Source organism: Amblyraja radiata, chromosome 36, assembly GCF_010909765.2.
Source record: "Amblyraja radiata isolate CabotCenter1 chromosome 36, sAmbRad1.1.pri, whole genome shotgun sequence".
Classification (NCBI taxonomy): Eukaryota; Metazoa; Chordata; class Chondrichthyes; order Rajiformes; family Rajidae; genus Amblyraja; species Amblyraja radiata.
Window position 1 is genome coordinate 15591162 of NC_045991.1, and position 72089 is coordinate 15663250.

Consider the following 72089-nt stretch of genomic DNA (forward strand, 5'->3'; position numbering starts at 1 on the left):
CTGCACCCCCCTGGTGATGGGAACCCCCTATTTCCCTGCCTCCCCCCCTGGTGATGGGAACCCCCTCTTTCCCTGCAGCCCCCCTGGGGATGGGAACCCCCTCTTTCCCTGCATCCCCCCCTGGTGATGGGAACCCCCTCTTTCCCTGCACCCCCTGGTGATGGGAACCCCCTATTTCACTGCATCCCCCTGGTGATGGGAACCCCCTATTTACCTGCATCCCCCCCTGGTGATGGGAACCCCCTCTTTCCCGGCATCCCCCCCCTGGTGATGGGAACCCCTCTTTCCCTGCACACCCCCACCCTGGTGATGGGAACCCCCTCTTTCCCTGCATCCCCCCTGGTGATGGGAACCCCCTCTTTCCCTGCATCCCCCCCACCCTGGTGATGGGAACCCTCTCTTTCCCTGCACACCCCCACCACCCTGGTGATGGGAACCCCCTCTTTCCCTGCATCCCCCCTGGTGATGGGAACCCCCTCTTTTCCTGCACACCCCGCACCCTGGTGATGGGAACCCCCTCTTTCCCTGCATCCCCCTGGTGATGGGAACCCCCTCTTTCCCTGCACATCCCCCTCCCACCCTGGTGATGGGAACCCCCTCTTTCCCTGCATCCCCCCCCTGGTGATGGGAACCCCCTCTTTCCCCTCCCTAGTGGCGGCGCGGCTCTGGCTGCAGCGGCTCTCCGGCAGTCCTGTTTGTTTTGTGTTTTTTGGGTTGTTTATTTTCGTTTTGGTTAGTCTAGTTTTGGTTTTTAGTTTGTGTTTTGGGGGGGGGGGGGTTGAAACGGGGCTTGCTGTCTCTCCCTGCGGGGGAATGCGACTTTTTTTGTCGTATTCCCCTTCTCTGCCTCCGTCTGCGCTGAGGCCTAATGGCGGAGCTGGCGACCTCGAGGCTCAGGAGGCAGAGCCCGCCAGGACTCACACTGAGCTCGCTCCCGTGAGGACGGCCCGGCTCGGGGCTGGAACAGGGCTTTCGTGAGGGGCTGTGATTGCCGGCCCGAGGAAGGAACGGTGCTCCCGTCGGAGTAGCCGAGCTCGGGGAGGTACGGCGTTCCCAGCCTGAGGGAGGAGCGGTGCCCGGTCGGGGCGGCCCAGCCTGAGGGAGGAGCGGAGCCCAGTCGGGGCGGCCCAGCCTGAGGGAGGAGCGCTGCCCGGTCGGGGCGGCCCAGCCTGAGGGAGGAGCGGTGCCCGGTCGGGGCGGCCCAGCCTGAGGGAGGAGCGGCGCCCAGTCGGGGCGGCCCAGCCTGAGGGAGGAGCGGTGCCCGGTCGGGGCGGCCCAGCCTGAGGGAGGAGCGGTGCCCGGTCGGGGCGGCCTGGCGCGAGGGAGGAGCGGTGCCCGGTCGGGGCGGCCTGGCGCGAGGGAGGAGCGGCGGCCTGGCGCGAGGCTGAGACGGTGGCAGTACTCACGTGAGGGCGATCCGGCTCGGGGCTGGAACGATGCTCCGGGGGCTGGGACGGCAGTTCTGGTGGCGGTGGCCTGAGACCGGGGGTTCGGCCGCGGGCCAGCGGCTGCGTCAGCAGGTCTGGTGAGCGGCAGCTTCGACTACCCCGGGCCGCGGTGTTTGAGCCGCGAGGACAGGTTTTAACATCGCACGGGGGGTATCGCCTCAGCGCAGAAGGAGAAGAGGAGGGAAGAGACTGCAGCCCTAAGACTTTTGCCTCCATCACAGTGAGGAGATGTTGGGTGGACTCACTGTGGTGGATGTTAATATGTGTTTATTGTTGTTTTTTATTGTATTGTATTATATGTATGACTGCTTAAATTTCGTTCAGACTTCGGTCTGGATGACAATAAAAGGCTATTCTATTCTATTCTATTCTATTAGGCGCTGGATTTTTTCACGCCTCCCCAAAATTACATCTGCTCGAAGTGCCTACCATTGTTGGTGGTACATTGAGCAGGGCTTTTAAACCCAAAATTTTAATTTGCAATATTGATACCCCTGACGTCGGCTATCATTTGCATGCTTATTCCAGGGGGGCAGGGCAATATGGCAAAACACCCGACCCTACTGTTCGACACAGTATGCGATCCGCAACCTCTCGAAGGAAGTCATAGAACCTGCCCTCAACCTAAACATTTCACAGGACTGTGAGAACGCCGACCTCACAACCACAAATCCTGCTATCTGGCCAAGTTACCAAATCAAGCCTAAAAACTGGACGAAGTGTCCAAGATATTTGGCATCATGAAGGCTGGACCTGGAATGAGCAAACCACACAAAACCAGACAGCAGTACCTCCACGCATCCACCAGTAGGCGTCTACTTTATGGTACTGGTGAAAGCTCGGGGCCCGCATGCCAGTCCCCGCAAGCCTTTTCAGGCCAGGGCCCAGAGCGGGCCCCATGGAAAATGCGCCACCCCCCAACAACACCATCCCGACAGACAAGGAACAAGAAACCGAAGAATTGAGAACACTACTAAACAACAGTGGAGGTAGGTGAGTATGGTTCCTACCATCACATAAAAGGTGAAGGGTTTGTGCTAACAGTGGGGCGGGGGGGGGGGGGGGGGCGCACCTGGATTTGGAAGCATGAAGAACTATCACACTTGGTAGTATTCAAGGACAACAATTAACATAGAAACATAGAAACATAGAAAGTAGGTGCGAGAGTAGACCACCAGGTCCGTCGAGCCCGCACCGCCATTCGCTCATGGCTGAACACTAAACAGACACACTTACCCACAAACAGTAGACACAAGACACAGAACACAAGACACTACCCTCCCCTTTATACCGCTATCACCCCTCTCCACCCCAAGAACCTCGTGATCTCCTGGGGGAGGCAAAAAACCGGATAAAAACCCAGGTCCAATTCGGGAAAAAAAATCCGGGAAATTCCTCTCCGACCCCAATCCAGGCGATCGACACTTGTCCAGGAGATCACTCAGGTCTTACTATACTAACCATACCTAGGTCCATATCCCTGCCCTCTCCCCGTAGCCCCTTATCCCCTTGGCAGCTAAAAAAACATCTATTTTAGTCTTAAATATATTTAAAGTTTCTGCTTCCACTGCTCCCTGGGGCAGTGAATTCCATAAATTAACCACCCTCTGGGTGAAGAAGTTCTTCCTCATCTCAGTTTTAAAAGAGCCCCCCCTTATTCTGCAACTATGTCCCCTAGTTCTAGTTTCCCCGATCATTGGGAACATCCTCGGTGCATCCACCCGATCAAGGCCCCTCACGATCTTATATGTTTCAATGAGATCGCCTCTCATTCTTCTAAACTCCAAAGAGTAGAGTTCCAGCCTACTTAACCTTTCCTCATATGTCAATCCCCTCATTGCAGGAATTAATCTTGTAAACCTTCGCTGCACTGCCTCCAGGGCTAGTACATCCTTTCTTAAGTATGGACCCCAGAACTGTACACAGTATTCCAAATGTGGTCTCACTAATACTGTGTACAGCTGCAGCAAGACCTCCGTGTTTTTATACTCAATCCCCCTAGCAATAAAGGCCAAAACTCCATTGGCCTTCCTGATTGCTTGCTGCACCTGCATACTAACTTTTAGTGATTCATGTACTAATACCCCTAGATCCCTTTGCGTTGCATTACAACGCAGCTCCTCCTCATTTAGAAAATAACTTGCCCTATCATTTTTTTTCCCAAAGTGAATGACTTCACATTTATTAGTATTAAATTTCATCTGCCAAGTTGTTGCCCACTCACCTAGCTTATCTATATCCTTTTGCAGACTCTTCCTATCCTCCTCATCCCCTACTTTTCCTCCCATTTTTGTATCGTCCGCAAATTTTGATATATTACACTTGGTTCCCTCCTCCAAATCATTTATATAAATTGTGAACAACTGGGGTCCCAGCACCGACCCTTGCGGAACCCCGCTAGTTACCGGTTGCCATCCCGAGTATGAACCATTTATCCCCACTCTCTGCTTCCTATTTGTTAGCCAATCCTCTACCCATGCTAATATATTACCCCCAATCCCATAATTTTTTATTTTTAGCAATAGTCTCTTATGTGGCACCTTGTCAAAAGCCTTTTGGAAGTCCAAGTATACCACATCCACCGGTTCCCCTTTATCCACCCGGGTTGTTACTTCCTCAAAGAATTCGAGCAGATTCGTTAAACAGGACTTCCCCTTCACAAAACCATGCTGGTTCTGTCCGATGAAGTCATGTTTATCCAAGTGCCCCGTTAGTGTTTCTTTAATAATTGTCTCTAACATTTTACCCACCACCGATGTTAGACTAACCGGTCTATAGTTACCCGCCTTCTGTTTACTTCCTTTTTTAAATATAGGTGTTACATTGGCCATTTTCCAATCCACTGGGACCGTTCCTGCCTCCAGGGAGTTTTGGAAAATTATCACCAATGCATCCACAATCCCCACCGCTATCTCCCTCAAGACCCTTGGATGTAATCCATCAGGCCCAGGGGATTTATCCTCCTTCAGTCTCATTAATTTCCCTAATACCACCAAAATTGAATTAAGAAAACTTGCCACCAGTTCAGCATGCATCCCAAAGGGGTTTTTCCCTCCCACTAAAAAGGAAACATGAGGGACAAGCTGAACTGGAGAAGACGTACACAAGGGTCATAAAGAAGTCTAAATATGAACCTTTGGAACCGTATTAAATTTACCAAAAACCCAAAAGATGGTGAATGTCGCACCATCATTGACTTAACCACTTGAATATTTTCACCAGGTATACACACTTTAATGGAAAACTTTGTAATTCCAAACGTGGATTTCCTTAGGATACTTTATGGTAGGCATCAACTTAAAAGATGCATACTATTCAGTACCCAATTACAAAGATCTTCGGAGATACCTAAAATTTACCTGGATGGGGTAACTATGACAGTATACATTATTGACTAATGGGCTAAATATGAGCAAAAACTGTTTTCCAAGATATTCAAAGCAGCCCTGACACTATTAAGGAAACATATTGTCATTGCATATCGCGATGATATTTAACGACAGACAAAAACCATGGAAATAGCTAAATCAGCAGCATTAGCTACTATAAACGTATTTAGCCTGGGCTCTGTCATACCATATAACCATATAACCATTACAGCACGGACACAGGCCATCTCGGCCCTACAAGTCCGTGCCGAACAACTTTTTACCCTTAGTCCCACATGCCTGTACTCATACCATAACCCTCAATTCCCTTCTCATCCATATGCCTATCCAATTTATTTTTAAATGATACCAACGAACCTGCCTCCACCACTTCCACTGGAAGCTCATTCCACACCGCTACCACTCTCTGAGTAAAGAAGTTCCCCCTCATGTTACCCCTAAACTTTTGTCCCTTAATTATGAAGTCATGTCCTCTTGTTTGAATCTTCCCTATTCTCAAAGGGAAAAGCTGGTCCACATCAACTCTGTCTATCCCTCTCATCATTTTAAAGACCTCTATCAAGTCCCCCTTTACCTTTTGCGCTCCAGAGAATAAAGACCTAACTTATTCAACCTTTCTCTGTAACTTAGTTGTTGAAACCCAGGCAACATTCTAGTAAATCGCCTCTGTACTCTCTCTTTTTGTTGACATCCTTCCTATAATTGGGCGACCAAAATTGTACACCATACTCCAGATTTGGTCTCACCAATTCCTTGTACAATTTTAACATTACATCCCAGCTTCTTCAAGTTCAAGTTCAAGTGAGTTTATTGTCATGTGTCCCTGTATAGGACAATGAAATTCTTGCTTTGCTTAAGCACACAGAAAATAGTAGGCATTTACTACAAAACAGATAAATGTGTCCATATAACATGATATAAATATATACACACATGAATAAATAAACTGGTAGTGCAAATAACAGAAAGTGGTTGCTAATAATCAGAGTTTTGTCCGAGCCATGTTTAATAGCCTGATGGCTGAGGGGAAGCCGCTATTCCTGAACCTGGTTGTTGCAGTCTTCAGGCTCCTGTACCTTCTACCTGAAGGTAGCAGGGAGATGAGTGCGTGGCCAGGATGGTGTGGGTCTTTGATGATACTGCCAGCCTTTTTGAGGCAGCGACTGCGATAAATCCCCTCGATGGAAGGAAGGTCAGAGCCGATGATGGACTGGGCAGTGTTTACTACTTTTTGTTATCTTTTCCTCTCCAGGGCGCTCAAATTGCCGAACCAAGCCACCTTCTATACTCAATGCTCTGATTTATAAAGGCTAGCATACCAAAAGCTTCTTTCTTTACCACCCTATCTATATGAGATTCCACATTCAAGGAACTATGCACGGTTATTCCCAGATCCCTCTGTTCAACTGTATTCTTCAATTCCCTACCATTTACCATGTACGTCCTATTTTGATTTGTCCAGCCAAGGTGTAGCACCTCACATTTATCAGCATTAAACTCCATCTGCCATCTTTCAGCCCATTCTTCCCAATGGCCTAAATCACTCTGTAGACTTTGGAAATCCTCTTCATTATCCACAACACCCCCTATCTTGGTATCATCTGCATACTTACTAATCCAATTTACCACACCTTCTTCCAGATCATTGATGTACATGACAAACAACAAAGGATCCAACACCGATCCCTGAGGCACCCCACTAGTCACCTGCCTCCAACCCGACAAACAACCATCCGCCATTACCTTCTGGCTTCTCCCATTCAGACACTGTTGAATCCATGTTGCTACTCCTGCATTTATACCCAACAGTTGAACCTTCTTAACCAACCTCCCATGAGGAACCTTGTCAAAGGCCTTACTAAAGTCCATATAGACAACATCCACTGCTTTACCCTCGTCAATCACCCTAGTAACCTCTTCAAAAAATTCAAGATTAGTCAAACATGAACTTCCAGGCACAAATCCATGCTGACTGTTCCTAATCAGACCATGTTTATCCAGATGCTTATATATATTATCTCTAAGTATCTTTTCCATTAATTTGCCCACCACTGAAGTCAAACTAACAGGCCTATAATTGCTAGGTTTACTCTTAGAACCCTTTTTAAACAATGGAACAACATGCGCAGTACGCCAATCCTCGGGGACTATTCCCGTTTCTAATGACATTTGAAATATTTCTGTCATAGCCCCGGCTATTTCTACACTAACTTCCCTCAATGTCCTAGGGAATATCCTGTCAGGACCTGGAGACTTATCCACTTTTATATTTTTCAAAAGTGTCAGTACTTCTTTTACTTTGAAACTCATAGTATCCATAGCTACTCTACTAATTTCCCTTACCTCACATAATTCAATATCCTTCTCCTTGGTGAATATCGAAGAAAATAAATTGTTCAATATCTCCCCCATCTCTTTTGGCTCTGCAGATAGCTGACCACTCTGTCTCTCCAATGGACCAATTTTATCCCTCGTTATAATAATAATATAATAATAATATATATTTTATTGTCATTGCACGTCAGTACAACGACATTTAGTGTGCAGCTCCACTGATGTACAAGAAAGGTAAATAAATACAATACATAAATAAGCAAGCTGAATTGATTGACATGACCATCTGAGGGAGACTGTCAAAAGGGGGTTGGTGGGAGGGCACTCATTAGGGCCGGTTCAGAGCCGCTATAGCTCTTGGGATAAAACTGTTCCTGTCTGGAGGTTCGGGCGTAGAAGGCCTTGTAACGTCTGCCGGAGGGGAGTAGTTGAAACAGACCGTGGCAGGGGTGTGATGAGTCCTTATGGATGCTGAGGGCCTTCCTGAGGCACCGCGTGTGGTAGATGCCCTCCAAGGCTGGTAGCTCTGTCCCGATGATCCGCTGCGCTCTGTTGACGACGCGCTGAAGAGCTCTCCTCTCCGCATCCGTGCAGCTGAGATACCACACAGAGATGCCATACATTAGTATGCTCTCTGTGGTGCAGCGGTAGAAGGTTGTCAGCAGCTGTTGGGGCAGACCAGACTTTTTAATGTCCTCAGGAAGAACAGTCGTTGCTGTGCCTTCTTGACCAGCGCGGCGGTGTTTGTGGACCATGTGAGGTCCTCTGAAATGTGAGTGCCCAGAAACTTAAAGCTGGACACTCTCTCCACACTTTCCCCGTAAATGGAGTTTGGGGCGTATTCTCCAGAATGGGACCTCCTGAAGTCAATAATCAGCTCCTTGGTCTTGGAGGTGTTTAGTGCCAAGTTGTTATTGACGCACCAGTCCGCCAGGTTCTGCACCTCTGTAGTTTGTTTCATCACCGTTGGTGATCAGCCCAATCACTGTCTGCAAACTTCACGATGGTGTTGGTGTCGAATGCAGGGACACAGTCGTGAGTGAAGAGGGAGTAGAGCATGGGGCTTAGTGCACAACCCTTTGGTGTGCCGGTGCTCAGGGTGATGGTGGAGGACAGGTGCGGGCCCAGTCTCACTGCCTGCGGTCGCTCCGTGAGAAAGTTCAGGATCCAAGCGCATATCGGTGAGCTGAGGCCTAGCTGGTGGAGTTTGGTGGTGAGCTTGGTGGGGATAACCGTATTGAATGCAGAGCTATAGTCAATGAAGAGCATCCTCACATACGTGCCCTGTCTGTCCAGGTGAGTCAGGACAGTGTGAAGGGCCAGAGAGATGGCATCCTCTGTCGATCTATTTGCCCTGTATGCACATTGATGGGAGTCCATCCTTTTACTATTAATATAGCTGTAGAAACCCTTTGGATTTACTTTCACCTTACTTGCCAAAGCAATCTCATGTCTTCTTTAAGCTTTTCTAATTTCTTTCTTAAGATTCTTTTAACATTCCTTATACTCCTCAAGCACCTCATTTACTCCATGCTGCCTATAATCATTGTAGATCTCCCTCTTTTTGCGAACAAGATGTCCAATTTCCCTTGAAAACCAGGGCTCTTTCCAATTTTTACTGTTTCCTTTCAACCGAACAGGAACATAAAGATTCTGTACTCTTAAAATTTCCCCTTTAAATGTCCTCCATTTCTCTTCTACATCCTTCCCATAAAACAAAATGTCCCAGTTCACTCCTTTTAAATCATTTCGCATCTCATCAAAGTTAGCCTTTCTCCAATCAAAAATCTCAACCCTAGGTCCAGTTCTGACCCTCTCCATAATTATATTGAAACTAATGGTATTGTGATCACTGGACCCGAAGTGCTCCCCAACGCATACCTCTGCCACCTGTCCCGTCTCATTTCCTAACAGGAGGTCCAACACTGCCCCTCCTCTAGTAGGTACCTCTATGTATTGCTGCAAAAAATTATCCTGCACACATTTTACAAACTCCAAACCATCCAGCCCATTTACCGAATGTGTTTCCCAGTCTATGTGTGGAAAGTTGAAATCTCCCACAATCACTACTTTGTGCTTACTACTAATATCTGCTATCTCCTTACATATTTGCTCTTCCAATTCTCGATCCCCATTTGGCGGTCTATAATACACCCCTATAAGTGTTGCTACACCTTTCCCACTTCTCAGTTCCACCCAAATAGCCTCCTTAGACGAGCCCTCTAATCTATCCTGCCAAAGCACTGCTGTAATATCTTCCCTGACTAGCAAAGCAACACCTCCACCTCTTGCCCCTCCAATTCTATGACACCTTAAGCAACGAAATCCTGGAATATTTAGTTTCCAATCACAGCCCTCCTGCAACCATGTTTCACTGAATGCCACAACATCATACATCCAGTTGCCTATCCAGACTCTAAGCTCATCCACCTTTCTTACAGTGCTCCTAGCATTAAAATATGCACATTTAAGAAACCCCCCGCCTCTTATTCCCTGTTTATTTTCTTTTTTTTCTTTCTCCTCTTGTGTCCGAGTGCTTCCCTTTTCTGCTTCCTGCCTCCCATTCTGTCTACTAGCTTTCTCTATTTGAGTCCCTCGCCCCAACCATTCTAGTTTAATGTCTCCCCAGTAGCCTTTGCAAATTTCCCCGCCAGGATATTGGTCCCCCTCGGGTTCAAGTGCAACCCATCCTTTCTGTACAGGTCCCACCTTCCCCAAAAGAAGTCCCAATGATCCAGAAGTTCATGTTTTCCTGCCATTAGTGGTTTACCTGTTTGGTGTTTCACACACAGATTATGTCACAGTATAAAACCACAGAGCTTTGAAATCTTCACGTAGTCACTCACGAGACTTCGAAATAAAATAGAGAGATTAAATGAGAACTTACCAGTTTGAAGTTTGATCTTTATTTTATGAGAAGTTGCGATGAGGGATTATGTGCCCTCCACTCCCAACCCTATTCTCATAAAGATCATTCGGTAGTTCAAGCCTTCAATCTCTCTATAGTTAAGTCAGCAACCATCCTGTGGGTTCATACAGCTACTTTGAAGATTGACGTGCATGCGGTCTAGCGGGCTTCTTCACGTAATCCCTCATCGCAACTTCTCATAAAATAAAGATCAAACTTCAAACTGGTAAGTTCTTGTTTAATTTCTCTATTAAATCACTTCAAAGGTTTTGCAAGATTCCTTAAAAAAGGCCTTGCCCTTTGTCTGTGGTATTGATAGACCCACCAGGCTTACTGATTGTGATAGTCATTTGGCCATATAGCTCTAGCTTGCGTCTCCTCCCAGGATCCCAGTGACATTTTTGTTTCCAAGAATATCTGCACATGTTGCGCGTACAAACCAAAAGTTTGTGACCTCCCGTGTATCTCCAGCTCACCAACCCAGCCAGGTGGTGGAATAGCTGCCAACTACCAAGATAATGCAGTTGTCACTGTTCCAGCAATCCAGACCTCATCTCTGTTTAGAGTTTGAACATACTCTACACGACCATATGGATTTATTTCAAGTACTCTAAGACCACCTGTTTGAGTGTCATCTGCAAATGTACTAACCATGCCATCTCCCCTGCACATTTTACCCTTTAATTCCTGTTGACTATTCGGGTGTCAAAAGTACAACTCCCAGCAAGGTGATCATTCTCTTCTTATTTCTCATATCCACCCAGAAAGCCTCACGGTAATGTCGCTTTGGACAACTGCCTTGATGTTCTTCTCAATCAATAAAACAACTCCCCCTCTTCTTTTACTCCCACTTGTATCCTGCCTGCCAGGGATGCAGCTGCCACTTTGAGAACCACCCTGTTATATGTTCATTGGTTGGCATCGTGCCGTCCCGCTCCTTATGAGCTACAATCTAACTCTACATCTGAAATAAATGGGATGAAAGACTCATCAGGGTTACGTCTGGGTATGACTGGAGATTACACATTAATAGGTGATTTCAATGAGACGTGTGTAATTTTGAGGAAATACAGAAGAAATACTCAGAGGCCTGGAGAAACTCTTTATGGCACTGGGATAGAGTGCAGTCATTAAGCAGTACACCACAGTAGGAACAACATTCAACACTACCCAGTGACCAAGACCTTGACTGTTACTAAATGGCCATCATCCATGTTCCTTCACATACTGTACCATTACAGAATTGCAAAGTATGCCAACAGGTCAGGTGAGGATCATTATTGTCACATGTACCAAGGTACAGTGCAAAGCTTTATTTTGCATGCTGTCCAATTAAATCAGATAATATTACATATCAATACCATCAATCCAAACTCAAGTACAATAGGTAAAGTGAAGGGGAAAATCCAGAGTGTAGAATATAGTTTTCAGCATTGTAGTGCACCCGTTCCAGAGACAAGGTTCAATGTTTGCTATGAGGTAGAGGGGAATTAGACAGTTCCCCAGCCTATGGAAGGTTTTTCCTGATACCAAAGGAGAAGAAGCTGTTTCTGAGAATGGTGGTGAGCGCTTTCAACCTTCTGTGTCTTCTGTCCGAGTGAGGATAAGAATGAATGGCTTGGGTGGGAAAGGTCTTAGATCATCTTGACTTGGGTGGGAAAGGTCTTAGATCATCTTGACTTGGGTGGGAAAGGTCTTAGATCATCTTGACTTGGGTGGGAAAGGTCTTAGACCATCTTGACTGCTTCCCCCTCCTCCCCCAAACACCCCTTCCCCCACACACCCCCCATACCCCCCCACCCCCACCACCACCCTCTCCCACCACACACACCCCCTACCCCCACACCTCCCCTCCCCCACATCACCCCTCCCCCACATCACCCCCCCCCCACACGCACCTACCCCCAAGCCCCCACCCCCCCTCCCCCACCTACCCCAAACCCCCCTCCCCCATCTACCCCACACCCCCTCCCCCACACACACCCCTCCCCACAACCCCCTCCTCCCACACACCCCCCTCCCCCACCTACCCCACACCCCCCTCCCCCACCTACCCCACACCCCCCTCCCCCACCTACCCCACACCCCGCTCCCCCACACACACCCCTCCCCACAACCCCCTCCTCCCACACCACCCCCCTCCCCCATAGACCCCCCTAACAGCCCCCTCCCCACACCCAGCCTACCCCACAACCCGCCTCCCCCCACCCCCCTCTCTTGCACATGCTCCCCCACACGTCCCCCTCCCCCACAACCCCCCTCCCCCACAATCCCCCTCCCCTCCCCCATGCCTCCCTCTCCCCCAACATGCCCCCCTCACCCACAACCTGCCCTCCCCTCCCCCACAACCCCCCTCTCTCCCCCATACCCCCTCTCTCCCACACGCCCCTACACCCATCCCCTCCCCCACATCCCCGTCCCCTGCACTCCCCACATACCCCCGCCCCCCGTTGGGGAACGGTTTGCGTTGGGGGACCATGCCCCCGTGTGACTGGGACCCAACGGGTCCCACTTAGTCTGGTTTTCCTTTAATTTCCCCACAAATTAATTTATTCCACACAAACAAATATTTAATATCAAAGCTAACATTATTAATGTCAGGTAATAGTTAAGAATTATAACTAATTAAAATAATAGAATTAAATCAAAAGATAGTGACAAAGATTAATTCAAAACTTAGAAATCAAAACTTTCAAAATATTTTAAATGACATTCAGTTTTAGACAGGTAGATCTATGATTTGCAATGTAATTGTGGTGATGGATGGGAAGCAGATGTTGTTACTTCTTATTGGAAGGGCACACGTGTGAAAGAAACACATCTATTTCATTCTTTATTATGATTCGCAATGGGTGCATGTTATGGGGCAGGTAGTGGGCTATGGTCATTTCCCATGCATCCACAAATGCTACGTTGATGCCGGCAAACATCCTTCTCATCAGTAAATCAAGTTGAAAAGTGAACCAGTCACTGTAGTTAAGAATTACATCTTGTGTAAGGGCCCGTACATTCGCAGTCTTTATAACGACCATCGTATCTGGATTCCTGCTGAGCAGCTGTAGGATCGATCTTCGAATATGCTGCAGCCTTCTGATGTACCATTCTGCTGGGAAAGTGCTGAAATGGGCACATATAGCAACGCTAATAACTGTGTCTTTCCCTCCTTCAATTTCATTCAGTTTATTTGAAATGTAGTACAGATGCTGGCTTGAAATTGTGCCGAATTGCATTGGCGGGCCATGAGTAAAATATTCCAGCATTATGTTGTTTTGCATGTCAAAGGCACACAGAGGGCCAGTCAATATTGGAGTACCAAGGTCAAACCTTCTAATACCTAAACAGAAAAATACCTGAACACTTAAATTGGTAAGTCACAATAATGGCAATGTTAATATTGAAGAAACTGGGATAGGCACTTTAATCCAAACAACAATACCAAAGTCAATGTACCTGCCACCCAAGGTAAAGGTTGAACAAAGGGATAGAATTTTCACAGTGGGGATGGTGGGGAGGACAGTATCTGTAATGGGCTAAACAATGTCCACCACTTACTGCATCCTCCTTCGTTCTTGAGCGTTTGAAGTACCAAACTAAAAAGTGATGCAACCATCTTTATTCTCCCCATCTAACACTGCCATTGCACCAGAGGCATCTATATTCCACCTAGGCTCCATAGAGGATGTACTTGGTCAGGCTATTGGGAATTGTCCACCTTAAATGTTTTAAAACCCATCAATACCTTCTCTTTGATAAATCATACATGGTCCATGACATTAACATCTTTGTCCCAATTCCTTAGCTTCCACGACCTTTTCCTCAGTAAAAAAACTGATTAGACATTTTCATTTAATACCTACCTCAACTCTTGAGGCACTACACAAATATGGCTGTGCTAATACCTATTGTAATATTTTCTCTCTAGCCTCCCTTTTCCTCTTAATACACCTGTAGAATATCTTGGATTTGCCTTTATCTTGACTGCCAGATCATGTCCTCTTTATGCCTTTCTGATTGATTTCAGAAAACTCCTGCGCTTCTTATACTCACTGAGGGATTTGATTGATCCCGACTGCCTATAGCCGATATATATCTCCTCAAATGTCCATGCATCTCCAACCTTGGCTTTGTCCAGGGACCCCAACAGCCCTACCATCTGAGACAGAGGTTCACATGTATTTCTTCTAACCCCACCTATTACATCTGGCGTTCTCAATGTGGGTTCAAATGTACATCAGTGAAAGCAAATGTAGACTTGGCGACTTAACATACTTATTATACTTGACGAAACGTAGACTTATTTTGCTGAATACTTACACTCGGTCCACTGAGACGACAGGATATCCTGATTGCCAACCATTTCAACACCCATCCCATTCCCACACTGACCTTTCCGTCCTGGGCCTCCTCCATTGCCAGAGTGAGGCCACTCGCAAATTGGAGGAACAGCACCTCATATTTCCCTTGGATAGCTTACATCCCAGTGGTATGAATGATGATTCGTAATTTTAAGTAACTTATACTTATACTTCAATCCACTCCCCTCTCCCCTGCTTCCTCAACCTTGTCATTTAACCAGTGCCCCAGTCTCCACATTGCTTCCCTCTTGAGATCACATCTTCCCTAGCCAAAAATGGGCCTACCAGGGTACCGCCCTGTCTGAGGGTCATTTGTGGCCAGCCCTGATCGGTCCTGGTCTTTTCTTGGCTCCAGGTCTTCATAACACCTACCCCTACTCTCAGTCTGAAGAAGGGTCCCCACTCAGTATGTCACTCACTCTTTTCACCAGAGATGCTGCCTGGCCCACTGAGTTATGCCAGCACTTTGTGTCTATCTTCTTCTGCACTTCTACAAGCTTCCCCACTGTTGTCTTCAGTAAAGTCCTCTGCAGTAAGGTGTCTCCTGGCTACCATTTATCCCTGTCTGGCTACAAAATGCCTGTTGACTTGCTAGATGCGAATACCACATCTAACGCTCACATCTACGGTATTTAAACTGGTGACAGTGAATGAAAGTTCAAGTGGTGGTGTGAATCCATCTCAGCTGGTTAGCCTTGACTTCTTAGCTGTCCACGAAGAGAAAAAGGAGGTTTGTACTGGGAAACCATCTATACCATTGTAAATTAAAATACGTTATAGGTTGAGGATCAAGTGGGATGTGAAGTGAAGAATTAGGAATGACGTGATTAGAAATTAGATGAGGATACACTATCACAAGGTTAATATGGCTGGGCTGTTATATGCTGGGGGAATGAAGCGGCTGGGCGTGTATACTCTGGAATTTAGAAGGTTGAGAGGGTACCTTATTGAAACATGTAAGGTTATTAAGGGTTTGGACACGCAAGAGGCAGGAAACATGTTCCCGATGTTGGGGGAGTCCTGAACCAAGGGCCACAGTTTAAGAATAAGGGGTAAAGCATTTAGAACGGAGATGAGGAAATACATGTGACTGAGGAATTCTCTGCCTCAGAGGGCGGTGGAGGCCGGTTCTCTGGATACTTTCAAGAGAGAGCTTGATAGGGCTCTTAAAGATAGTGGAGTCAGGGGATGTGGGGAGAAGGCAGGAACGGGGTACTGATTGTGGATGATCAGCCATGATCACATTGAATGGCGGTACTGACTCGAAGGACCGAATGGCCTCCTCCTGCACCTATTGTCCATCTGACCTTGACTATGCTCCTGAGGTCATATAACTTTCTACACCATAGCATTAGGGTCCTTGGCATTGCACTTCTCTAAATCACTTCTACATCCATTTCCGCCCTGTTCCACACTATTTCAGTAAGATCATTGTCTACAATCACTTTGGTTCATTTAATTGATCCACTTGCACTCTTTTAGCACCACATTTAAGACTGGCTACTCAGACAATTGCTGACATTTCTAATTTCCTTTCTCATTTAACTCTTTTCCTTATTTCAGTTTTGTATTTGGATATAAAACAGATAGGCAAATAAGCCAGACAAATCTGTATAGAGTGATAAATCACACTAACCTGGAACAAATGCAGTCAAGTATTCAAACCACTGACGCATAGTGGAATCTCCAAACAGATGAACTTTTTTTCTTCGAAGGCACTCGGTAACTTTTGCAGGAGTGTTGAAGCGACGAATATTGCAGGTCAGTGGCATCCACTGGTCCTTATAATAAAAGCCAGATGGTGTAGACATTGGTTTTCCCCGGACGCATTCGTCAAGAACTGTGGCTGAATATAAGGGGAAACATAGAAACATGGAAACATAGAAAATAGGTGCAGGAAAAGGCCATTCGGCCCTTAGAGCCAGCATTCATTGTGATCATGGCTGATCGTCCCCTATCAATAACCCGTGCCTGCCTTCTCCCCATATCCCTTGACTCCACTAGCCCCTAGAGCTCTATCTAACTATCTCTTAAATCCATCCAGTGATTTGGCCTCCACTGCCCTCTGTGGCAGGGAATTCCATAAATTCACAACTCTCTGGGAGAAAAAGTTTTTTTCTCACCTCAGTCTTAAATGACCTCCCCTTTATTCTAAGACTGTGGCCTCTGGTTCTGGACTCGCCCAATATTGGGAACATCTTTCCTGCATCTAGCTTGTCCAGTCTTTTTATAATTGTACATGGTTCTATAAGATCCCCCTCATCCTTCTAAACTCCAGTGAATACAAGCCTAGTCTTTTCAATCTTTCCTCGTATGACAGTCCCGCCATCCCAGGGATCAATCTCGTGAACCTACGCTGCACTGCCTCAATCACAAGGATGTCCTTCCTCAAATTAGGCGACCAAAACTGTACACAATACTCCAGATGTGTTTTCACCAGAGCCCTATACAGCCGCAGAAGGACCTCTTTACTTCTATACTGAAATCCTCTTGTTATGAAGGTCACCATTCCATTCGCTTTCTTCACTGCCTGCTGTACCTGTAAGCCAACTTTCAGTGACCGGTGTATAAGGATGCCCAGGACTCGCTGTACCTCCCCCTTACCTAACCTAACCCCATTGAGATAATAATCTGCCCTCTTGTTTTTGCCGCCAAAGTGGATAACCTCACATTTATTTATATTATACTGCATCTGCCACGCATCTTCCCACTCACTCCACCTGTCCAGGTCACACTGCAACCTCCTAACATCCTCTTCACAGTTCACACTGCCACCCAGCTTTGTGTCATCCGCAAACTTGCTAGTGGTGCTCCTAATTCCCTCATCCAAATCATTAATATATATGGTAAACAGTTGCGGCCTCAACACCGAGCCTTGCAGCACGCCACTCGCCACTGCCTGCCATTCTGAAAAGGATCCGTTCACTCCTACTCTTTTCTTCCAGTCTACCAACCAATTTTCTATCCATGAAAACACCCTACCCCCAATACCATGTGCTCTAATTTTAGTCACCAGTCTCCCGTGCGGGACCTTATCAAAGGCTTTCTGAAAGTCTAGATACACTACATCCACTTGCACCCCTTCATCCATTTTACTTGTCACATCCTCAAAACATTCCAGAAGGTTAGTCAAGCATGATTTCCCTTTCATAAATCCATGTTGACTTCGACTCATTATTTTACTGCTATCCAAATGCCCCATTATTACCTCTTTAATAATTGACTCCACCACTGAAGTCAGGCTAACTCGTCTGTATTTCCCCGTTTTCTCTCTCGCTCCTTTCTTGAAAAGTGGGATAACATTAGCTATCCTCCAATCTCGATCCTGAATACATTGAACATTGGAAAATGATCACTAATGCATCCACTATTTCTAGAGCCACCTCCCTGAGGACCCTGGGATGCAGACCATCAGGCCCGGGGGATTTATCATCCTTCAGTCCCATTAGCCTACCCAATACTATTTCTCGCCGAATGAAAATTTATTTCAGTTCCTCTACCCCCTTAGATCCTCTCTCCTCCAGTACATGAGGGAGATTGTTTGTGTCTTCCTTAGTGAAGACAGCTCCAAAGTACCTATTCAACTATTTTGCCATTTCCTTGTTGCCCATAATAATTTCACCCGTGTCTGCCTTCAGGGGACCCATATTTGACTTTGCTACTCTTTTTCCCTTAACATATCTAAAGAGAAACATTTTCCCTTTGGCTATCAATACATTTTTGAGTGGTTAGGTATAATTTCCATGGACAGAATGTACAAAGTAAACGAATCTGAACAGTACGTGAACAATGTTGTGTTAATTAGGTTGGCAGAAGGCCAGCTGTGTGGATGGTTCCTTTATTAAGATCCATTAGCCAGAAATGAATTTCTGAAAGCTGGGAGGGTGGCTAATGTTGCACCATTATTTGGGAAAGGCTCCAGGACAAATCAGGGAACTACAGGTCAACGAGCCAGCTGCCAGTGGTGGGAGAGTTGTTGGAAGGGATTCTAGGGGACAGAATTGGTGAGAATAGTCAGTAAGGCTTTGGTTGTGGAAAATCGTGTCTCATGAATCTGTCATGTTTTTTTCGATGTCAACAAGCGACTGATGAGGTCAGGGCAGTGAATGTTCTCTTTATGGACTTTAGCAAAGCCTTTAACAAGATCACACATTGGTAAGCTTGTTTGCAAGATCAGATCATATGGATTCCAAGGTAGGCTAGACATTGGATTCAAAATTGGTTTGGAGGACAAAGGGTAGTTGTGGAGGTTATTTTTCTGATTGAAGGCCTGTGACCAGTTGTGTATGGCTGGGGTCAGTGTGGATCCACTGCTGTTTGTTAACATTGTTAGTAAATCTATACCTAAATTGCTGATATGGTGGACAGTGAGTAATACTTACACAACAGAGCTCATTTTCTCCATATTCTACTAAATCACAGACCTATAAAGCATAGAAACAGATTCTTCGGACTACTTTGTCCGTGTTGAGCATTCTAGGATTCTGAGCTGGTCCCATTTGCCCACATTTAGCCTATAACTGTCAAAACTGTTCCTATCAATTTCTATCTTATTAAGTAGCAATTGTATCTTCTTCTGTAGCCTTATCTGGCAGCTCATTCCAGAGTGAGAATGATGCCCGAGATCCTTCTTACCCCATGCTCTCTCAAACCTCACAGTAATCTTGAAGTACATAACAGAATAGATCAGTTGGGGAGGTGAGCTAAGGACGGGCCAATGGGATTTAACTGTGATATGTGTGATACATTGCATTATGGTATGTCAACCAGGGTTGGACTTGCACAGTAAATAGTAGAACCTTGTAAAATGGTGCAGATGGAGTTGCTTTAATAAAATATATCAAATTATGAGAGGCAGCAATAAAGTGAACACCCAGTAATTATCCCAATTTAGAGGATTCTAACGTTAGAGAGCATAGGGAAAGAAAGATCTCAGAGGCATATTTTTCACATCTGGAATGAACTGCCAGGAGGTCACAGAATTGCTACTTTAAAATTTCATATCACCAAAGTGATTAGTAGCAGGTTAACCAATAGTACTTCAAGCCCATACCTTTTCTGTTCAAAAAGTTAACACCTTCATTTATTGGTAGAGTTGCTGTTGAGATCTGGCTCAGTGAACTCAATGGAAGAGCTGCACTGACTAAATGTATGTTGGGTGATGATCTGCCTCCACTACTGATAGTCCACACCAGGAAAGAGGTTTCAGTCCCAGAAAAATCTTAGATTTTACTTCGGAGTCACGTGAGTGACTACGTGAAGAACCCGCTCAGTGCGCAGGCGCGGCATTACGCCAGCAGTGCAACAGCGGCAGCGGGAGCTAGGCACCCCCGCAACAGATGAAACGGACCGTCAGGTGAGTATCCTGAGGTCGGGTTTCTTTTACAGGGGAGCCCCTTTTTCTGCTTGTGTTTTACAGGCAGAGAAAAAGGCTCTGGAACAAAACTGTCCCCCGTTCGAGGAGGAACGTTTCCCGTCGGGGGGAAGGGGGGCAGCAACAGGCGGCAGGAGCGACCCGGTGTTCCTCTATTCCCCGACACCGTGCCGAGCCCAGCCCGATAGCGGGCTGGATGTATAGCCACCCGAAGAGGCATCCGGCAGGTGTTCCCGATTTGGGACGGGACGTCTCTCCACCCGCACGGGGGGAGAGAGAGCCGCCTGAGCCGCTGGAGCAACTCTCGGAGCAGGTGCCTGCGAGACGCGCTGCTTGAGGGGCGCTCTCGCTACTACAAGGCACAAATGCTCCAGAAGAAGGCGGTAGGAACATTTAACCGGGCGTTCCGCTATCCCCACACCGCGCCGAAGCCAGTTCCGCTAGTGCCTGAGCTGCGGGCTGGATGTCTAGCCATCCGAAGAGGCATCCGGCCGATGGCTTCCGACTTGTCGGAGGGGACGTCTCTCCACCCGCAGGGAGAGAGACAGCCGCCTGAGCCGCTGGAGCGGCTCCTGGAGCAGGAGCTCCTGCGAGACACGCTACGTGAGGGGCAGTCTCGCTGGAGGGTTCAGGCATACCCTCCACAGTGCCTAGGCACTGCCCATCGCTTCCTCCTTAGTGTGGTTAGCTTTGGGGTGACCAGTGGCTGGGCTGGTCATGAAGAGGGGTCACTGGCTGAACAATATCGGGAGTATGCTTGAGGTACAGGATCAGGAAGAGCTGCTGGGTGTGGCCGCTATGTGGCTCCACCACTAGCGAGATGGCTTTTCAGTCTCAACTGATGGCCAGCTTACTACCTGTCTTTTCCAAAAAACCTCTCCAAGACAGGTAGCGATGAGGCGTTGGTTTTATAACGCCTCCCCTAAATTGCATTTACTCAAAGTGCCCGCCATTATTGGGGGATACATTGAGCAGCGCGTTTAACCTAAATATTTTTAAAATGCATTTGGTACCCTGACGTCGGCTATCATGTCCACCTGCTCATTCCAGAAGGGCAGGGTAGTATGGCAAAACACCTGACCCTACTGTTCAACGGTATACCTCATAACTTCTGAAATGAACTCACAAACCTGCCCTCAATCTATGAAATTAACAGGACTATGAGAACGCCGACCTCATAAGCACAGATCCTGCTACCTGGCACTTACCAAACCAGTCCTAAAAAACTGGACGAAGTGTTCAAACTATTCGGCACAAGAGGGCAGAGTCTGGAATGAGCACCACACTAAACCAGACAGCAGTACCTCTACGTATCCACCAGGGGCGTCTAACTCATGGTACTGGTGAAAGCTCGGGGCCTGCATGCCAAACCTGTAGCATTTTAGGCCACGGCCCAGAGCAGGCCCCAGGGGAAAATGTGCCACCCCCCAACAAACATCGTCCCTACAAGAACAAGGAACCAGAAACCGAAGAAAACAACAATGAAGACAGATAAGTATGGTTCCTACCATCACATAAAGGTTAAAGGTTGTACTAACAAGGGGTGGATGAATCACGCCTGGTTAGGAAGCTATCACTCTTGGTAGTTATATACCAAAAAATAAATACAAGGGGAATAGAATTAATATCTTGCCACCAATTCAGCAAGCACCCCAAGTGGTCTACCCTCCCACGATGGTGAATGTCGCACCATCGTTGATAAACCACTTGAGTATTTCACCAGGTATACCCGTTCATGGGATTTGTAACTACTACCATGGATCCAAGGATACTTTATGGTAGACATCGACCTTGAAGATGCACACTATTCAGTACCTTCTCATATAAGTTTCGGATATACCGCAATTACCTGGATGGAGTAACCATGATGAGCGTTGCGGCATTTAAGTCAAAGTTATCTAGAATCAACTAGCCCTGACACTTAGAAACATTCCGTCATGGCATGTCTATATATTAACGACAAACTATCCTTGGATACAGCTTTAGCTGCATCGCTTCTCGGCCTTTTGGCTAAGATCAAGTGTAGTATCTGTTCTTATCAGTTTAATAATCTGATACGTCCCTTATCTAGGGACCATATATTAAATTGAATTTTGGAACAGGGAGATGGAATAGGGGCTTGCTCAGTCCACTCCACGCATCGACCCAGTATTGCAGTGCCTCTGGGAACGGTGCACAAAATATATATCCAGATATTTACGTTGACCATCCACAATGTTGTTATCTGGTATTCATTAAGACTATCAGTCATGGTGCATTAACCACCAATCAACTACGTGGCAAAGTAATTGGGATATAGCAGCATTACCAGCTACTGAACTTTGTACCTTTCCTATGAGCTGAGATACTAGTGTTCAAAACTATCTCCATACCTGTAATATGGGGGCAAATGGATTAATCTGTAGTGTTATCATGGAATTTATCGGCAGGAAGGATTATGGTTGTACACTTCCTCCTGTTTTGAGTAACATCTTATGTGTCCTGATGTGTTACTGAGCTTGTAATACTTAATGCCAATATGAATTGACTTAAACATGTTATATATTAACTTACTTAATTCTAGTGAAGCGTTTGCTCAGTAATCCACCAAATTTGCATGTTCGTTTATAAGATAACAACATCAGTGGTGGCATATACCAAACCACTTGGGCGGAGAACATCGATATTAGGGGACAATTTATTAACAATTGGAAACCGTATGTCGTCAAACATGTTTGCCCATCAGTAACTCACCTATCAGGTGAGCTAAATACTGTAAACATACATTTAAACCAAAAATATTTGCTGAAATCACTAAGCAATATGGACACCAGATATCGATTCCTTATATCCAATTAAATCACCACGTACTAACTTACGTCACATGAAACCAATCTCAAGGCAGCGGCAATGGAGACATTCCCGCGTATTGAGGGGTGGGGGGAACCTAATCTCTATGTTTTCCTTTCCTTCTACCTCTTCAATAGGTACTACGGCTTCATCAGTCGGGTACTACGCAAATTACAGTGGACCAAGTCCACAAGCATGGTTCCCAGTGATCCTCGACATGGTCATTAAAAGAATTGCAGAATTGGGAAGACCATTGCTGTGCTTGGATCAGGAGTACTATCAACCTGATGACAGCATTCCGTCGCATATCCTAGGGAACATACCTGAGGAGCATCAAGAAATGGTACACTGTTTCCAAAACAGGAATTACACATTCAACTATAACAAAAAACTGTACTGGAGCTCCTGGCAGGTCTTCACCACAATGAAGGACATGTTCTGTTAGCCTACTCAACTTGGGTACCGCTCACTGGTGATCAGATACAGGAGAGGTATATCAATCCATTCCCCAGAAATAGGTACACCCAAATTGGGATGTCAGTGAAATCCTGACATACCTTAGGGGATGATCACCAGCCAGGTCACTCACCCTGGAACAGCCTACCCTGAAGATGGACATGCTGGTGGCCTTACATCAACACAAAGAGCCAGCTCTCCCATCTACTGCGATGGGACAACATGGTTATAACACCAGAAAGTGTCACATGCCCATTCAAGGGTTGGCCAAACAGAACAGACCAGGAACATCAGGTCCAGTCATGAAATTCCGGGCATACCCACCTGAACCACGTTTTATGTGTCATGACCCACTTAGAGATCGACACAACAAGGAATACCGAGGGAGAGGAAAAAGCCTTATGGGTCAGCCACAGGAAACCTCATGGTCGGGTGACGAGCTAAACTATCTCTAGTGGCTCAAGCAGGTACTGGGAGTTGCTGGAGTAAATACTAACGTGTATAAAATCTTATTCCACCAGAACAGCTTCCACGTCAGTAACTAAGAGGATGGACGAGCCTATGGACCACATCCTGGCTACTGCAGGGTGGTCTAGGGAGTATACGTTCCAAACTTTTATAACAAACCACTGACAGAACCTGTATCGTTTGCAGAAAAAGAATCTGCAAAAAATATATAATTTAAGCCCGGGGGAGCAATTGGTCTTGTTGTTGTTAATAACACCATTATTGTTTTTACAAACAGATTCATGGTTGATTACGATAACATACTTCCTCCCTCGAATGACTTCGGCAGCGAGTGAAGTATGAACTGTTACACGGTTTGAAATCACAGAGCTTTGAAGTCTTCACGTAGTCACTCACGTGACTCCGAAGTAAAATAGTAAGATTAAACGAGAATTTACCAGTTTGAAGTTTGATCTGTATTTTATGAGGAGTTACGATGAGGGATTACGTGCCCTCCGCTCCCACCCTCATTATATGGATCAAACTAATAAATTGATGTCTCCTTATCTTTACTATGTTTACTTCAAATAACTGTGTCTATCTGTGATTCCACACCGCTGCATGGAAGTATGCCGCGCCTGCGCACTGAGCGGGTTCTTCACGTAATCCCTCATCGTAACTCCTCATAAAATACAGATCAAACTTCAAACTGGTAAGTTCTCGTTTAATCTTACTATTATATTTTCAACCATCTATTAAAATTATAAAAATACAATTGGCAACCATATCTCCTATAAGAATAAATGGATTGTATTGGTTGAGAAGTGACAGGTGCATAATATTGAATCAATACTAGCCCTGGAAAATAATACATTTTGCTGAATAAATTATAACTTATATGTTCTTCAAATTCAAGAAAGAACTACATGTGCTGTAAAGTTATATTTTGTTTGTAAGGTATGCATATTTATAGCGAGGAACTGCTTCACTATTCTATTATTATTTCCTCTAATACACTAGACTATAATTTTTTTTAGACATGATTGAAAATGATCTTACTTGGTTGAGGTGACGGCTCTACGATTATATAACCCATGGCACAGGGTAAAATGGGCATGTTGAGGTTGACTTTACTGCAAATGTTAATACCATTCATTAAGTCACTGTGTCAATATAAAATGCATACAAAGGACAGTCCAAGAAAGTCATCAAATAGTCTACTTATCCAACCTAGCACATCGTAATTAACGTAGCTTCCACAATTTTAGCTTCAAATGTCATCTTCTGAATAGTATAGAACCGGTAATTTAACAAATCCATCTAAATCCAAATTGATCTACATTAAAATTACATTTCTACTGGTAACAAGTGATTTTCTTAAAATATCAGACTCTGTAACTAACAAGTAAAACATCAGGTTAGAGGATAATAGTAAGATTAAACTAGAATTTACCAGTTTGAAGTCTGATCTTTATTTTATGAGGATTAACGATGAGCGATTACGTGAAGAAGCCCGCTAGTGGGCATGCGCATCAATCTTCAAAACAGCGGTGTGAAATCACAGATAACAGTAGTTGAAATGACAGTAAGATTAAAGAAACCTAGAATTACCAGATGACCTTTATGATACGAGGGTTGGGAGGGGAGGGCACGTAATCGCTCATCGTAACTCCTCATAAAATGAACAGCAAACTTTAAACTGGTAAATTCTCATTTAATCTTACTATTTTACTTCGGAGTCATGCGAGTGATTCCGTGAAGATTTCAAAGCTCTGTGATTTCATGCCGTGGAAAAGTCCACCCAAACACAACTGCATCAGTTGACCACAGATAAGGGAAACATTGATAACGCATACAGACATGACATGGATTTAAAACATGCTGATGCTATTTAATGAACAAATTAATAATAATAGTAACCCCTCTCATCCGGGAGGAACTATAAAATAGAACCTAAAATAGAGTTGGCAAATACCCCCGGTCTGGCTATGGGATATTATAAAATGTTTGGAAAGCTCGTTCGTTAGACCATCCTGCAGTCACTAGGGTGTGGTCCAGCGGAACGTACATAACCCTTACTGCTGATGTTGTAGCAGCCCTGCTGGATTGAGATTAGAAAATATTAGTATCTACTCCTGCATAAGCCATAACCCCATTTTAACCACCTGGAGATGGTCTGAACTGATACCTTCTTATGAGGTTTTTTGTAACTAACAAACATTGCTAGTATCAGAGCCTCTAAGGCTCTAGTTGACCTTGACATATTGTTGTAAATGTGTGACCACACATAACCGAAGGTCCATGGGGTATGCCATGAGAACTAGTTTGAGACCCAACACCCCTGGGTTGCTCTACTTAACTAAATCATAAACGTAAAATATTATATTATTTGCAGGTGTAACCATCCTGTCCAGTCGCAATTTATGTAGTGACTGGACCCGTTGTGCTGAGACCAGCGCCCTGGGGATAACTACCTCATGAGAGCCGGGCCAAAGATAAGGATGTAGCTGGAGCCCCCTGGTGAAGTAGTGTTAACACAATGTCAATATCCCATACCTCCGTGTGCTTGGGCCTGGGAGAACTTGTGTTAAAGATATCCTTTATAAACTGGATATCAGAGGGTGAGACACGACCGAGTGGGTCCCGCTCGCTGCAGCAAATATGATGAGAAGGCACGTTGGGCTAAGTTAATGGCTTTATAACAATGTATTGTCAAAGACCGATTTGAAATGAACTCCAAGAAATCCGTGCCATATTATATGTAACATAGTATTTAAACAAAACGCTTCCCATCTTCAGAAGGGGAAATGTACTGATTTTTTGGTGCTATCCCTGCACTCTGCAGTGAGCACACACATGGATCGGTCTGACAATCCGAGCCGCAGAAGCAGTCTTCTCAGAGTCTGCAAGTCAATGAATTGATTTTATCATGCAGCGGCTGGTTTCCCGAGTCACAGGCTGAACCAGCAAAGTTTTATGTTTAGAATAACCATATAAGGTTCTATTATATTCCCAACATAAGCGGGAACCATGGCTGCAGTCAGACAGTACGAAAAACCCTGAAGCGGGAGCTTGCTGAATTTATTGCAATAACCGACTGATGAGGCAAAATGGAGAAAAGACATAAAAGAACATTCCTCTCCCATGTAGCAGGAATATATCTCTTGCCACTGTGAACCACATATTTTTGCAACCGGTGAATGAGCCTGGATGCAAACATATCGATATTCGGTGTTCCATTGAGCCATAATGTCATAAAATATTTAGTGATCCAACATCCATTCTGTGTTGTCATTGATTTTACGTGATGATACACCAGCGTCAAATGAGGTTAGGTAAATGTGACAGGATACTTTGATTGGATTGCACCCGTGTGACTAACATATGCTACCACCACAGTGTATCAACTTGGAATTGAGCATGCAATTATGCATATTCGCACAATAATCCTTTAACCCATAGAATCCGCAGAGTGTCTTTAGGTAGTTGACACCAATAACTGGGGAATTGGTAACTCATGCAAATCCCATCTGCCTCTGTGACTAGAAATTACATTCATAATTTTCAATCTTTGAGCACTAGCATCAGTTTGTAATATAACTGAAGGTTTAGTGACCAAAACCTACTGGAGAAATGCTGAATACTGTTCGTCCACAATTGTGACAATGACCTACATGGCACCTGAGAAGTTATTACTTTGCACGTTGTAAGTTCTGATAATGCAAAGGCCCCATTTGCACAGCTGAAACACAGCTGCTATATTGCCAATGACACTTGATGAATAACAATAAGGTTGTTACAGGCTTCTATTGTTTCCAATCGTTTGCCCCAGGGCGGAGTCACAGACAAATTAATAATTAAAGGTAAATCCCAATAATCAATAATGCTAGTTGGTATCAACTTAAATTCAACTGGATAGATGAGGAACCTCAATTTCTCAATTATAGTTTGCGGCTGAAACAGTTGATTTTAGCTAAACACAGTGTTTAGAATATCATCCAGATAAGCCAGAACAAGTGTTTTTGAGCTTTTGGCAGTCCAAGCACCAGTTTAGTAATTTGGTAAATAACCTGGGAGCTGAAGTTAGCACATTTTGCAACCCTTTAACTGTTATCATTGTCCCATCCAGATAAATTTCAAATGTCTCTGGTGATCCCTGAGAATGGAAATCAGTTGTTTAACAGTAATGACATTCTATATTCTGAAAAGTCTATGTTGCACATGCGAGTTAAATAAAGGATGAACCGACATCCACCATTGTTCACAACGAACAGGTCACGCCTGCCATAATTCCGTGCCTGCCTCGAACGACAACTCTGACTAGATCCCCGAGCCTGTCTCGAAAGGTAATTCAGGCCATAATACTGAGCCTGCCTCGAAAGACAACTCTGGCCATAATACTGAGCCTGCCTTGAAAGACAACTCCGGCCATAATTCTGAACCTGCCTCGAAAGACAACTCTGGCCATATTTCCGAGCTTGTCTCGGAAGGCAATCCTGGACTTAATACTGAACCTGCCTCGAAAGACAACTCTGGCCCCAATTCCAAGCCATGCTTGGAACCCTTGTATACTGTGCAAAATAAACCAATCACATGTTATCATTTAGTTTATAAACGGATCTGAATCTCATGTTATCATTGTCATTGGTACAAAAAACAAGCGTAAATATTACCAACTTGTAAATGGTCCACATACCCCATGTTTCTGAAGAACCAGACCCACCTACCTTCATGGTTACCGGTGGTCTTATGGTAAGCACAAAGGCCCCTGATGTGGGTTCTATTCCCGTCCTTGATTGGAGATTAGGACTGGTGGGGTGTGTTGATTCCATATTTCCTGAGACCGGCTTGGGCCTTGGCCTGAAAGACCTCTGCCCAGCTTTCAAGCTGCCACCAGCTTCAGTGAACTGCTTACTGCCGATGAGGCGTGGAGTGTGTTGTCGCCGAAACGATGAAGCTTTGTTCGTCGTTGGTACCTTGATCAGCCCGACAGCTTTTGCTTCCTCATCCAGGTATACCTGTTGGATAAATCTTACCTGAAGAGAAGATTCGGTGGCTGGTTTCATTTCCTGGATTTCGTGCCTCCTGTCACCCCTGATAGCGCTGTTCACTGCCGGCACTTGTAGCGTGAGGGGAACTCTGGCCCCGTCCTGGTTTTCTGCCAAAGGCTGGAACCATCTCTTCCGGCAGTAACCCCTTCGTTTGCGAGTATTTCCTTGGAGCCATATGCATATGCTCCAGTATTTTCCACGGACATACTTTCGAATTTGAAGTCAGTTACACACTGACCACTCGCACTCCCCTCCACAGAGAGGGAGATTCGTAGGGAGCCCTGAAAACAGATGCTGCCGCAGACCCCTGAGGATATCTGCACTGACATGGCCCCTCCTACGACCCTATATCAGGATTTTTGCTCTGAGTCAGACAGGAACTGACCCCAAATGCTCCCCTCCTCAGAGAGAGAGACATTGTGCAGCCCTGAAACAGGTGCCGCTGGCGCGGGCCCCCGAGGAGACCCGCGCTGATAACTCCCTCCTTTGGAGTATCATTGTGGAGCAACCTCGCCATCAGGTGCTCCATGTGGGTTGAGACGTCCATAGACGCTACCCATTAATGGAGGGGAACCAACTCGTCCGAATCCTAAGGCCTGACCGACTTACTCCTGGTTTTACCCCCTTTCTGGGGCACCATAGCTGTCTGGGAGCCGCTGACCCCATTGTCAGCGACTTAGGTAGCGAACCCGACGGCCGCCGGCTACCTGCGCTTCCGTAGTCCGGAACGGGATATCCCCACGGTCCATAACCCGTTCCCCCGCGGCCCGTCCGGACTTCGCCCCGAAATCGAATCCAGCAGGAAAACTCTGTAACAGAGCTTCCTGCAAGACAAAAAATAGAACCTGCAAATAAGTTTTAAAACTTACCGCTGGACGGACAGCGCACCTGCCAGTCAGTTGCTGCGCATGCGCACTGGCGGGCTTCTTCACGGAATCACTCACGTGACTCCGAAGTAAAATCTGAGATTATTCACAATTCAAGCAAATCCCGTTTTCTAGAACAAGGTCCGAAGTCTGGCAGGTCATAGCTTTTCATGCACATGCGGGTGACAAAACTTCTCACATCCAGTCATTGTTCCAGTAACTCATTTACATTTTTATGGTCTGCTAGGAAAAGAGTCTCTTTCTATTTCCTCCTCCAGGGTCTTCATAATTTAATCCACCTCAAATAAATCACCACAGTCTCCTGTTCCATGGAAACAACTGGATTTGATTTGATTTTTGAAGAAGCAACTATGAAGGTTAATGAGGGCAGGGTTGTAGATGTAGACTATATAGACTTTAACAAGGCCTCTGTAGCAGGTTAACCAATGGTCATCTGCGCTGCAAGAGTAGACCGCTCGGGATCTAGGGAGAGATAGCTAACTGGAAACAAAATTGGCTTCATGGTAGGAAGTAGATGGTGGTAGAAGGTTGCTTTTTGGACTGGTGGTCTGTGAATAGTGGTGTGCCTCAGGCATCAGTATGGGGTCCATCGCTGTTTGTCATCTGCTTGATATTTGGATGAGAATGTACAAGGCCTGATAAGTGAGTTTGCAAATTATATTAAAATAAATAGTTTCATAAACAATGAAGATGCTTATCAAGAACTATGGCAGGGTGTTGATCAGCTGAGCAAATGTGCCCAGGGCTTGCTAATGGAGTTTAATGTAGTTAAGTATGAACAGCTGCATGTATTTATTGTAGCCACATGGCTAGCAACTAAACTTCTACAAAGCAAGTTATTGTGAGACAATTGTTGAAAATAATCATTCCAGAACAGAGGGTAGTCACAAGCGATGGTAAATGCTGGAATTTGGAACAAAAAAATTAACTGCTGGAAGAACTCAGCAGGTCAAGCAGCATCTGTGGAGCTAAAGTGATAGTCGTCTCAGATTGAAACTGATGCAGGGTCTCAAACGTGAAACATAGACTGGACATTATTTTCCATTTGATTACTGCACACATGCTCAGCACATGGTCTATAAAGTTCACCGAGAAGACCAAAATAATTAACAATCATTTAACTGGAAGAATATTGATACAGAATAGAGAATCAGGAACTGTTTCAAAAGGCCGTCGATCGATGGCGATTAAACTATGTGGTACAGACTGTAATCAGATCTTCATGATAGAAGAAAAAGCAGAAGCAAGTAACAGTCTACCTTCTCATCATTCTCACAGGGTTTCCAGGCTCAGAGGCAAAATGAAGTGAAAACACAACAGTGACCATTTAGTTGTATTAAGGCAAGAACATCCGATAGTAACGAAAGCATCAAATTTAGGAAAAGGGGCTTTATCACTATGGCAATAAGGAATAACCAGATCTACAGGTTAAAACGATGAAATAGCAAAGTAGGAAGACTTAGTTATGATACCCATGTGAGAATATTGTCAGGAGCAATCAAGTCCAAGCTCCAATTTCCAATTGTCTCATTTGGGATTTGAGGACCCCCAGCCTTCTTGAAGTTTGATGTGAAAACATCAAAGAAAACATCAAGTACACCAGGAGTGAGTGATATTACTCAAGGACAACTGACACAGAAGGCGTACCCTGACATCTTAACTCAGAGAAGATTACAACCCATTGAAGTAATCCCAACCAGTTCATCTTACATCTGGAATCCAAGTCCAAGTGTTGTTTCAATTATTGGGCAGCAAAATAGGAAACGCTATATCAGTAAATTAGGTGATTAAGAGTTACAAAGCTCTTGTTGAATGGTTTAGTTAAATGCCTGTAAATTTAGAAACATAAAACATAGAAAACATAGAAAATAGGTGCAGGAGTAGGCCATTCGGTCCTTCGAGCCAGCACCACCATTCAATATGATCATGGCTGACCATCTAAAATCAGTACCCCCTTGCTGCATTTTCCCCATATCCCTTGATTCCTTTAGCCCTAAGAGCTAGATCTAGCTGTCTTTATAACAGTTTAACTCATTTAAAACTGATATGAATATTAATAAAGATTGAGTTGTGTCACCACATCAATTGAACCCCCACATTGCAGTCAGCATCCTCATCATTACAACGCAGATGTCTTAACAACAAAAAGGAGTTGCAGAGAACTTGTTAGTTATGGTAAGCTGGATGAGTTAGCGTAAACTCTGCAAGTCAGCTTCAAGCAGTGTTCAGTATGCCTTCCCTGCAACTCAAACATGTGTTGTCCATGTGTCCACTTATAATCAATTCAAATACCATGACACAATTTTATGTTATTAACCATAAAACCTTGGAGGACATTATACAACATTTGAAATCCTCCTCCTGCTGCCTCGATATTCTACCAACAGGCCTTTTCAAAGGTGTATCAAACTGCATGACCTCAGTCCTTCTACAGATTGTAAACACGTCCCTTCTCTCAGGTGTCTTCCCACAGGCCCTGAAAACTGCTGTTATCAAGCCTCTCTTAAAAAAGAACAACTTAGACACTTCACTACTGAACAATTATAGACCAATATCAAACCTCCCATTTCTCAGTAAAATCATTGAAAAAGCTGTTTTTAAGCAGCTGAACAATTTCATGTTAATGAACAGCTGTTTTGATGTCTTCCAGTCAGGATTTAGACCACACCACAGCACCGAGACGGCTCTTGTTAAGGTCTTCAATGACATTCACTTAAACACAGACAATGGCAAAATTTCAGTCTTAGTATTACTAGATCTCAGTGCTGCATTCGACACAGTCGATCACAACATATTACTAGACCGTCTGGAAAACTGGGTGGTACTTTCGGGCACAGCATTAAAATGGCTTGAATCCTACTTGAAGGACAAGGACTACTTTGTGTCTATAGGTAATTACACATCTGAGCGTGCAAATATTACATGTGGAGTTCCCCAGGGTTCCGTTCTGGGGCCTCTTCTGTTTAACATCTACATGCTTCCACTGGCTCAGATCATGAAAAACATCAAAATATGTTACCATAGTTACGCAGACGACACACAAATCTACATAACAATATCACCAGGAGACTATAGTCCAATACAAGCACTGAGTAGATGCATTGAGCAAATCAACGATTGGATGAACCAGAATTTTCTCCAATTAAACAAAGAAAAAAATGAAATAATTGTTTTTGGAGCCAAGGAAGAATGATTAAAAGTTAGCACCCAGCTTCAAATGGTAATGCTAAAAACAACAAACCAAGCCAGAAACTTTAGGAGTAGTGATGGACTCAGACCTGAACTTTAACAGCCACATAAAAACAGTCATAAAGTCAGCCTACTATCACCTAAAGAATATATCAAGGATTAAAAGACTTATGTCTCAGCAGGATTTGGAAAAACTTGTCCATGCATTTATCTTCAGCAGGCTCGACTACTGTAACAGTGTCTTTACAGGTCTCCCTAAAATGTCGATCAGACAGCTGCAGTTAATTCAGAATGCTGCTGCTCGAGTCCTCACTAAGACCAAAAACGTAGATCACATTACTCCAGTTCTGAGGTCTTTACACTGACTTCCTGTCTGTCAAAGAATTGATTTCAAAATACTACTGTTGGTTTACAAAGCACTGAATGGTTTAGGGCCAAAATACATTTCTGATCTTCTGCTTAGCTACGAACCACCCAGACCTCTCAGATCGTCTGGGACAGGTCTGCTCTGTGTCCCCAGAGTCAGAACTAAACATGGAGAGGCAGCATTTAACTTTTATGCACCACATATCTGGAACAAACTCCCAGAAAACTGCAGGTCTGCTGCAACTCTCAGCTCTTTTAAATCTAGACTGAAGACTTTTCTGTTTCCCGCTGCCTTTCAGTAAACAATACAATTTATTAATTACCTATACTGCACTGTAACTTCTATTCCTGGTTTTATTCTATTTTCAATATTTTATTTGATTGCTTTTAATTTTGTCATTATTTTAGGCAATGCAAGGCAAGGCAAATTTATTTATATAGCACATTTCATACACGAGGCAGACTCAAAGTGCTTCACATAAAAACATGTCATACAATAAAATGAAATAATAAAATGAAATAAAATAGAAGAATTAAGAAAAGAAAAGCAAAATTAAAAATGCATTATAAAAAGTACAAACGTTAAAAGTGCAATGCAGTTAAGATTTAGCTGAAAGCTAAAGTAAACATAAAAGTTTTCAGTCTTGTTTTAAAAGTGGCCAAAGTTGAGGCAAGTCTTAAATCTTCAGGAATTTATTCCAGCTATTTGTTGCATAGTAACTACATCCTGCTTTCCCATGTTTTGTATTTACTCTGAGAATTACTAACAGATTGGTTTCAGAAGATCTTAGCGGTCTAGAAGGCTTATATAGTGGAAGCATGTCAGTGATATACTTTGGTCCTAACCCATGTAGTGATTTATAGGTGAGCAGCAGGATTTTGAAATCAATTCTCTGACATACAGGGAGCCAATGTAAGGATTTAAGAATTGGTGTATTGTGTTCAAATTTTTTGGTCCTTGTTAGAACTCTAGCAACAGAGTTCTGAACACGCTGTAGCTGCCTGACAGTTTTTTCGGAAGACCTGCAAGGAGACTGTTACAATAATCTAGCCTACTAGTAATAAAGGCATGTGCAAGTTCTTCTAAGTCTTGAGCTGACATGAGTCCTCTTAATCTTGCTACGTTTTTGAGGTGATAGTAGGCCGATTTTGTTACTGATTTGATGTGACTGTCGAAATGTAAATCTGAATCCATAATAACCCCAAGATTTCTGGCTTTGTTTGAAGTTTTCAGGGACAGAGAGTGAAGGTGTTGACTTACTTTAAGCCTTTCTTTTTTAGCACCAAAAACAATTATCTCCGTTTTGTCCTTATTTAGTTGGAGAAAATGTTGGCACATCCAGTCTTTGACTTGCTCAATGCACTGGCACAGCAGATCTATGGGGCGATAGTCATTTGGTGATAGCGCTACATAGATTTGAGTGTCAGCGGCATAGGTGGTCAATATTATTATTTCGCATGATTTGCCCTAGTGGGAGCATGTAGATGTTGAATAAAGAGGGCCCTAAGATCGAACCTTGTGGGACTCCACACGTCACGTTGGTTGGCTCTGATACAAAGTCGCCAATGGAAACAAAATAGTTCCTATCTTGTAGATATGACCTGAACCAACTTAAGACTGTGCCTGAAAGCCCCACCCATTTTTCCAACCTGTCCAAAAGTATTGAGTGATCAACAGTGTCGAATGCAGCACTGAGGTCTAATAGCATTAATAGTGAAACTTTGCTAGAGTCTGTGTTAAGACGGATGTCATTTACAACTTTAATAAGGGCGGTCTCGGTGCTATGAAGAGGTCGAAATCCTGACTGGAAGTTGTCGTAGCAGCCAGTTGAAGCCAGGAAGTGATTAAGTTGCTGGAGGACAACTTTCTCAATGATTTTACTTATGAAATATAGGTTTGATATTGGTCTATAGTTGGTAATAATAGAGGCATCTAGGCTCCGCTTTTTTAAAAGAGGCTTAATAACTGCAGTTTCAAGGCGTTTGGGAAATTGCCTGATTGAAGAGAGCTGTTACCTATTTGCAGTATGTCTATTGCTAGGCAGTCAAAAACATTGTTAAAGAAGTTGGTAGGTAAAGCATCAAGGCAGCAGGTGGATGGCCTTAGTTGTGTCACCCTTTCCACAAGAGTTTTAGAGTCTATGACATTAAAGCATGTCATCATTGCCACGTTACCTTTGCCTAAACAGGGTGGTGATCCAACATTTTTGTTTGAAGCGGAAATATTGATGGCACGTCTGATGCCTTCAATTTTATCAGTATAAAAGAAGGCAAACTCATTGCATTTCTGCGTGGAATGGAGTTCAGGTGGTATTTCTGTTGGGGGGTTGGTCAGTCTGTCAACAGTTGCAAATAGGGTTTTTGCCTTATTAGTGTTGTTGTTAATGATATTGGAGAAAAATGTTTCTCTAGCACTTTTTAAGTCTAAATTGTAGGCACGGAGGCTCTCTTTATAGATGTCATGGTTAAGATGAAGTTTTGTTTTCCGCCAGATGCGCTCAGATATCCGGCATTCTCTTTTCTGGGCTGTTACAAAAGCAGCTTTTCTTCAGGGTGCCTTTTGCTTACCAGAAATCGTTTTAACCGTAACAGGTGCAATGACATCTATAACTTTCACAATTTTGGAATTAAAGTTATCTACAAGATCATCAGCAGAACATGGGTTTAGAGGTGGTAAGAAGGAGATGGCATTTTTAAAGAGTACATTAGAATGTTCATTTATGTACCGTTTTTTGGCAGTATTTGATTTTGTCTGTATGTCGGGAATAAAATATATATTAAAGAAAACACAGAAGTGGTCAGACAATGAAGGATCAGTCACGAAAATATCAGAAACAATGAGACCCTTTGTGATAATCAAGTCCAGGGTGTGCCCATTACAATGAGTAGCCTCTTTCACATGTTGAGACAGTTCAAATGTGTCTAAAAGAGTAAAACATTATTTTGCACCCTTGTCATTCAAATCATCAGTATGAAAATTAAAATCACCAGTTATAACTTGACAGTCAAAGTCAGTGGAGATGCTAGACAATAATTCTGTAAAGTCATCGAAAAAATTTGCATGATATTTAGGTGGCCTATAAATAACTAATAGGAGAACTCTGGGGGAACATTTCAATACAGCACAAAGGTATTCGAATGATGGAAAATCGCCAAGTGACATCTGTTTCCCCTGAAATACATTTAAAAATATAGCAGCAACCCCCCCACCTCTTTTTCCAGATCTACATACATCAAAAAAGTTATAGTTGGGAGGAGTTGTCTCGATCAGAATGGTTGCACTGTTATTTTGTTCTAGCCATGTTTCAGTTAAAAACATAAAATCCAGTTTAGAGGTGGTAATAAAATCGTTGACTAAAAATGATTTGTTATTAAGAGACCTAACATTAAGCAGACCCATCCTGATGGTATTATTGATAGGATTTATGGTTGGTTTTGATTTGGAGGTAATAGGTATTAGGTTTGTTAGGTTAGCAGTGTGTCTAAGTTTCCCTTTGTGTCCCTTTGTTTTATCTGAATAATCTAATAATCGTTTTACATCTAAATGTCATTTTATATGTGTTTCTTTCCAATGCTTTTAATGTTTTATGTAAAGCACTTTGAATTACCTTGTTGTTGAAAGGTGCTATACAAATAAACGTGCCTTGCCTTGCTTTGACAGAGGGATCAGACAACAAAGTTAATAAAGTAAGACTGTGATTAACAGTCAAAAGGGTTTGCCAGTATAAACTTATCCCTGCAAAGACTAGATTTGCTGCATTTCAACTGGATGTCTGTTGGTGATAAGGTGCTACATTGTGGTGAGAAAGACTATGAAAAGTTTTGGAGCAACAATGTGATCTTGTTCGGACATCGCTCTCTATGGAAATTGCTTCTGTTTGTGAACACATCGGATAGATCCATGGCTTGTTTGTCACTGTGGGGCAAATGCAGGCGACATATTTTACTTCAGAGTCACGTGAGTGGCTACGTGAAGATCCCGCCAGCACGCATGCGCTACATATCGTCTCACCAGCGACGGGCGGGGGAAGAGTTCTGCCACGGCAAATTAGAAAAAACGGACCAACAGGTAAGAAATTTTATTCTAAGGTCTTATCTCTTCCCCTTGTTGTGCTTTGTGCTGTAGCACTATGGACAAGGGGAAGAAAAGTGGGTCGCGTCTCGTATGGCTGCGGGGGACTGAAAGTTCCGACAGCTGGGGGCAACCAGCGGCGCCTGGACCACAGTCTCTGCGGTCCAGTCAGACGTCAACTCTGCACAGCTGAGCCCAGCACCGCGAGCTGTACAGCCCGAACCAGCGCAGCGGGCTGGAGGCAAAGCTCAGCAGGACCACAAAATTAATTGTTGCAAATAAACCATCTATTCGACAGGTGGCAAGAGTAATTGGGAAACTAGTAGCAGCATTTCCTGCTACTCAGTTTGGACCTTTGCATTATCAAAGTTTAAAAAGGGCAAAGGTGCAAGCGCTAAAACACCATGCAGGTCATTTTGATCGACCTATGCAGTTACCAGCCAAAGCAATTTCGGAGTTACAATGGTGGAAGGGAAATATTTGGCATAGTTCCAGCCCCGACATTATTAGTAACCCATCATTCACATTACAGACGGAGGTCAGCGTCATGGCTGGGGAGCTAGTAACACTATATCCAGAACTGGTGGTAGATGGAACATCAGGAATCATCATTACTAAAAACACTGGGTATAAATTATTTAGTGATGTTGGGTGCGTTTCATGGGCTAAAAGCCTACTGTTCACAATGCACCATCTGCATGTCCGCCTTCAAATTGATAACACCACAGTGGTGGCAGATATTAATCATAGGGGTGGAATAAAATAGTAAGATTAAACGAGAACTTACCAGTTTGAAGTTTGATCTGTATTTCATGAGGAGTTACGATGAGGGATTACGTGAAGAAGCCCGCCAGGACGCATGCGTTGCATTCTTCAAAGCAGCGGTGTGAGATCACAGATAACTGTAATGACTAAACATAGTAAGATTAGAGAACAGGTACCAGTTAAGTATATGATGAGGGTGGGAGCGGAGGGCACGTAATCCCTCGTCGTAACTCCTCATAAAATACAGATCAAACTTCAAACTGGTAAGTTCTCGTTTAATCTTACTATTTTACTTCGGAGTCACGTGAGTGACTACGTGAATATTTTAAAGCTCTGTGATTTCATACCGTGGAACGAGTCCATGCATCACGTCTGCCTTGACTGTGGGAGGAATTGTGTTAACATAATTTGGACATGAATTCGACTTTGAAATCATAAAATGTTTAACACAAGTCTATAACCCCTTTTATGGGTTTAATTTAATTTACATAACTTAAATTGTTTCTGCAAACGTTCCAGGTTTCATTACTGGTTTATTACAAAATAATTGTGCATCATGCTGCCTTGAGGATTTGGTCCATTAGTACATCCAACTGTATGCTGCCGATTTAGCTGCAGCCCTGGTGGAAAAGTTTTTTTTAAATTTTAGTATCCACCCCAGCCTGAGTTAGCAACTGTTTCAGCCATCTTGAGATGGTCTGGACCGTCACTCTTGGTGTGGTTGCTAGTGGCTGACCAAAATGTGCCTTTTCATAGCCTCTTAGGATATTCGTTTTCTTCATGGATAACGACAGATGTCTTATTATATACAGACGGTCATCTGTTGGGTATGACCTAATTGTATATTGAGGCCTGCTGATACCTTTCCCCACCCCCAGCTGAAGTCGCACGAACTCCCGCTAAGGGACTGTCGTGCTAGTGGCCGTTTGCTGGCTACCTGCTATTGCAGATTCCTCCCTTGCCAGCTTTCAACAGCCTTCATGTAGGAAAAGGTAAGTAAATAACGACATTCCCTTACCTTTCTGTTGCAGGTTCGAAACTCTGCCGGACGCATGCGTGTCATTGCGCTACACGCATACAACTCGTCATTGTTGGGAGGAAGGACTTTCCTCCCAACAATGACGAGTTGCAATGCGTGTAGCGCAATGAAACGCATGCGTCCTGGCGGGCTTCTTCACGTAGTCACTCACGTGACTCCGAAGTAAAATCGATATCATGTGTCAATCTGGCCAATACAATATGGCAATGGAGTGTTAACATACGTATTTGGCTATCAGCAACTTACCTACCAGGTAAGCTCAATACAGTGGCACACACCAGGTCATGAAAATTTAATGACAGTTGGACCACAAATCATTTGCTGATATTACTATATGATATGATACACCAGATATCGATCTATTTGAATCTAGACTCAATCACCAGTTACCAACATATGTCGCTTGGGAACCAAACCTGGGGCAGCAGCAATGGACGCTTTCTCGCTGAATTGGGGAAATTGTTTTCTATGCTTTTTCCCCCTCCTGTCTCATCAGTAGGGTCCTACGCAAAATACATGTGGACTCAGCATCAGCTGTCTTGGAAGTACCCAATTGGCCTACACAGCCATGGTTCCCTATGGTCCTTGACATGGTCTCTGAACCATATATGTCCATCATGCTAGATCTGGGCTGACGGACAGGACCATGATCACGGCGGCCTATCGAGAGTCAACAAAAAAAGCAGTACCTCTCCAGCATAATAATATGGGAGTCGTATTGCCCAAGGACTGGTGTAGCGTATAATACAGCTACAATCACCAATGTCCTGGAATTCCTGTCAAGCCTTCATATTGATGAAGGACTGAGCTGCAGCGCTATCAATTGCGCTAGGAGTGCCCTGTCAGCTTACTGGTGGCAGGCACCACGCCAACTCTCCATGGGATCTCACCCTCTAGTTACCAAACTTATGAGGGTTATTTACAACACTAACCCTCCTAGAGCGAGGTACTCCCAGATCTGGGACAACAGTGTTGTACTAACATTGCTAAGGGGTTGGTCACCAGCAATGTCCCTGTCCATGGATAAGCTCACATTAAAAACAGTAATGCTGATGACACTGGTCTCAGCTCAAAGGGTCCAGTCTCTACATAAATTGAGACTGGACAATATGATGATATCTACAGAAAAGATAAACTTCACATCTTGGAGCTAGTTAAACAAAATAGACCAGGAACATCAGGACAGAATTGGAATTCCAGGCATACCCATCTGACACTCGACTGTGTATCATACACCTTCTACTATACCTTAACACTACTAAAATTATTAAGAGGCAGTGAATTGGTGCTATGGGTCAGCTATAAACAACCTCATGGCCGGGTATCAGCACAGACCATCTCTAGATGGATCAGACAGGTTTTGGGAGCTGCTGGGGTGGATACTGACATTTTTTAATCTCATTCCTCAAGGGCAGCAGCAACATCGGCAGCCAGAGAATGGAAGTGCTTATGGACCATATCCTGGCAACAGCAGGATGGTCCAGAGAAAATACCTTCCAACTCTTTTATAATAAGCCAATAACCAAACCTGCGGTGTTGCAGAATCAATTTTGAATTCTGTAAAATATTTAGCCCAAGGGAGCATTAATTGCGTTAATATAAATTGTTATTGTTTGAATTTGATTCATGTCTGAATACGATAACATACTTCCTCCATTGGATGACTTCGGCAGTGAGTGAAGCATGGATTTGTTCCACGGCATGAAATAACAGATCTTTAAAATCTTCACGTAGTCACTCATGTGACTCCGAAGTAAAATAGTAATATTAAACGAGAACTTACCAGTTTGAAATTTGATCTTTATTTTATGAGGAGTTACGACGAGGGAATACGTGCCCTCCACGCCCACCCTCTATCATAAAGGTCAACTGTTATCCTAGTTATTCTTATCTTACTATGTTTATTTCACATACTATTACTGTGATTTCACACCGCTGCTTTGAAGAAAACGCGCATGCTTGCTGGCGAGGTCTTCACGTAATCCCTCGACGTAACACCTCATAAAATAAAGATCAAACTTCAAACTAGGGAACTAGTTTAATCTTACTATTAATTTCTGTAAACACCTAGGGAGAAGGAACCAGTTCCATATGGATAGTCTTACTTAACTTTGTGCTGGAAAATAAAATACCACCCTATAATACTTCAAGGAGTGGACCAAGGTAGTGGGGGTTCAACTGAGGAACCATTTAGAAATTTAAAGACAAATTACAAGATGGTTGTGCAAGGTAACAAATGTGTAATAAGACCAATGTTGTCAGGATGGATCAGTACCTCTGCATGTAAAAAGTACCCTCCAAATAGAGAGTAGAGAAAAACGATAAACAGACAAAATAAAAATACATTTTACCTGAACCCATGAAGCATTCATTATAATATCATCACATTGGTAGCATAAATAAAAATAAACAATATCATTTAAATATAAAGACAATTGGTTATAACAAGAGGTTGGACAAACTTGGATTGTTTTCTCTGGAATGTCAGAAGCTGACGGGCTACCTGAGAGAATTATGTCGGGGTGGGAGATTGCAACCTTCACGTGGTCCACCCTGTTTCAACGAATGCAATCAACCCGGCGTGCATAAACAGATCAAACAGAACAAGTTGTCTTACAATTTTAGGCTGTGCACGCCATATGCAAGAAAAATATAGAATTATGTTAATTATGAGAGATAATGATAGGCCAGATTATCAGAATATTTTTTCCAGGGTGAGATACTTCGCACTTGTCCGATTTAAATTCCATCTGTCAGTCCCCAGCCCAAGCTAATACAGATCCTGTTGTAATCTTAGATAACCTTCTTCACTTCACTATATCAAAAATGTTGGTCTCATCCATAATCTTAGTAACCATGCCACCTACACGTTCAACCAAATCATATAGTTGAGAAACAACAGATCCCTGTGGCATACCGCTGGTCACAGGCCGCCAATTTGATTAACAACTCTCCACTATCACTCTCTGACTTCTACCACCAAGCCAATTTTGTATTCAATTTTGCCAGCTCACCCTGGATCCTATGTGATCTAACCTTCAAGACCAGCCTACCATGTGGAAGCTCATCAAATACCTCACTAAGTACCCTGCAGTCAATGTCTACTAAACTGCCCTTGTCAATCCTCTGCCACCTCTTGAAAAAAACTCAATCAAATTTCGGAGATGCGATTTCCCATGCATAAAGCCATGCTGGCCATCCATATATCAGTCCTTGACTTTTCGAATGCTGCTGGATCTAATCTATCAGAATTCCCTTCAGTAACTTTCCGATCACTGATGTTGGGCTCTCCAGGCTATAGTTCCCTAGTCTATCCTCTTCTTAAATAAAGGCAGAACTTTAGCCACCCTTCGTAACGGAGCTGGAGCTGCTGTCTGGAAGGGAATCCCCGTTCCAGCGCAGTTTCACAGAAACACCAGGTACAGTAAGCACAGCACCTGGACACAACGGAGAGGCTTCCATTGTGTAGCGATGTTACAAAACTTACCTTCAGCGGGGCTGCAGTTCTGCCACTGGCCGTGTGTGCGACTTTGCCGCCTTTGAAGGGGAGGGGGGGGGGGGGGGTGGAATAAAATGCAGTTTTCTCCTGCCTGTCGGAGGCGGACTTTCTCGGGCTGCTAGCTGATGAAGAAAATTCGATCGGACTTGCGTTCCCGTTTTTTTTTGTTCATTGCGAGAATTTAATGATTTGATTAAAATAAAAGGCGACTTCTAACGCCCCAGCACCTACAACGTGACGGATCGCATGAACGGGACAAAACTCCAGGTAAGTCATCTATTTTACATATTATCTTGCTTCCTGGGATGGTATTAATCAAATTTTAAGTTGCAAAGATGTGATTTGGGCCCCATATGAACTGGCAGTGTTTTTCTTGCCGATATGGGGTTCAAATTCACCGCAAATGCAACGTTCCAATCGATCGCGTTCCAGAAAAACCCACTCGCAAGATGATTTAAATGCTCTTTTTGTTTGGACAATCATGTCATAAGAGCATCTAAATCGTCTATATTTTGTGTTATCCTCTACCCATAGTCAATATTTTTATACTAAATATCAGTTTTAGTCACGTGTATTGTGCAAAAAAATTAAAATGTTGATTATATTGAGTGGATGTTTCTACATTAATTTATGGGAATTAAACGTCAAATTCCTTCCATCTGGCATATAAATTCATGACAGTGAGATTTAAAAATCATGCTATATTATGAATTCTTGTTTGAATGGGATTAGTTTGTTATTTGTATACTTAGGCTATTTAAAAAAAAAAAAATGTTCTTAAGAAATGGAATCTACAGGACATTCTTAATGGGAAAGTAGTGGGCAGAAAGGCATGTCATGCGTGGTTTGAAGAGCAAAAACTTGTAGCTTACAATGCCAAAATTGAAAAGTTGAGGAAAAACAAAGTGTACAGAGTTACGGTCTGAGGAGTATGATGATGCTACTGATTATGATATGCCAATGTACCAGCTAGCAACCGATCTTCTCCATAAAGACTTGGTCTATTGCTAGAAATGTAATGTATTTACCTATCTGTTACAGACTTACAGCATATAATACATTAATATTAAAGTTCTAATCTTGAGAATTTCACATTTTTGAATTTTCAAGGCAGTCTGGATGTTTATTATTATTTCCGTCACAATGATCAATTTTGTAATTAGCTACAATTAGGTAATTAACTAATTATATGCTTTAATTTCATGTCATCCAAGTAAGATGTTTTATATTTGTTTCAGAATGCTTCAAACTATAATAACTGAAAATTTCATTCAGTTCTCTTAATTTTTAAGAACGTTATTGGCTTTTGACTGTCCTCGATCACAGCTTTGTGTTAAGTCAATGCAAAAACAATAGGGAACAAGATGCTAATTTCCGAGTATGAAAAAGGCCATAACCTTTTTAATACTGAAGATATGAAAGTGAGTTAGGTGTCAAATTAAACATGGGATACATTGCAGACTTGATTTTTAAAATCTCAACATTTTGTAACATTGCTAAATTGTGTCCGGAAACGTGGCGGACGGGCAGGATTTCAGGTCAGACTGAAGCGCAGGGGACTTCGATCCCCTCTCCCTACTATCCTACAATGTACAGCCCCTTGAAAATAAAGTGGAGGCATTAAGGGCAAGGCTACTTTACCAAAGGGAGCTGAGGGAATGCTCTGTTCTGTTTCACAGAGACATGGCTCATCCCCAGCTCCCCAGACTCAGCAGTCCACCCTGAAGGGTTCTCCATCCACCGTATGGACCGTACACTGGCATCTGGGAAAAGGAGAGGAGGGGGTATCTGCCTCAAGGTCAACTCTGTGTGGTGCTCAGACGTGGCAGTCCTGTCCAACTCCTGTTTTCCACACCTGGAACATCTGGCTGTGAAGTGCCGTCCCTTCTCCCTACTGAAGGAATTCACCTCCATCATCCTGACCGAGGTTTACATCCCACCCCAAGCTAATGCCCATCTGGCACTTCAAGATCAAACTTCAAACGGTAAGTTCTCGTTTAATCAATTCTATTTTACATAGTTATCAATTTAATGCGTGTTGGCATGAGCGTTAGTTTTATGTTTCTACGCACCTTTATATGCCGCAAATTTAGAAACACCAATGCCAGTGCCAGCAACGCCACAATCAGGAATCGTCCGACACGAGTGGGTTTTATTGTAGCTTGTTTGTCCATGTTGGAGGCCCCCCGCACTCCCGTGTACATCTACAACTAGAAAACAATTAAGAGCTCGAGAGCTTCCGCACGTGACTTCACACGTTAACTTTACACAGAACCTGTCGGTCTGAACGATATGTCGTTGCCTGCAGTCATACAAATAATAATAAACAACAAAACACACAATAAACACAAATTAACATCCACCACAGTGAGTTCACTGGAAACCTCCTCATTGGAACTTTACAAAACGACAGTGGGAGTAAAACTGTGGCAAAGGACTGGAGGAATATCTTTGGTATGAAGTTAGTTACGTTTCGTATGTAATTGTCTCTTCACTACGTTAAGTACAGTGTTCTGTTAGAAAATGGTCACCCGGCCGTCGCGTTACATGACTTCTGCTGAAGTTCTCAAGTTTATCACTTGGTTCCAATGTCAATATAGTCTAATATTCTTGTCCCTGAACCCATGAAGACACCGGGTAAAACATCCGCATGCATCCTCCGCTATTTTCCGCCCGTCATCGGATTTATTGATCAACCTGTGATATTGATTTAGCGTTATGCCATTCATCGTGAAAGCCAATCTATGATCTGCCCCGTGCTATAAATATTGTCGTAAACACATGAAATAATAGTTCTATGAATCAGCCCTCCATTGACCAGTTTACTTCCGAGAATTCAAAGCCGCAGCTTTTATCTGGCGGCTTCTCTGGAGAACATCGATAAGATGGAGTTTGTTATCGAGTCCCTTCTTCAGACTGATTGTGGCGATTGGAGAGGTTGTGGTGGTGGTTGGTCTGAAGAAGGGTTTCGGCCCGAAAAGTCGCCTATTTCCTTCGCTCCATAGATACTGCTGCACCCGCTGAGTTTCTCCAGCATTTTTGTCTACCTTCGATCTTCCAGCATCTGCAGTTCCTTCTTAAACATCTTGGTGAGGGGGTTGTGTTCAAGAAGGAACTGCAGATGCTGGAAAATGGAAGGTTGTTTCAGCCCCGAGACGCTCCACAGAAGCTGCTGCTGCTGCACCCGCACCGTGTACAGCGGAACTCTGCTTTAGGATGTACACAAAAATGCTGGAGAAACTCAGCGGGTGAAGCAGCATCTATGGAGCGAAGCTGCTGCTGCACCTGCACCGTGTACAGCGGAACTCTGCTATAGGATCTTTGGTCATGACGGCGGCCATCTTGGTGAGGGCAGGTGAGATCGGCGGCCATCTTGCTGAGGGCAGGTGAGACCGGCGGCCATCTTGGAGAGGGCAGGCGAGGTCGGCGGCCATGTTGACGAGGGCAAGTGAGACCGGCGGCCATCTTGGCGAGGGCAGTTGAGGTCGGCGCGCGGTTGGCGGTTGGCGTGTTGGCGGTTGGAGCTTTGGGCGGGAACAAGATGGAACCCGGACCCGGGGCTTCAGCAGCGGGCGCAGCGTGGACTCTCGGCGTGGAGCGGGTGAGCCCTCGCTGGAGGGGAGCGCTCCAGTTTCGCTGGCCCGGGGCAGCCGGCAGCCTGAAGTCGCAGCCTGAAGCCGCGGTCTGCAGACCTCCAGCTGGTGCGGCGTCTACAGCCCGGGATCCCTCGTGGGGGACCCGGGGGAAGAAGAAGCCATCACTGCCGGCCCGCGGCCAACTTCTACCGCGGGGCCGGCGTGAACTTACCATCACCCCTGGAGGGGAGCTTCGACCGCCGGCCCTGCAGTCTACGGTGCTTCTGGCTGCGGCGGGGACTTTAAATCTCGACCGCCGGCCTGCGGCCTACAACAACTTAAAGCCGCGGTCTCCGGTGAGGAAGAGCCGATCCTGGACTGACTCTGGTCCTGTCCACGGGGGGGGGGGGGGGGGGGGGTGGGCGGGGGAGGGGCCAAATTATTGTGCCTTCCACCACAGTGATGAATGCTGTGGTGGATGTTTGTGTTACATTTTGATTGTGGTTGTGTGTTCTTTATTATTGTATCGCTGCTGACAACCCAAATTCCACCGACCCTGGTTGTGTGGCAAATACATTCTATCTTATCTAAATTCTATCTTATGATGGAGATGGCGGTGGCGGCTGTAACTGTGGGATAGAAACATAGAAACATAGACAATAGGTGCAGGAGTAGAGGCCATTCGGCCCTTCGAGCCTGCACCATTCGCCATTCAATATGATCATGGCTGATCATCCAACTCAGTATCCTGTACCTGCCTTCTCTCCATACCCCCTGATCCCTTTAGCCACAAGGGCCACATCTAACTCCCTCTTAAATATAGCCAATGAACTGGCCTCAACTACCTTCTGTGGCAGAGAATTCCACAGATTCACCACTCTCTGTGTGTGAAAAAAAATGTTTTCCTCATCTCGGTCCTAAAAGATTTCCCCCTTATCCTTAACTTGTGGCCCCTTGTTCTGGACTTCCCCAACATCGGGAACAATCTTCCTGCATCTAGCCTGTCCAACCCCTTAAGAATTTTGTAATTTTCTATAAGATCCCCCCTCAATCTTCTAAATTCTAGCGAGTACAAGCCGAGTCTATCCAGTCTTTCTTCATATGAATCAGGAATCAGTCTCTCCAGATGCTGCCTGTCCCGCTGAGTTACTCCAGCATTTTGTGTCTCTCTTAATTATTCATTACGTTTCTATGTCCTTGTAAAACCTAAAGCAGAACAGACTGGTGCAGTCTAATAAATGGTTGTAGGAGTGGAATATCACACGTTAGAAATTATTGAACACAGAGTTCCGTTTCTAGATCCCTTTAAACCACACCTTTACCTACGAATATCACACGTTAGAAATTTAAAACCTTACATCTAAATCTACAAGTTATCCCTGGAACTCTCTTGGTGCTAAGCCTAAGAGTAAATCAACTCCCTGGGAAATGCGAGGACGATTAACAGGCAGAGCCCAGCGCAGTGAGATTTGTGATGCGACTGGCTGGCCTGCTTTACCACCCCGGCATAGCGCCCCTTCAACCCCTGCTCCTAGCAGGAAAGAGCCCTGGACAACTGCTAAAGAGTGGAATAACAACAAACCTCCTAAACAACAATGTGTACAACTGGAGAACAGATATGCTCCCCTGCTGCAGGATCCTGGATCCCCATCTGACGACCTGGATAATTTTTCATTTGCTCACAATGGGGTAGGAGCTGAAAGTAACTCAGAAAGTAAAAGGCTACAGAAAAAGCGAAAGACTGGGCCTGAGACTCTGATTGTGGGTGACACTGCTGTTAAAGATATGAGAAGCTTTTGCAGTAAGAACACCAAAGTTTTATGCTTCCCCAAGGACATGGTAACTGACATGAGAGAAAAAATCATGGATATCGTGACTGAGCACCCAACGGTGAAATACATCATATTGCACATTGGGTCAAATGATGTTGTGAAACAGCAGTCTGAAGTACTGAATCAAGACTTTATTGATCTGCTAAACACAGTCAGCTGTCTGAACATTGAAGTGTCCATCAGTGGGCCACTGCCGCCGGTCGGAAAAGGAGTCTAGAAATTTTCAAGACATTTGAGTCTTAACACATGGCTTTCAAATGCATGTGCCCTCCTTTCAGTTACTTTTATTGACAATTTCAACTTTTTCTGGGATCGCAGACGTCCTGTTATAGCAGATGGACTATGCCTAAACAGGCTGGGAATACAACTTCATGTCAAACCTATTTTATCTCCTGCGTCACCCATCTGTTCCCTCTGCCAAGGACAGGAGACAGGAGGAATCAAAACATGAAGATGCCAAAACAAAACTCTGTGAAAGAGAGCCTGTTCAGCCCCCGCCTGAAGAGAGCTTTGGCCATGACAGACATCAGCGCAGAGAGGAAGAGTCCCCACCTCCCACCTTACCAACAAATTCACCTCCCTCCCCTCCCCAACCCCCATCTAGGTCACCCTTCTCTATACCCACCCTTTCCCCCTCTTCCCCTCTCTTGGAGTTCACTGACCATATGAAACAGCTGGTCATTGCTGGAACCAAATTCACACCCCGTCCTACTCCCAGGTTCCGTCCCTCAAATTCCCCACTGCCCCCTCTCCCACCATTGGCTCTCAGTCCTCATCGAGTTCTGGCAAAATCACCAAAGGAACGACCTGCACCACCCCCACCTCTGCAACTAGGGCAGAATCATCCTCTGTCTCCACAGCCTGATAACAGTACAGCACATTCCGTTACCTGTGTACAAAATACAGCAAGCTCTAACTGATATGTGCTGGGCTCAGGCTACAGGACAGATTGCACTCATGACTTTTTCCAGGATATGTCGGGGCCCAACACGCTGGTAGCTTGCTCAGTTCCAGTCTTAATAAGTCAACAAAAAAAGCAAAACAAGACGCACTCAACTCATTCTGCTAATTTATCGAATTTAGCACCAATTCCTCATCAGCCACAGCCAGCAGATAATGATTTTACTTCGGAGTCACGTGAGTGACTACGTGAAGAACCCGCTCAGTGCGCAGGCGCGACATTACGCCATCAGTGCAACAGCGGCCGCAACGGGATTTAGGCTGTCCCGTTACAGCATGAACCGGACCGTCAGGTGAGTATCCTGAGGTCGGGGTTTCTTTTGCAGGTGAGCCTTTTTTCTGCTTGTATTTTTTACAGGCAGAGAAAAAGGCTCTGGAACAAAACTGTCCCCCGTTCAAGGAGGAACGGTTTCCCGTCGGGGGGAAGGGGGGGGCAGCAACAGGCGGTAGGAGCGACCCGGTGTCCCGTAATTCCCCGACACCGTGCCGAGGCCAGCCCGCTAGCACCTGAGCAGCGGGCTGGATGCATAGCCACTCGAGAGGCATCCGGCAGGTGTTCCCGATTGGGACGGGACGTCTCTCCACCCGCACGGGGGGAGAGAGAGCCGCCTGAGCCGCTGGAGCGGTTCACGGAGCAGGTGCCTGCGAGACGCGCTGCTTGAGGGGCGCTCTCGCATCTACAAGGCAAAAGCTCCAGAAGAAGGCGGTAGGAACCGGGCGCTCCGCTATTCCCATCACCGCGCCGAGCCCAGTCCCGCTAGTGCCTGAACTGCGGGCTGGATATCTAGCCATCCGAACAGGCATCCGGCCGGTGGCGTCCGATTCGTCGGACGGGGACATGTCTCTACCTAAAATGAAGGAGAGACAGCCGCCTGAGCTGCATCCAACAGCAATTGGAGCAGCTCCAGCGAGATGCGCAGAAAGAGCGCTCTCGCGAAAAGAAAAAACAAGATTTTCGAAATCTGCCCCCGTCTAACTCCGCAAGAGGAGAAGGGGGGCAGCAACAGGCGGTAGGAGCGCTATCCAGGCGTTCCGCTATCCCCGACACCGAGCCGAGTCCAGCTCCGCTAATGTCTGAACAGCGGGCTGGAGGCAAAGCCAAACGGAAGAGCAACCGGCCGGTGGCATCCGACTTGTCGGACGGGGACGTCTCTCCACCCAGGAGGGGGAGGGACAGCCGCCTGAGCCGCATGGAGCGGCTCTTGGAGCAGGTGTTCCAGCAAGGTGCACCCCGGGAGGGGAGCTCTTGCAGAGGGAAGTCAGGCACTCCCTCTACAGTGCCTCCTGCACTGTCCATTGCATCCTCCTTTCCAGAGGATAGCTTTGGGGACCAGGACTCGGCTGGTCCAAAACAAGGGGTTATGGCTGAAGATTTCGGGAGTATGCAGGGGGTGCAGGAGCAGGAACAGCTGCTTGGTGTAGTGGGCCGCTACATGTCAAAACCCCATGCAGGGGAACCGCTAGAGGCCAAACTAGCGGCAAGTATCAATCACCTTTCCAACAGAGCTCTGCACGGGCAGGTGATTAATGAAGGCGCCGGAGAACCTCTAAAAAGTACCAGCGGTGAACAGCCAAATCTGGGGACACATTGGGGCAACCATCCGGCACCACGAGCTAAAGCTGCAGCGGATACTCCGACTATTGACAGCAGGCATCACGTCGTTTGCTCGTTCTATAAACAACACCGAGATGACCACCAATCAACAGGATACACTCGCGTTGTTTTGTAACACGCAGGTTGAAATTAATAATCTGCGGAAAGAAATCATCAAACCTGCCATCAGTCCTCGATTGCCGGGCTGTGTAAAACGCCAGCCGATAAGCCAGACAGCCTGCTCTTCGGGAAGGCAGGGTATAAAACGAGCAAACTGAAAACACACACCACCAAGTGGCAGCACCCCGCCGCATCCACCAGTAAACATCCACCATTCAACACTGGTGAAAGCTCGGGGTCCGCTTACTTTCACCGTAAGTCTTTTTTAGATCAGGGCCCAGAGCGGACCCCATGGAAAATGCGCCAACCCCCAACAAACACGCCACATCAGACACCTCGCAAGCCGACCAAAGGGAATCAGAGGAAATACCCGTAACCATGGAGGTAGGTGGGTCTGGTTCCTATCACCTTTTGGGAGGTGGAGGCTTAATACTAACAGGAGGTAGATTGCACCGGTTTGAAGCATAGTGGATATAAAATACAATTCATGTCAGAAGAAAAAAAAAAAAAAGAAAAAAAAACGCCGCCAGTTCAACAATGGCCCCAAAGGGTATTTCTCCCTCCGTCAAAGAGAAACGTGAGGGACAAGCTGAACTGGTGAGACTTATCACAAAGGGGGTCATCGAAAAGACCAAACATGAACCTTTGGAATTTGTATCGAATATATTCACTAAAACCAAAAAAGATGGTGGCTGTTGCATCATCATTGACTTAACATCACTAAACAAATTTGTTAAGTATATACATTTCAAAATGGAGACATATGTTACTGCCAAACAACTGAATTCAAAAGGATATTCGACAAGTAGCAAGAGTAATTGGGAAAATGGTAGCAGCATTTCCGGCTACTCAATTCGGACCTTTGCACTATCAAAAAAATAAACAAATAAATAAATAAATAAATAAATAAATAAATAGAATTACAGAGAGCAAAGGTACAGGCAATACAACGACATACAGGTCACTATGATCGTGTCATGAACTTACCCACTGAAGCAATATCAGAGCTACAGTGGTGGGCAGAAAACGTTTGGCATAGTTTCAGCCCTATCTTTATCACTAACCCTACTTTAGTTACTAAAACAGATGCCAGTGCTCAAGGCTGGGGAGCGACTAACTCCATATCCAGCACAGGTGGTAGATGGACTAACCTAGAGTCATCATTACTGCTTACACTGGGCATTAACTTTCTAGAGATGTTGGACGCCTTTTATGGTTTAAAAGCATATGTATCCAATATGCAGCACTTGCATGTTCGGTTACAAATTGATAAATACTACGGTGATGGCTTATATTAACCATATGGGTGGGATAAAATCATTGTCATGCGACAAATTGGTCAACATGATTTGGCAATGGTTTGTCGAAAGACATATTTGGCTATCAGCTACTTACCTACCAGGTAAGCTAAACACCCATGCCATGAGAAAATTAAACGCCTGGGTTGCAAGTTTGAACAGACCTTACCTGGAACTGGGATTGTCCAAACAAACCATCACCATGTCGGCTTCCCTTCGAACATCCACCAGAGGCAGTACTTAACCAGCATCAAAAAAGGGAGAAGTACTGCCAGGAAACAGGGACGACATACGCAACAGCTACAGCCACCAACATACTGGAGTTCCTGGCCTATCTACACCACGATGTAGGGATCAGCTACAGTGCCATCAACAACCAGCGCCAGGACAGCAGGCGATGGGTTCCCACCCACTGGTGGTAAAACTGATGAAGGGCATTTACAATATCAAGCCCTAAGCCCAGGTATACCCATATTTGGGATATCAGTGTGGTCCTGACATATCTCAGGGAATGGCCACCAGCCAGATCCCCCGGCCTCGAGCAAGCTACACTAAAGACGCTCATGTTGATGGCACTTGTATCCGCTCAGAGGGTCCAGTCACTACACCTATTGCGACTGGACAACATGATCACAGCTCCAGACCAGATCTGTCGTTATCCAGCGACTGATCAAACAGAGCAGACCAGGAACACCTAATCCAGTCGTGGCTTACCCACCAGAACCACGGTTATGTGCCATGACTCACCTACTATCCTACACAACCAAAATATACGAGGGAGATGAAAAGCCTTGTGGGTCAGTCACAAAAACCTTATGGTCGGGTGACGAGCCAAACCATTGCGAGACGGCTCAAGCAGGTGCTAGAAACTGCTGGGATAAACACTAACATGTACAAATTTTATTCCACCAGGACAGCATCCATGTCGACGGCTAAAGAATGGACATGCCTATAGACCACATCCTGGCTACAGCAGGATGGTGGGGGGAAAAGACCGTTCAGAATTGTTATAATAAGCCGTTGGCAAAACCTGGTTTATTTGTAGTAAAGATTTACGAACTGCAAATATTTAATTTAAGCCCAGGGGAGCAACTTAATTCTTTATTGTTATTGTTTAAAAAATACCATTGTGTTTTTCTACAAATAGACTCATTGGTTGATTACGATAACACTTCCTCCCGCAAGAACTTCGGCAGTGAGTGAAATGAAACTGTTACACGGTTTGAAATCACAGAGCTTTGAAATCTTCACGTAGTCACTCACGTGACTCCGAAGTAAAATAGTAAGATTAAACGAGAACTTACCAGTTTGAAGCTTGATCTGTATTTTATGAGGAGTTACGATGAGGGATTACGTGCCCTCCGCTCCCACCCTCATTATATGGATCAAACTAATAAATTGATGTCTCCTTATCTTTACTATGTTTACTTCAAAATAACTGTGTCTATCTGTGATTCCACACCGCTGCTTGGAAGTATGCCACGCCTGCGCACTGAGCGTGTTCTTCACGTAATCCCTCATCGTAACTCCTCATAAAATACAGATCAAACTTCAAACTGGTAAGTTCTCGTTTAATCTTACTATTTTAACACACTAAACCTATCGTTATTAAATGTCAGGTCTTTGGCAGGAAAAACATTTTTAATCAATGATTTTATTATCAGGCATGATCTTGATTGTTTGTTCTTAACTGAAACCTGGTTAGATCAAAACAACAGTGCTGCTGTTCTTATTGAATCAACTCCTCCCAACTTCAGTTTTATAAGTGAGGCCAGAGTGCATAAGAAAGGAGGAGGAGTGGCTGTTCTGTTTAATGATTCCCTCCAATGCAAGCAGATATCTTATGGAAACTTTGCCTCCTTTGAATATGTGGCTGTTAAGTTGAACTCTTCTTCCCGAGTTATGTTCCTAAATGTCTACAGGCCACCTAAATACTGTGCAGCCTTTTTTGACGAATTTTCTGAACTACTGTCTACAATCTGTATTGACTTTGACTGTGTAGTTATTGTTGGTGATTTTAACATTCATGTTGACAAACTCCATGACAAATGGACTAAAGAATTGTATTGTGTCATTGATAACTATGGATTGAATCAGCATGTGACAGAGCCCACACAAAACAAAGGTCACACTCTGGACTTAGGCATGTCCAAGGGTGTTAACGTTTCTAATGTTGTTGTGATTGATGCTGCCCTCTCTGATCATACCTGTGTTTTCTTTGAGAGTGCTATCTCTGTGCAGACTAATGTTCAAATAAAAGTAATCACAAAACGGTACATAACAGAAAACACCCGTGGAACATTTATTCAGGCTTTACCTCCACGCCCACTCTCGCTTGGGTCTCAGTAAATGAGCTTGTCGATAATTTCAATGTGAAAATTACAAATATTATTGATGCCATTGCACCCACTAAAGTGAAAGTGGTCCCTGGCAAAAAGAAGTCTCCATGGAGAAACGCCACGTTGGTAAAAATTGAAAAAAGAGAGTGTCGGAAAGCTGAACGTAGGTGGCGGAAAACAAATCTCCAGGTTCACTATTACATTTATAAAGAAAGACTTCGCATCTACAACTTGGAACTGAGAAATGCAAGGCAATCCTTCTTCTCTGACATCATTGCCAAAAACAATAATAATGCACGGGCCTTGTTTACTACTGTCGACAGGCTAACAAACCCTCCTGTGTCAGTAGCCCCTGAACTGCTTTCCACAAGGACCTGTAATGAATTTGCCTCCATCTTCACCGACAAAATTCAGAAAATTAGGCAAGCAGTCAGTGCCTCCACATCTGGTGCAGGACATGTGTTGTCCATGTGTCCACTTATAATCAATTCAAATACCATGACACAATTTTATGTTATTAACCATAAAACCTTGGAGGACATTATACAATATTTGAAATCCTCCTCGTTCTGCCTCGATATTCTACCAACAGGCCTTTTCAAAGGTGTATCAAACTGCATGACCTCAGACCTTCTACAGATTGTAAACACGTCCCTTCTCTCAGGTGTCTTCCCACAGGTCCTGAAAACTGCTGTTATCAAGCCTCCCTTAAAAAGAAGAACTTAGACACTTCACTACTGAACAATTACAGACCAATATCAAACCTCCCATTTCTCAGTAAAATCATTGAAAAAACTGTTTTTAAGCAGCTGAACAATTTCTTGTTAATGAACCGCTGTTTTGATGTCTTCCAGTCAGGATTTAGACCACACCACAGCCTCGAGACGGCTCATGTTAAGGTCTTCAATGACATTCACTTAAACACAGACAATGGCAAAATGTCAGTCTTAGTATTACTAGATCTCAGTGCTGCATTCGACACAGTCGATTACAACATATTACTAGACCATCTCGAAAACTGGGTGGGACTTTCGGGCACAGCATTAAAATGGCTTGAATCATACTTGAAGGACAGGGACTACTTTGTGTCTATAGATAATTACACATCTGAGCGTGCAAAAATTACATGTGGAGTTCCCCAGGGCTCCATTCTGGGGCCTCTTCTGTTTAACATCTACATGCTTCCACTGGCTCAGATCATGAAAAACATCAAAATATGTTACCATAGTTACGCAGACGACACACAAATCTACATAACAATATCACCAGGAGACTATAGTCCAATACAAGCACTGAGTAGATGCATTGAGCAAATCAACGATTGGATGAACCAGAATTTTCCCCAATTAAACAAAGAAAAAACTGAAATAATTGTTTTTGGAGCCAAGGAAGAACGATTAAAAGTTAGCACCCAGCTTCAAATGGTAATGCTAAAAACAACAAACCAAGCCAGAAACTTTAGGAGTAGTCATGGACTCAGACCTGAACTTCAACAGCCACATAAAAACAGTCACATAGTCAGCCTACTATCACCTAATGAATATATCAAGGATTAAAGGACTTATGTCTCAGCAGGATTTGGAAAAACTTGTCCATGCATTTATTTTCAGCAGGCTCGACTACTGTAACAGTGTCTTTACAGGTCTCCCTAAAAAGTCGATCAGACAGCTGCAGTTAATTCAGAACGCTGCTGCTCGAGTCCTCACTAAGACCAAAAAAGTAGATGACATTACTCCAGTTCTGAGGTCTTTACACTGGCTTCCTGTCTGTCAAAGAATTGATTTCAAAATACTACTGTTGGTTTACAAAGCATTGAATGGTTTAGGGCCAAAATACATTTCTGATCTTCTGCTTAGCTACGAACCACCCAGACCTCTCAGATCGTCTGGGACAGGTCTGCTCTGTGTCCCCAGAGTCAGAACTAAACATGGAGAGGCAGCATTTAGTTTTTATGCACCACATATCTGGAACAAACTCCCAGAAAAACTGCAGGTCTGCTGCAACTCTCAGCTCTTTTAAATCTAGACTGAAGACTTTTCTGTTTGCCGCTGCCTTTCAGTAAACAATACAATTGATTAATTACCTATACTGCACTGTAACTTCTATTCCTGGTTTTATTCTATTTTCAATATTTTATTTGATTGCTTTTAATTTTGTAATTATTTTATCTGAATAATCTAATAATCGTTTTACATCTAAATGTCATTTTATATGTGTTTCTTTCCAATGCTTTTAATGTTTTATGTAAAGCACTTTGAATTACCTTGTTGTTGAAAGGTGCTTTTAGCTCTGTTTTTTAAACTTTTAATATATCTTCTGTTTTCTTTTTCTCTTTTTCTTTTTCTATGGCTTGCTTCTTAACTCTTTTTCGAACTTTTTGTGTCTAAGGGTCTCTTTTGATCACTCTTTCACACACTTCCTATCCTATTTAACTCTCTTTACTTTTCTTCTTTTCAAAGTTTAAAATATAAAGTGGTACAGGAAATGTATTATGTTATTTTTGGCTTATATTATTATAATGTACACTACTAATAAATAAAATTATATTAAAAATATAAATAAATACATAAAATAAATTATTGAACACAGAGTTCCGTTTCTTGATCCCATTTAAACCACACCTTTACCTGAAGTGAACCTGTAGTAAGGTCGCCTACCTTGTGGGGAGAGACTGATGGTGAACGAGTCGAGAGACTGGGCAGCAAAGCTCCAATCACGGTGACACACTGACTTCCCCAGTCTCACATTGTGTCTTATGAAACTACAGGACCTTCCTCTTCCTGTCCTGCTCAGGGTTCAGACATCACTTCTGTTGAAAGTGTTCGTGTCAGTGTAAAACCCATCTTGTCAAACCTTATTCAGCAAAGGAAAATGGGAATTTACTGAGCTCAAACATGCATTGGATGCGTTGAGACATGGAACCTCATCTTTCTAAATGGGAAGGGGGAAAAGGGGAAGTACAACGGGATATGGGGGTCCTTGTTCATCAGTCTATGAAAGTAAGCATGCAGGTACAGCAGGCAGTGAAGAAAGCCAATGGCATGTTGGCCTTTATAACAAGAGGAATCGAATATAGGAGCAAATAAGTCCTTCTGCAGTTGTACAGGGCCCTGGTGAGACCACACCTGCAGTATTGTGTGCAGTTTTGGTCCCCTAATTTGAGGAAGGACATTCTTGCTATTGAGGGAGCCCAACGTAGGTTCACCAGGTTAATTCCCGGGATGGCGGGACTGTCATATGCTGAGAGAATGAAGCAGCTGGACTTGTACACTCTGGAGTTTAGAAGGATGAGAGGGTTTCTCATTGAAACATATAAGATTGTTAAGTATTTGTACACTCTAGAGGCAGGAAATATGTTTCCAATGTTGGGGGAGTCCAGAACCAGGGGCCACAGTTTAAGAATAAGGAGTCGGACATTTAGAACAGAGACCAGGAAACACTTTTTCTCACAGAGAGTTGTGAGTCTGTGGAATTCTCTGCCTCAGAGGGCAGTGGAGGCAGGTTCTCTGGATGCTTTCAAGAGAGAGCTAGATAGGGCTCTTAAAGATAGCGGAGTCAGGGGATATGGGGAGAAGGCAGGAACGGTGTACTGATTGGGGATGATCAGCTATGATCACATTGAATGGCGGTGCTGGCTGGAAGGGACGAATGGCCTCTACTCCTGCACCTGTTGGCTATTGTCTAAAGGTTATTGGAGGATAACAAATGTCAAGGGCATTAGGGAATGAGAGTATTTATTGTTGTGTAATGATGAGTATGTGTCAATCTTCTTGTATCTGTAGTGATGTTCTGATTGAGTTTAGTTTTGAGACACAGCATGGAAACTTGCCCTTCAGCCCTCTGTCCGTGCCGACCACTGATCACCCGTTCACACTCGTTCTGTTCTCTCACTTTCCCATCCGCTCCCCACACACTACAGGCAATTTATGGAGGTCCAGTGACCCTACATCCCCACTCATTCGTGGCCACAGGGAGCGTGCTATTTCCACCCAGAGAGCACCCGAGGTCAGGATTGAACCCTGGTCTCCGGCACTGAGAGGCAGCAGCTCTAACATCTGTGTCACTGTGATTTGGGTTGTTTGAAAGTGTAATTATCTCCTGAGTTTCACACAAGGTAAACCCACCAGTCACCAGCCTCATCATCATCCAATTTCTTCTGCAACTTTCAGTTTTCTCCAAATCAAACGGCACAGTTTGCACCAAGACCTTCACAACCTCTGGGAATAAATCACGTCCCTTCCAGTTCAATTCAGTTTAGTTCAGTGTCACGTTCGTGAGGTAAAGAGAAAAGCTTTTGCAGAATGCTAACCAGCCTGATGAAAGACAAGTATAATTAATGCTATTCACAACTGAAGTTAGAATAGTTTCCAGTAACACATATTTAAGCAGATGACTATGTGATGTTTGAAATGTCTATGATAATGGCAAATGACAGAATCTGTTGTTTTGTAATAAATGGAACGGTGAATATTCTTGCCTGTTCATGCTGTAGTTGGTCTGATAGTTCAAACTAATATTCATTGCATCAGATCATGGCGGAGGTTGGGCTTAGGAGGTCACCAATCAGCTGCATATGATCATCAAACTACTACAATTTGTCAAAGTAAGTCCAATATTGGGAGCAAATTTCTCCTCAGTTCTGAATTTCACTCAAGGTAGAACCTCCAGCAAACATTTTCACAATCACTAGTTTTTCCCTCTGTCATTTGGTGTTCTCCAAGCACAACCTCACAGAGTTGCACCAAGATCTTCACAGCCTAGAGATATTGACACGAGAGATACATTATGTTCCAGATGTACACTGGCCCTATCCCCGAACTCTATCCCCATTACATTGATGACTACATCGATGCTAGAAAATATATCCACAATATGCAAACACAATCCATACCCAGAATTGTTTGGTTATGTTAGTGGAGTTGCACAAATTGACCCAGTTAGTCACCATCATAACTTGGAAATACATTGCTGGTCCTTCGTTATTTGTGCGGCCTACTCCTATCATTTACATAATTTACTAAACACCTCCATCAGTGGTGGAATAAGGTGGTCACATCCTCATGGGTTAAAACTGGAAGCCTATGCACTGAGGCCCACATCCAAAAACATAGATTTATCAGCAAAACACCTGGAGGGAATCACAACGTGCAGCTCATCATCAGCTCAGGAGTTAGTGTCATCCTCATTGTGAGAAGAAATCTAATCAGGCTCCTTCCTTAATGCGGGTTAACAACTCATTTCCCCATATTGTGTGAATTCTGCAGAGAAATACAATTCATTTTTATTGCTGCTCAGCCTCTGTTTTACATATTTTCCCCCAGTTCCTGAATCTTTCTCTTCGTAATACATCTCATCTCCCCGTCCACCCCACACTGTCTGTCACTCTCACATTCTAAACATAGGAACATAGACAATAGGTGCAGGAGTAGAGGCCATTCGGCCCTTCGAGCCTGCACCATTCGCCATTCAATATGATCATGGCTGATCATCCAACTCAGTATCCTGTACCTGCCTTCTCTCCATACCCCCTGATCCCTTTAGCCACAAGGGCCACATCTAACTCCCTCTTAAATATAGCCAATGAACTGGCCTCAACTACCTTCTGTGGCAGATAATTCCACAGATTCACCACTCTCTGTGTGTGAAAAATAATGTTTTTCTCATCTCGGTCCTAAAGGACTTCCCCCTTGTCCTTAAACTGTGTGTGGCCCCTTGTTCTGGACTTCCCCAACATCGGGAACAATCTTCCTGCATCTAGCCTGTCCAACCCCTTAAGAATTTTGTAAGTTTCTATAAGATCCCACCTCAATCTTCTAAATTCTAGCGAGTACAAGCCAAGTCTATCCAGTCTTTCTTCATATGTAAGTCCTGCCATCCCAGGAATCAGTCTGGTGAACCTTCTCTGAACTCCCTCAACTCCCTCCAGGGCCTAACACAGATCCTTCCTATTTTACGCTGACGTTATCTCTCTTTACCCTTTTCATTTAAAAGTAATTCCGTAATTTTTTTTAATACATGAGAACAGAACATGGAGCATGTGTGTTGAGGATGCATTTATTATAAGGGTAGTAACTAACTATTGTATTGTTGGTGTCTTGACCAAAAAGCGTAATTTTAATTTTATTATTGCTACTTCCTACTGATTAAAAAATAAAATAGTGGTGTTTCTCTCTAGTAAATGTTGCTCTTTATTCATTAAAACATATTTCAATCTCCAACCTGGATTGGTGTTTCCGGGTTCCAAAACAGTGTTTGGATATTTAAAATAATTTATGCGATAAGACAATGTATTTTTGAAATTATGTAAGTGAAATCATGGTGAACAAACCTATTGTAGACGATGGTGATGTACCGTGTAGAATAGATAAGAGAGAAGATGTGGAGACACAAGAGTTTGTAGATTCTGGAAACACGATCAAAGAGCAAACTGCTGGAGGGAATTTGTGGATCAGGAATCATATGTGGAAGTAAATGGACAGATGACCATTCGCAACTGAAGAAGGGTCACGTTACACAGAGTCATCTGTACATTTACCTCGACAGACGCTGCCTGACCCACTGAGTCCCTCCAGCAGATTATTGTTGTTTGTTTCAGGGAGAACAAGTCGATGTGTCCAATTTTCAGAAGGTCTTTGAATTTTTAAATATGTGGATTAGGCAATATTGAACAGGCATGAATTGAAAATTATTTGGCAGACAGGAAACAGAGAGGAGACGTTGTTAGGGTGGCAGGTGGTGATGAATGATCCAGCATCAAGCCAGTTCTTGAGTCTGTTATTTTCAATGTTCATCAATGGTATTGACAAGGAAACAAATTTAATGTTTCTAAGTTTGATGACATGAAACTGAGAGTAAATAGGAGAAGCAAAGAGGATGCAAAGAGGTTTCCAGGTGATGTCAGTCAGTTGAGTTACTTGCCAAATATACACAGATGCAGCAGAGAGTCATAGAGCTGTAGAACATGGAAATAGACACATCAACCCAACACACACATGCTACGCCTGGCCCATGTCTCTCCAAACATGTATTTGTGCTCTCCTTACCGGAGAAAGGGTTTTTCAGCCACACATGTAATGTAGCCAAGGCTGACCAGACTGATTCCTGGTATGGCAGGACTAATGTGTAAGGAGAGGAGGAGCTGACTGAGCCAGTAGTCACTGGAGTTTGGAAGACTTAAACATGACCTCTCTAAATTAAACAACATTCAAAGCAGAGCTAGACAGACTCGATACATAAAGATATTTCCAGTGAGTGTAGGATCTGGAACAAGGGGTTTTGGACTCCAGATAAGGGGTGAAACATTTAGGGCTGAGACATTTCTTCATTGTGAATATGGTGAGCCATTGAAATTCACCCCACAGAAAATGGTAGATGGCAGGTCACTGAATCTTGTTCAGTAGGGGATGGATTTATTTGACATAAAATGCATCAACATTTATCGGGAGAGAATTGGAATATGAGAATGTTTTGAATGATTGAACAGGCTCAAAGTGACAAATAATCCACCCCTGATTCTCTTTTGCATGTTTCAATAGGTTTTGGGATAGTTTGATGTTGTCTTTGTCCTTCACAATTCTGATGTTTATTTACACATTGTGAAATTTAGTCAGATAAAAAACAGGAAGTGAAACAGCCCACAGGTCAGAATACACGAATCATTGTGGTTAAATTGCAACAGCACTTCCTGCAGCCTTGATCATTGCTCTGAATTTTACGTCATATCCCGAATCATTCAGAGCAATGGTCAAAGCTGCAGGAAGAGCTGTCTTGCAATTTCACCACAATGATCCGTTTATTCTCAGCTCTGGGCTGATTCGCTTCCTATGTTTTACCTCAACTAAATTTTGAGTGTTTAGTAAATGATGTGTTTAGTAAATGATGTGTTTAGTAAATGACGTAAATGATAGGAGTAGGCCCCACAGATAATGAAGGATCAGCAATGTATTTCCAAGTTATGATGGTGAATAACTGGGTCAATTTGTGTCACTCCACTAACATGACCAAACAATTCTGGGTATGGATTGTGCTTAGTAGATAGGGTGGAAAAGAATGTGTATGGTATGCTTGCCTTCAATGCTAAGGCCATTGAACATCAGAGTCACGATGTCAGAATGCAGCTCTATATGACTGGTAAACAAAAACAGTTGAACATTTTCCATTGCTTTAACGTTTCCACTAAATGTGGACACTTTCGTGCTACCCTGAATTATCCTGCAACTGATCCAATTGTGAATCACTTCACAGTCACCCACATTATTGTGCCCCCTGGTCATGTACATCACAGACTGTATAAGGATAGCAGGTTGTCTTTCCTTGAAGATGCTGGTGATATAGAGACTGCATTCTGTTTACTTGTTTCTAAAGACAAATCTTCAAATACATTATTTCTGTTCTGGTGCTGCCCACTGTGGGGCAAAGGCTGGATTATGAGGACAGGAACATTGGCCCATGTCCCACACACTGTTACTGTGGGGCAAAGGCTGGATTATGGGGACAGGAACATTGGCCCCATGTCCCACACACTGTTACTGTGCTGAGGAATAAAACAACGATATGACAAAGAGAGGTCCATCTAGGGATGTGGCTGACTGACCCACTCCAGACTGCAGGATAACATAGAAACATAGAAACATAGACAATAGGTGCAGGAGTAGGCCATTCGGCCCTTCGAGTCTGCACCGCCATTCAAGATGATTATGGCTGATCATCCAACTCAGTATCCTGTACCTGCCTTCTCTCCATACCCCCTGATCCCTTTAGCCACAAGCGCCACATCTAACTCCCTCTTAAATATAGCCAATGAACTGGCCTCAACTACCTTCTGTGGGAGAGAATTCCACAGATTCACCACTCTCTGTGTGAAAAATGTTTTTCTCATCTCGGTCCTAAAAGATTTCCCCCTTATCCTTAAACTGTGACCCCTTGTTCTGCACTTCCCCAACATCGGGAACAATCTTCCTGCATCTAGCCTGTCCAGCCCCTTAAGAATTTTGTAAGTTTCTATAAGATCCCCCCTCAATCTTCTAAATTCTAGCGAGTACAAGCCGAGTCTATCCAGTCTTTATTCATATGAAAGTCCTGACATCCCCGGAATCAGTCTGGTGAATCTTCTCTGTACTCCCTCTATGGCAAGAATGTATTTCCTCAGATTAGGAGACCAAAACTGTACGCAATACTCCAGGTGTGGTCTCACCAAGACCCTGTACAACTGCAGTAGAACCTCCCTGCTCCTATACTCAAATCCTTTTGATATGAATGCTAACATACCATTCGCTTTCTTGCTGAGGGATGCACTGAAGCTTTGTGCAGCCAACCTATAGACTCTGTTAGAGAGGATCACTGTCTTGGGACCTTCCCCTGCTGGACATTGAGGACTGAGTCTGGTGGGTCAACCCTCATACAATGGAAGGGATATCACCCCAGGGGGCCAAAAGACAGTATATTGTGTAAAGACAGGTACAAACACTACTGAGTGTGACATTATTGAATGTATAGACACCAAAAGCATTTGTGTTAGTTGTGTATAGAATTATGGAACTGCAGATGCTGTTTTACCAAGGAAAGACATAAAATACTGGAGTAACTCAGTGTGTCAGGCAGCATTCCTGTTGAACAAGGATAGTTTTGAGTTGGGACTCTTCAGACTAGTTTGGTATATTTTTTATTCTGAAATAAAGTTTATATTTGAATATAAAGAATGTGAGGTTTGAAGAGAGCAAGGATTCTGCCTTTTCCCATCACATTCAGGAAATGATGCAAAATTCAGAGCAATGGTCAAAGCTGCAGGAAGAGCTGTAGCAATTTCACCACAATGATTCGTCTATTCTGACCTGTGGGCTGTTTCACTTCCTGTTTTTTATCTGACTAGATTTCACAATGTGTAAATAAACATCAGAATTGTGAAGGACAAAGACAACATCAAACTAACCCAAAACCTATTGAAACATGCAAAAGAGAATCAGGGGTGGATTATTTGTCACTTTGAGCCTGTTCAATCATTCAAAACATTCTCATATTCCAATTCTCTCCCGATAAATGTTGATGCATTTTATGTCAAATACATCCATCCCCTACTTAACAAGATTCAGTGACCATTTTCTGTGGGGTGAATTTTAATGGCTCGCCATTGGGATGGCAGGACTTTCATATGAAGAAAGACTGTATAGACTCGGCTTGTACTCGCTGGAATTTAGAAGATTGAGGGGGGATCTTATAGAAACTTACAACATTCTTAAGGGGTTGGACAGGCTAGATGCAGGAAGATTGTTCCCGATGTTGGGGAAGTCCAGATCAAGGGGTCACAGTTTAAGGATAAGGGCTTAAGGACTGAGATGAGGAAAACATTTTTCACACAGAGTGGTGAATCTGTGGACCTCTCTGCCACAGAAGGTTGTTGAGGCCACAGTTCATTGGCTATATTTAAGAGGGAGTTAGATGTGACCCTTGTGGCTAAAGGGATCAGGGGGTATGGAGAGAAGGCAGGTACAGGATACTGAGTTGGATGATCAGCCATGATCATATTGAATGGCGAATGGTGCAGGTTCGAAGTGCCGAATGGCCTCTACTCCTGCACCTATTGTCTATGTTTAGAATGTGAGAGTGACGGACAGTGTGGGGTTGGACGGGGAGATGAGATGAATTACGAAGAGAAAGATTCAGGAACTGGGGAAAAATATATAAAACAGACGGTGAGCAGCAATAAAAATGAATTGTATTTCTCTGCAGAATTCACACAATATGGGGGAAAGTAGTTGTTAACCCGGATTAAGGAAGGAGCCTGATTAGATTTCTTGTCACAATGAGGACAACACTAACTCCTGAGCTGATGATGAGCTGCAAGTTGTGATTCCCTCCAGATGTTTTGCTGATAAATCTATGTTTTTGGATGGGGGCCTCAGTGTTTAGGCTTCCAGTTTTAACCCATGAGGATGTGACCATCCTTATTCCACCACCGATGGATGTGTTTAGTAAATGATGTAAATGATAGGAGTAGGCCCCACAAATAACGAAGGGCCAGCAATGTATTTCCAAGTTATGATGGTGACTAACTGGGTCAATTTGTGCCACTCCACTAACATGACCAAACAATTCTGGGTGTGGATTGTGTTTGCATATTGTGGATATATTTTCTAGCATCGATGCAGTCATCAATGTAATGGGGATATAGTTCGGGGATAGGGCCAGTGTACACCTGGAACACAATGTATCTCTCGTGTCTATATCTCTAGGCTGTGAAGATCTTGGTGCAACTCTGTGAGGTTGTGCTTGGAGAACACCAAATGACAGAGGGAAAAACTAGTGATTGTGAAAATGTTTACTGGAGGTTCTACCTTGAGTGAAATTCAGAACTTAGGAGAAATTTGTTCTCAATATTGGACTTACTTTGACAAATTGTAGTAGTTTGATGATCATATGCAGCTGATTGGTGACCTCCTAAGTCCAACCTCCGCCATGATCTGATGCAATGAATATTTGTTTGATCTATCGGACCAACTACAGCATGAACAGGCAAGAATATCGACCGTTCCATTTATTACAAAACAACAGATTCTGTCATTTGCCATTATCATAGACATTTCAAACATCACACAGTCATCTGCTTGAATATGTGTTACTGGAAACTATTCTAACTTCAGTTGTGAATAGCAATAATTATACTTGTCTTTCTCGAGGCTGGTTAGCATTCTGCAAAAGCTTTTCTCTTTACCTCACGATCGTGACACTGAACTAAACTGAATTGAACTGGAAGGGACGTTATTTATTCCCAGATGTTGTGAAGGTCTTGGTGCAAACTGTGCCGTTTGATTTGGAGTAAACTGTAAGTTGCAGAAGAAATTGGATGATGATGAGGCCGGTGACTGGTGGGTTTACTTTGTGTGAAACTCACGAGATAATTACACTTCCAAACCACCCAAATCACAGTGACACAGATGTTAGAGCTGCTGCCTCACAGTGCCGGAGACCAGGGTTCAATCCTGACCTCGGGTGCTCTCTGGGTGGGGATAGCACGCTCCCTGTGGCCACGATTGAGTGAGGATGTAGGGTTACTGGACCTCCATAAATTGCCTGTAGTGTGTAGGGAGCGGATGGGAAAGTGAGAGAACAGAACGAGTGTGAACGGGTGATCAATGGTCGGCACGGACAGAGGGCTGAAGGGCAAGTTTCCATGCTGTGTCTCAAAACTAAACTCAATCAGAACATCACTACAGATACAAGAAGATTGACACATACTCATCATTACAAAACAATAGATACTCTCATTCCCCAATGCCCTTGACATTTGTTATCCTCCAATAACCTTTAGACAATACACAATAGGTGCAGGAGTAGAGGCCATTCGGCCCTTCCAGCCAGCACCGCCATTAAATGTGATCATAGCCGATCATCCCCAATCAGTTCACCGTTCCTGCCTTCTCTCCATATCCCCTGACTCTGCTATCTTTAAGAGCCGTATCCAGCTCTCTCTTGAAAACATCCAGAGAACCTGCCTCCACCGCCCTCTGAGGCAGAGAATTCCACAGACTTACAACTCTCTGTGAGAAAAAGTGTTTCATGGTCTCTGTTCTAAAGGGCTTACTCCTTATTCTTAAACTGTGGCCCCTGGTTCTGGACTCCCCCAACATCGGCAACATGTTTCCTGCCTCTAGCGTGTACATACCCTTAACAATCTTATATGTTTCAATGAGATACCCTCTCATCCTTCTAAACTCCAGAGTGTACAAGCCCAGCCGCTCCATTCTCTCAGCATATGACAGTCCCCCCATCCCGGGAATTTACCCGGTGAACCTACGCTGGGCTCCCTCAATAGCAAGAATATCCTTCCTCAAATTAGGGGACCAATACTGCCCACAATACTCCAGGTGTGGTCTCACCAGGGCTCTGTACAACTGCAGAAGGACCTCTTTGATGGTATCAAACAGGAAATTAGAAATGCGTGCAACAAAGGCAAAACAGTTATGATGGGTAACTTTAATCTACATATAGATTGGGTGAATCAAATTGGCAGGGGTGCTGAGGAAGAGGATTTCTTGGAATGTATGCGGGATAGTTATCTAAATCAACATGTAGAGGAACCAACGAGAGAGCAGGCTATTTTAGACTGGGTATTGAGTAATGAGGAAGGGTTAGTTAGCAGTCTTGTTGTACGTGCCCCCTTGGGCAAGAGTGACCATAATATGGTTGAGTTCTTCATTAGGATGGAGAGTGACATTGTTAATTCAGAAACAATGGTTCTGAACTTAAAGAAAGGTAACTTTGAGGGTATGAGACGTGAATTGGCCAAGATTGACTGGCAATTCATTCTAAAAGGGTTGACGGTGCATATGCAATGGCATTTAAAGACTGCATGGATGAACTACAAAAATTCTTCTACCCAGTTTGGCAAAAGAATAAATCAGGGAAGGTAGTGCATCCGTGGATAACAAGGGAAATCAGGGATAGTATCAAAGCGAAGGATGATGCGTACAAATTAGCCAGAAAAAGCAGCATACCAGAGGACTGGGAGAAATTCAGAGACCAGCAGAGGAGGACAAAGGGCTTAATTAGGAAAGGAAAAATAGATTATGAAAGAAAACTGGCAGGGAACATAAAAACTGACGGCAAAAGTTTTTATAGATATGTGAAAAGAAAGAGATTAGTCAAAACAAATGTAGGTCCCTGGCAGTCAGAAACAGGTAAGTTGATCATGGGGAACAAGGATATGGCAGACCAATTGAATAACTACTTTGGTTCCGTCTTCACTGAGGAAGACATAAATAATCTGCCGGAAATAGCAGGGGACCGCGGGTCAAAGGAGTTGGAGGAATTGGTGAAATCCAGGTTAGTCGGGAAGTGGTGTTGGGTAAATTGAATGGATTAAAGGCCGATAAATCCCCAGTGCCAGATAGGCTGCATCCCAGAGTACTTAAGGAAGTAGCTCCAGAAATAGTGGATGCATTAGTAATAATCTTTCAAAACTCTTTAGATTCTGGAGTAGTTCCTGAGGATTGGCGGGTAGCAAACGTAACCCCACTTTTTAAGAACAGAGGGAGAGAGAAAACGGGGAATTACAGACCAGTTAGTCTAACATCGGTAGTGGGGAAACTGCTAGAGTCAGTTATTAAAGATGGGATAGCAGCACATTTGGAAAGTGGTGAAATCATTGGACAAAGTCAGCATGGATGTATGAAGGGTAAATCATGTCTGACGAATCTAGAATTTTTCGAGGATGTAACTAATAGCGTGGATAGGGGAGAACCAGTGGATGTGGTGTATCTGGACTTCCAGAAGGCTTTCGACAAGGTCCCACATAAGAGATTAGTATACAAACTTAAAGCACACGGCATTGGGGGTTCAGTATTGACGTGGATAGAGAACTGGCTGACAAACAGGAAGCAAAGAGTAGGAGTAAACGGGTCCTTTTCACAATGGCGGGCAGTGACTAGTGTAATACCGCAAGGCTCAGTGCTGGGACCCCAGCTATTTACAATATATATTAATGATCTGGATGAGGGAATTGAAGGCAATATCTCCAAGTTTGCGGATGACACTAAGCTGGGGGGCAGTGTTAGCTGTGAGGAGGATGCTAGGAGACTGCAAGGTGACTTGGATAGGCTGGGTGAGTGGGAAAATGTTTGGCAGATGCAGTATAATGTGGATAAATGTGAGGTTATCCATTTTGGTGGCAAAAACAGGAAAGCAGACTATTATCTAAATGGTGGCCGATTAGGAAAAGGGGAGATGCAGCGAGACCTGGGTGTCATGGTACACCAGTCATTGAAAGTAGGCATGCAGGTGCAGCAGGCAGTGAATAAAGCGAATGGTATGTTAGCATTCATAGCAACAGGATTTGAGTATAGGAGCAGGGAGGTTCTACTGCAGTTGTACAGGGTCTTGGTGAGACCACACCTGGAGTATTGCGTACAGTTTTGGTCTCCAAATCTGAGGAAGGAAATTATTGCCATAGAGGGAGTGCAGAGAAGGTTCACCAGACTGATTCCTGGGATGTCAGGACTGTCTTATGAAGAAAGACTGGATAGACTTGGTTTATACTCTCTAGAATTTAGGAGATTAAGAGGGGATCTTATAGAAACTTACAAAAGTCTTAAGAGGTTGGACAGGCTAGATGCAGGAAGATTGTTCCCGATGTTGGGGAAGTCCAGGACAAGGGGTCACAGCTTAAGGATAAGGGGGAAATACTTTAAAACCGAGATTAGAAAAACTTTTTTCACACAGAGAGTGGTGAATCTCTGGAATTTTCTGGCACAGAAGGTAGTTGAGGCCACAGTTCATTGGCTATATTTAAGAGGGAGTTAGATGTGGCCCTTGTGGCTAAAGGGATCAGGGGGTATGGAGAGAAGGCAGGTACAGGATACTGAGTTGGATGATCAGCCATGATCATATTGAATGGCGGTGCAGGCTCGAAGGGCCGGATGGCCTACTCCTGCACCTATTTTCTATGTATCTATGAGATAGAGATACAGGGAGAGACAGAGAGAGATAGACAGTGAGAGACAGAGACAGAGAGAGAGAGAGACTGAAGGAGATAGAATGTGTGAGATACAGAGATACAGAGAGAGAGATACAGAGAGAGAGATACAGAGATAGAGAGAGACATAGAGAGAGAGAGAGATAGAGAGAGAGAGAGAGAGAGAGCGAGAGAGAGAGAGAGAGAGAGAGAGAGAGAGAGAGAGAGAGAGAGAGAGAGAGAGAGAGAGAGAGAGAGAGAGAGAGAGTGAGAGAGTGAGAGAGAGAGAGAGAGAGAGAGAGAGAGAGAGAGAGACAGGGATAGACAACTACAGAGACAGAGAGAGACAGAGAAAAACACAGAGACAGAAGAGAGAGACTCAGAAGAGAGAGAGATATACATAGAGAGAGAGACAGAGACTGAGAGACAGAGGGAGAGAGACAGAGCGAGCGAGAGAGAAAGAGAGTGAGAAAGAGAGAGATGGAGAAAGTGAGACAAACAGACAGAGAGATAGAGACAGACAGACAGAGAGAAACGGAGAGAGAGAGAGAGGGAGAATTGACTTGAATTGAATTGAATCCATTATATGTCGTTGCCTGCAGCCAAACATGTAATAATAAACACCCAATAAACACAAATTAACATCCACCTCAGGGAGTTCACCAGGCACCTTCTCACTGTGATGGAGGTAAAAGTCTTAGAGTTACTGTCTCGTCCCTCCTCTTCTCCCTCAGCGCTGAGGCGATACTCCACCGGGCGATGATAAGTCAGTCCCGCGGTTCAAGCTCCGCGGCCCCGGGGGTGGTCGAAGCTGCCGCCCTCCAGTCCAGCGGACGCAGCTGTTGCCACGGGAGCTCCGGAAAACAGGCACAAGCCTGTGACCCACGAGCTCCCGAAGATGTCGTCCACTGGCCCGAGGCCGGCCCCGGATTCAGGAAGCCGCCGCCTCAGCCACCGGAGCACCGTCTCCGCCCCGCAACGGGCCGCCCACACGGAAGCGTCTCATCCCCGCACTGGGCCGCCCACACGGGAGCGTCTCAGCCCCGCACTGGGCCGCCCACACGGGAGAGTCTCAGCCCCGCACTGGGCCGCCCACACGGGAGCGTCTCATCCCCGCACTGGGCCGTCCACACGGGAGCGTCTCAGCCCCGCACTGGGCCGCCCACACGGAAGCGTCTCATCCCCGCACTGGGCCGCCCACACGGGAGCGTCTCAGGCCCGCACTGGGCCGCCCACACGGGAGCGTCTCATCCCCGCACTGGGCCGCCCACACGGGAGCGTCTCATCCCCGCACTGGGCCGCCCACACGGGAGCGTCTCAGGCCCGCACTGGGCCGCCCACACGGGAGCGTCTCATCCCCGCACTGGGCCGCCCACACGGGAGCGTCTCAGGCCCGCACTGGGCCGCCCACACGGGAGCGTCTCAGCCCCGCACTGGGCCGCCCACACGGGAGCGTCTCAGGCCCGCACTGGGCCGCCCACACGGGAGCGTCTCAGCCCCGCACTGGGCCGCACACACGGGAGCGTCTCATCCCCGCACCGGGCCGCCCACACGGGAGCGTCTCATCCCCGCACTGGGCCTCCCATACGGGAGTGTCTCATCCCCGCACTGGGCCTCCCATACGGGAGTGTCTCATCCCCGCACTGGGCCGCCCACACGGGAGCGTCTCATACCCGCACCGGGCCGCCCACACGGTAGCGTCTCATCCCCGCACTGGGCCGCCAACACGGGAGCGTCTCATCCCCGCACTGGGCCGCCCACACGGGAGCGTCTCATCCCCGCACTGGGCCGCCCCCACGGGAGCGTCTCATCCCCGCACCGGGCCGCCCACACGGGAGCGTCTCATCCCCGCACTGGGCCGCCCCCACGGGAGCGTCTCATCCCCGCACTGGGCCGCCCACACGGGAGCGTCTCATCCCCGCACTGGGCCGCCCACACGGGAGCGTCTCATCCCCGCACTGGGCCGCCCACACGGGAGCGTCTCAGGCCCGCACCGGGCCGCCCACACGGTAGCGTCTCATCCCCGCACCGGGCCGCCCACACGGGAGCGTCTCATCCCCGCACAGGGCCGGCCATACGGGAGCGTCTCATCCCCGCACTGGGCCGCCCATACGGGAGCGTCTCATCCCCGCACTGGGCCGCCCACACGGGAGCATCTCATCCCCGCACTGGGCCGTCCACACGGGAGCGTCTCATCCCCGCACTGGGCCGCCCACACGGGAGCGTCTCAGCCCCGCACTGGGCCGCCCACACGGGAGCGTCTCATCCCCGCACTGGGCCGCCCACACGGGAGCGTCTCATCCACGCACTGGGCCGCCCCCACGGGAGCGTCTCATCCCCGCACTGGGCCGCCCACACGGGAGCGTCTCATCCCCGCACTGGGCCGCCCACACGGGAGCGTCTCATCCCCGCACTGGGCCGCCCACACGGGAGCGTCTCAGGCCCGCACCGGGCCGCCCACACGGGAGCGTCTCATCCTCGCACCGGGCCGCCCACACGGGAGCGTCTCATCCCCGCA

At 44.8% G+C, this 72089-nt stretch overlaps 1 protein-coding gene and 1 non-coding gene across 2 annotated transcripts; one reads left to right on the forward strand and one right to left on the reverse strand.

The window, feature by feature from the left end:
• Window positions 1–12859: 12859 nt before the first annotated feature.
• On the reverse strand, window positions 12860–24642 carry LOC116966237 (NXPE family member 3-like). The gene is made up of 3 exons (XM_033012383.1): window positions 24600–24642; window positions 16071–16280; window positions 12860–13413 (listed from the first exon to the last, which is right to left on the reverse strand). Exons 1-3 carry the CDS (start codon window positions 24634–24636, stop codon window positions 12860–12862), a joined length of 801 nt encoding a protein of 266 aa, XP_032868274.1. The 5' UTR covers window positions 24637–24642.
• On the forward strand, window positions 21799–21990 carry LOC116966309. The gene has a single exon (XR_004409991.1). It is a non-coding gene; the product is annotated as a U2 spliceosomal RNA (small nuclear RNA).
• Window positions 24643–72089: the final 47447 nt, after the last annotated feature.

Bases quoted from the DNA above. Each gene is read 5' to 3' on its own strand.
- LOC116966237 (XM_033012383.1), bottom strand. From the start codon at position 24,636: ATGGGTTATATAATCGTAGAGCCGTCACCTCAACCAA. The intron at 16,281-24,599 runs GTAAGATCATTT...CCTTATATTCAG, and splicing joins AGAGCCGTCACCTCAACCAA to CCACAGTTCTTGACGAATGC. The intron at 13,414-16,070 runs GTTAGTGTGATT...TTTTCTGTTTAG, and splicing joins CTTGACTGCATTTGTTCCAG to GTATTAGAAGGTTTGACCTT.